Genomic DNA, 72089 nt, shown 5'->3' on the forward strand with positions numbered 1-72089 from the left:
TAAGCTAAATAGCTAAGTAGGTAAAGGACAAAATCCCCTAGAATAGATGTATCATATAAAAATTTTTATGCCTAGTTCTTTACATATCATTATCTACAGTTAGGCAATATGTTTGACCCCTGAATATAGCATTATTTCCCTTGCTGTCTTTGAAGAGACAACAGCGTGTGTTATGTGAATTGACATGTCAGAAGTTTTAGGGTTCTTTAACCTTAAAATCTCTCTTCCACCTATCAACTTCAGTGAAAATAAAACAAAATACAGAAGAATGTAACAAATAAAAACGACAAAAAATAGAATAAAAGGACTAACTGCTGGCAAAAGACCCACTCTTGATTATAAAATTAAGCATCAACATACTAATTTATAATATTTAAGGCCAAACCGTTAATTTGAATAAAAAGCACAAGCCACTTTTATACGTTTTTGTATTAAAAAACAAACAAAACAGATCATTCAAAGGCTCAGACACTTCAAACAATAAGTTGGGTAAATAAATCAGGAGAGAATTGTCATAAAAGAGTAGTCTCAAATTTTGTCAGACTGGTATAATCCCAGACAAATTGTTAAATAGAACTAAACAAAATGGGTTTATTTTAATAAAATATAAATTCCCAAGAATGATGTGTTAACCAACAAATCAAGAAATATTATTTGCCAAATAACTAGTTACAAAATAAAATTAAAAATAAAACATGCTATAAAATCAAAGAACAGGTGAACAATATAAATTGCTAGTGAAGTAATGTAACATATTGCTTTCAATACTTGACAGATCAGGTAAAAAATATCTGTAAAATGATACAGAGAATCTGAATAATATGACCTAAATGGATAACTTCATAGGTGCGTCTTGAATGCTGTGAACTAAAAAGAATTTGCCATTTTTTTTTCTGTGCTTTCCCTCCAAGAATCCATGGAATATTAAAATTGTTTATTTATTGTAATGTTACAAAACAACATTTTCAGTAATTCCAAGAATAGATATTATGCAAATTACCATTTTATGCCATGTAGTCCAACTAGATTAATAATTAGATAATCCTAGAGACAGAAACAGATAAAATATGTATGCTTATAAAAAAAGCCTGGGTGAAAGAGTATAGCTAAACTGCCATAGAAATTTTAAATCAAAGAAAGTGAAAATATTTCATATTAAAACTTATAAAAGTTGACCAAAACTTTACTGAGAAGAATCTTGATGTTAACATCTTTCATTACTAAGCAAATAGTAATGATATCGTATGGACTAAATATTCATCTCTGTATGAGAGAAAAAGTATCAATGCATACTAAATGCATAAATTTAATGATTAGTAAAATGGAAACATAGAATGAATATATTAAATAATTAATAATTTAAATATATCAATGAAATAAATATGTGATATCTAAAAAATGACAACCATGTATTTTTTTAATGATATATCATTCAAAATGTATAATCTACACTATTAATGCATTACATACAACGATTTTAAGAATACATAATAAAAAGATAACACATTGTCACCAAACTGGATATAAGCAAGATAATATAATACAATTAACTTCATATTAAAATAAACAAACTAGATAACATTCTAGGAATAACTAATCACTAATACTTACCTTTTCACGCGGTAGAAATTCTGAAACAACCCCAGATGCCTTAACAACTTAAAGCTATAAACAGCTTTGATAATGTCCTTCTACATAAACTGCTTCATAAAAAATGATGGGATGCTAATGATTTTATTTTGTGAAACTTTCATTATCTGGATCCTAAGACTGGGAGCATATGCATGTGCATGCACACAAACACACACACACATATCCCCACATACCCATGCCCATACACTTACAACTAGACATTTAGAGAAAAAAAAAATAGTTTGCTTTCTAAGAATTCAAGTTTAGTTTATTATGATTAGTACATTTTCCCTCTATTTATTTATGATAGTATTCTCTTTTATTTTTCTTTTATTGGTCACTTTACAGATTGAAACATGCATCTTTAGATTTATTACTTTTTAATAAAACATTTTTTACTACCTGTTTAACAATGCTAGAATCTTAGAACACTTTATGTCTATATATAGTATTCCTGTCTTTTGTATTTTGTGCGTGTGTTTGTGTGTGTGTGTGAGGAAAATTAGCCTTGAGCTAACATCTGTTGCCAATCCTCCTCTTTTTTTGCTGAGGAAGAATGGCCCTGGGCTAATATCTGTGCCCATCTTCTTCTACTTTAAATAGGATGCCGCCACAGCATGGCTTGACAAGCAGTACAACTGTCTGCGCCCAGGATCTGAACCTGCGAACCCCAGCTGCTGAAGCGGAGCACGGGAACTTAACTGCTATGCCACCAGGCCGGCCCCACTTTTTGTCTTATTTTGGTCATGCACATTAGCTTCGCAAATAATTTAAAGAGTACACGATATTCTAGAGTTAAAGGAAACTACGCTACCCTCAAATGTATTACAATTAAATCATTTTTAAAAATAAAGACAATGAATTTGACCTTGATAAAAAATAAATGTTTTGCTTTCTAAATTTTTCCTAAAGTGTATTTGCATTGATTTTGTTTTCTCCCCAATGCAAAGGTCTAATAACTGCAAAGGAATTCTATAACTAATTAGAACAATAAACTGGAGCAATTAGTGAAGAAGATGAATAAAAATGAGAAGTAAAGACAGCTATACCTACCACCAGGCCTCAGTTTGCATGATAATGCTACCAGAGCATCTCAAACTTGGGCTTATTGATCGTTTGGGCTGGGGGTTGTCCTAGGATGGTTAGAAGCATCCCTGACTTCTACCCCAATGACGCCAGTAGCACACACTCCCCATAGCTGTGACAATCAAAAATGTCTCAAACATTGCCAAATGTCCCCTATGTGGGGCAATGTCACTCCCAATTGAGAACTACTATTCTATACTAAGGAAAAGATGAGAACAAAGATAAACAGGAAAGATACTATATCTATCACTTGTTAAAACTTTTTATATTGGAACTATTCAAACTTACACAAAAGCGGGAAGAATAGGATCTGTCCCCTTTCATCCATTATGCAACTTCAACAATTATTAATGTATGACCAATCTCGTTTCATCTACTCCTCCATTGGCCTGTTTTATTTCCCTTTGTGAATTACTGTAAACAACAAATCCTCAACATAATATCATTTCATCCACAAAGGCCTCAGAGAATCCTACATTATAAGAACTCACTCATTCCCTTTTCTAACATAATCGTAATATCTTACTTTAATTGAGTTTCCTCAAAATCGAAACATGATATAAAGTCTGTGAGTAGGCCCTTTATTTGGGAAAGCTCCTCTGGAGTACAGGAGTATGTGACAGGAAACATTAATTTATGAAAAAGCCAATATTAAGCTGCATGGGGCTCAATCCTATGGTGCTGTCTGAAAAGCCATGTAAAACGATTTCAAGGATTGATTGTCCGGAGCCAAAAAGAAATATTTATCCATTGGTTTCCACTGGCTGTTGTAAGGAGTGGCCTCATGGGCCACTCCGCCCCTATCACCATCACTGCTGGGTTTTTCAATGACGGAGCTAGGATATGCTTTTAAAAAAATTAAAATCCATCATTAATTAACACTGACATTTTAAATTTTAATTTAATATTATAAATTTTTAATTACCTTCCTTGATTTATATCTGTGTGCTTCAGTTTTTAACAAATTAACATAATTTCTTAGTTGGTTTAACTTACAGGATGCAAACTTTTATGAAAATGAGAGTACTAACAGCATCACTATCAATGTTACTGGAATCAGTCACGGTTCCTCGCAGTTCTTCTTGTTCTCAGTGCAGCACTCTGGCAATATGCAAGTTATTCTGTTTTAAAATCACTTGAAGCAATTCTTTTTTGTTTTATTTTACTTTCTATATTTATGAGTTGCCTTTTGTCCCACTCTAAGTTTGTTTAAAACTTCTGTCACACTGTTTAGTGGTTTCAAAGTCAAAACTAAAAAAACAAGATACTTTCCGAGAAATTTGGCTTCGGTTTCTGTCCTTATCACCCTATTCCCCACCCCATACACACTACAGCTAAGCACTTATATTGGATTTTGACTTCGGCTTCCACATTTTAATATAAGTTATATATCTCCTTCTTTCTTAAATGAGAGGTAGCATGCTATATGCATACTTCACCCTCTTTTTTAATGTAAAAATTGTCCTGGGGGGTGAGGATATAGCAACTTTTTTCATTAATTTTGCAATTCAATAGTGTCTAATTATGTGGATGTATTACAAAGTATCCTACCAGTTCTCTACTGATGGATATTTGAGTTATTTCCAGTCTTTTGTTATAAGAAATGGTGTAGTAAATAGATGTGTGCATATATTTCCTTGTCGTTTTATTTTGGGGTATGTTACTAGGAATGGGATTTTTGTATAAAAGATAAATTCATCTTTAATTCTGTTTGATATTTAAAAATTACCTTTCATAGATGATGGTTTGTTTCTTTATACTGCATATAATATAGGAAAGTGGCTATTCCCCTAAGGTTGAAGTAATTGAATACATTGTCAACATTTTAGATTTTTGTTAGATGATGAGAATTTGTATAACAGTATAGTTTTAATTCATTTTTCTTGTAAAGGCAGAGTTTACAGAACTTTTCATATGTTTAGGGTCCATTTGCATTTTCTCTTGTGAACTCTCTTTTCATATGGATTTCCCATTTTTCTATAGTTTGGTTTGATCTAGATTTTTATAAATTAGGTATATATATACACGTATGCCTACATGTCATATGTCAAAAGTTAAAGACAAGAAGAGAATCTTAAGAGCAGCAAGGTAAAAACAACTTATTACATACAAGAAAACCTCCATAATACTGTCAGCAGATATTTTAGCAGAAAATTTACAGGCTAGAAGAAAGTAGCATGATGTATTTAAAGTGTTGGGGGAAAAAAAAACTGCCAACCAAAAAGAGTCTACACTGCACTGAAGGAGAGAAAAAGAGTTTTCCAGACAAGCAAAAGCTGAAGGAGTTCACCACCATTAGACTGGCCTTACAATAAATGCTGAAGGGATTTCTTAAAGCTGAAACAAAAGGATGCTAATTAGTAACAGGAAAACATATGAAAGTATAAATCTCACTGGTAAGGTAAATGTATATTTACTTTTGTTAAATTAAATGTTAAATTAAGAATACTCTAATGTTGTAAGGACGGTGGATAAATCACTTATAACTGTAGTATGAGGGTTAAAAGGCAAAAGTTATTAAAAATATCATTTACCCACATTAATTTTTTCATGGAGACACAGGTAAAGAGATGTAAATATTAACATCAAAAACATAAAATGTGAGAGGGAGAGTAAAAATGTAGAGTTTTAGTGGCGTACGAAGATCAATGTTTCATCTTAAAACAGATTATTACAAATATGAAATGTTTTATGTAAGCCTCATGGTAACCACAAAGTAAAAACCTATACTAGATATACTGAAGATGAAGAGAAAGTCTAAGCATGCCACTACGGAAAATCATCAAATCACAGGGGAAGAAAGCAAGAGAAAAAGAAAGGAACAAGGAATTATAAAAACCAGAAAACAATTTAAAAATGGCTATAGTACGTCCATACCTATCAACAATTACTTCAAATGTAAGTGGATTAAAATATCCAATCAAAAAACATAAAGTGGCTGAATGGATTAAAAAACCAAGACCCATCTATATGCTGCTGACGAAAGACTCACTTCAGCATTAGAGACACACACAGGATGAAAGTGAAGGGTGAAACAAAAGAAAGTAGGGGTAGCTCTACTTATATGAGGAGCAAATAGACTTTAAACCAAAGACTGTAATAAGAGACAAAGTAAGTAATCATATAATGGTAAAGGTGACAATCTAACAAGAGGATATCACATATATAAATATTTATTCACTCAACATACGAGCATCAAAATATATAAAGCAAATATTAATAGACTTGAAGGAAGAAATACAATAATAGCCCATGTTCAATGTGGAAAAAATCATCCAGACAGAAAATCAATAAGGTAACATTGGACTTAAACTACACATTAGACCAGATGGATATAATAGACATTTATGGAACATTCCATTCAATGGCAGCCAAATACACATTCTTCTCAAGTGCACATGGAACATTCTCCAGGATAGATCATATTTTAGGCCACGAAACAAGTCTTGAATTTAAGAAGATTGAAATCATATCAATCATCTTTTTGAATCACAATGGTATGAAAATAGAAATCAATTACAAGAAGAAAACTGGAAACTTCACAAACATGTGAGGATTAAAAACATGCTACTGAACAACCAATGGGTCAAAACAGAAATCAAAAAACATCTTGAGACAAATGAAAATGGAAATATAATGTACCTAAACCTGTGGGATGCAGATAAGCAGTTCTAAGAGGGAAGTATATAGTGATAAATGCCTCCATTAAGGAAAAAGAAAAATCTCAACCTAAATTTATACCTCAGGCAACTAGTAAAAGACGAACAAGTTAAGCTCAAATTAGGAGAAGGAAGGAAATAACAAAGATCAGAGTAGAAATAAATGAAATAGAGACAAAAAAGACAAAATAAATGATCAATGAAATTAAGATCTGTTTTTTGAAAAAATAAATGAAATAGACAAATGTTTAGACTTAGAAAAAAAGAGAAAAGATTCAGATGAATAAAATTAGAAATGAAAGAGGGGACATTACAACTGATAACACACAAATACAAAGGATCATATTAGACTACTATGAATAATGGTATGTCAACAAATTGAGAGACCTGGAAGAAATATATAAATTCCTAGAAACATACAACCTTCTAAGACTGAATCATGAAGAAATAGAAAATCTGAACAGACTGATTACTAGTAAAGAGAGTGAATCACTAATCAAAAACCTCTCAAAGTCCAGGACCATTCACTGGTAAATTCTACCAAACATTTAAAGAATTAATACCAATCCCTTTCAAACTCTTCCAAAAAATAGAAGAGGAGAGAATACTTCCAATCTCATCTTACGAGGTCAGCATTACTCTGATACAAAACAAAAAATGGACACTTGATTAAAAGAAAATTATAGACCAATATCTTTGATAAACATAGATGCAAAAATCTTCAAAAAAATATTAGCAAATCAAATTCAACAGTACATTAAAAGGATTATACACCATGATCAAGTGGGACTTTTTTTCCAGGGATGCAAGGATGGTTCTACATCCATAATCAATGTGACACACATTAACAAAATAAAGGATAAAATTTATATGATCATCTCAATATATGCAGAAACAGCATTTGACCAAAGTTAACAACCATTCTGGATAAAATCTCAACAAACTAGGTATAGAAGGAATGTCACTCAATATAATAAAGGCCAAATACGACAAGCCTACAGCTAACAACATATTCAGTGGTGAAAAGCAGAAAGCTTTAAGGTTAGGAACAAGACAAGCATGCCTACTCTCACCAGTTTTCTTCAATATAGTACTGGAAGTTCTAGCCAGACCAAATAGGCAAGAAAAAGAAAAAAAAACATCCAAATTGCAAAGAAAGAAGTTAAAATATCTCTATTTGTAGATGACATGATATTATATATAGAAAACCCTAAAGACACCACCATTAGTTTTTAGAAGTAATCAACAAATTCAATAAAGTTGCAGGCTACAAAATCAACAGACAAAAATTAGTTATGTTTCTATACACTAATAGCAAACTACCAGAAACAGAAATTAAGAAAATAATCCCATTTACAATAGCATCAAGAGAATAGAATACTTAGGAATAAACTTAACAAAGGAGGTGAACAGTCTCCACAATGAAAATTATAAGACTTTGATGAAAGAAAATGAGGTAGACACAAAAAAATGGAAAGATATTCCACATTTATCAATTGGAAGAATTAATACTGTTAAAATATCCATAGTACCCATAGCAATCTACAGATTTGATGTAATCCTTATCAAAATTCAAATGGCAGAAATAGAAAAGGCAACCGTAAAATTTGTGTGGAACCACCAAAGACCCTGAATAGCCAAAGAAATCTTGCAGAAGAATAACAATGCTGAGGCATCACACTTCCTGTGTTCAAACTATAATACAAAGCTATAGTAATCAAAACAGTATGGTGTTTGCATAAAACCAGATATATGGATCAAAGGAACAAAATTGGAAGCCTAGAAATAAAACCATGTATATATGACCAATTAATTTATGACAAAGGTGCCAAGAATATACAGTGGGGAAAGGATAGTCTCCTCAATAAATGCTGGTGGGAAAATTGGATATCCATATTCAAAAGAATGAAACTGGACCACTACAAACACCAGTTACAAAAATCAGTTCAAAATGGATTAAAGACTTCAATGTTAGACCTCAAACTATAAAACTCCTAAAAGACAACATAAGGGATAAAATCTTTGACATTGGTCTTGGCAATGATTTTTGGATTTGACACCAACGGCAAAGGCAACTAAAGCAAAAATAAACAAGCGGGACTACATCAAACTAAAAAGCTTCTGCACAGCAAAGGAAATCATGATCATAGCGAAAATGCAACCTATGAAATGGGAGAAAACACTTGCAGATCATATGTCTGATAAGGGGTTATTATCCAATATGTATAAAGAACACATACAACTCAATGGCTAAAAAACAAACAATCCAGTTAAAAAATAGGCAGAGTATATGAATAGACATTTTTTACAAAGAAAACATACAAATGGCCAATAGGTACATGAAAAGGTGCTCAATGTCACTAATCATCAGGGAAATGCAAATCAAAACCACAGTGAGACATCACCTCACACTGGTTAGAATGGCTGTTGTCAAAAAGACAAGGAATAAGTATTGGCAAGGATGTGGAGAAAAGGGAACCTCTGTGTGCTGTTGGTAGCAGTCTAAATTGGTGCAGCCACTATGGAAAACAGTATGGAATTATCTCCAAAAATTTAAAAGTAGAACTACCATATGATCCAGCAATCCCAATTCTGGGTACATATCCAAAGGAAATGAAAACAGGACATCAAAGAGATCTGCACCCCCATGTTCATTGCAGCTTTATTTACAATAGCCAGCATGTGGAAATAACCTAAATGTCCATCAACATATGAACAGATAATCACGAGAAAGAAGGAAATCTTGCTATTTGCTACAACATGGATGGACTGTAGGGCATTATGCTAAAGGAAATAAGCATACAGAGAAAGACAAACACTGCATGATATCCTTATATGTGGAATCTAAAGTCAAGTCAAAACAGTAGAACAGTGGTTTCCAGGGGCTAGGGGATGGGGAAAATAGGGAGATGTTGGTCAAAGTGTAGAAACTTTCAGCTATAAGATGAAAAAGACCTAAAGATCTAAGGTGTAATATGGTGACTATAGTTGATAACACTGTATTGTATAATTGAATATACCAAGAAAGTAGAACTTAAATGTTCTCACACAAAAAAAGATAAATACGTGAGATGATGGATGTGTTAATTAACTAGATGGGAGGAATCCTTTCACAATATGTATATACATCAAATCATCCTGATGTACACTTTAAATATCTTATGATTTTATTTGTCAATAAACCTCAATAAACCTAAAAAATAAAAAAAAGAAAATAGATCTAGAGGCAAAATTTACATTGTTGTTAGTGCCACCAAGTCTATTCCAACTCGTAGCAACTCTGTGTACAGCAGTGCGGAACCCTGCCCAGTATTTTTGACCCATCTTGTCACCTTCCAGGGCTATATCAAACAATGCTCTGCTGATATTCATAGGGTTTTCACGGCCAATTTTGTCAGAAGTTGGTGGCCAGCTCCTTCTTCCTAGTCTGTCAGCCCTGCTGAAACCTGTCCAGCATGGGTGACCCTGCTGGTGTTTGAAATACTAGTGGCATAGCTTTCAGCATCACAGCCACACACAGCCACCACAGTGTGACAACCCACAGATGGGTGGTGCAGTTATCTGACCAGGAAAGGAACCTGGGTCATGGTTGTGAGACCACCAAATTTTAACCACTGGACAACCAGGGCTGACTAAACTTACTTGCAACGACTTTATCGGGAAGTGCTATCCCAGGGAAGCAAGGATGATTGAGTTACTCAACAATATTGAGGCCAACGTGTCTGTGATTCTTTTCCTCATGCTTGCTGCCTCCTGGAAGCTACTTCAACTTTAGGCATTAGGTCTACCTCTAAGTTGGGAAGAAGAGAGGATGAGGAAGATCCATGTCATTTTTCTTCTATCAGGAAAACCAGCTTAAGCAGAATTCTAGCCGATTTCTAATTAAGTAAAGGCAAATAGCTACCCTGGATGCAAGGAGATTAGGAAAGTGGTGTGTAGCCCCTCCCTCAAAATAAGGGTTATCAAGGAAAAAAATGAGAATATACATAGGATACCCAGATGACAGTATGTGCCACAAATTAAATTGATTGACATCATTTTCTGTAATAACTCCGTGAGATAAACAAATATTCATACTTAACCATGCATTTCAGCATAAAGCTATAGATTTTAAATTATTCATTATCTTTTGAAATTAGAATACATGAAAGATTGAAACAAAGCAAATTATTAAGAATATTATTAATATATTGTAGAAACAGTCTCCAAGGACTCTCACACTATTTAAAGATTATAGGCATAAATCACTGGACCATACAATCCTAAATTACTAGACTTATTTAATAAGCCTCAGATCAATAAAAGCACATAAATGTTAAAACTCCAATGGAAACAACCAGATCCAGTTTAAACTCTCTGTATCCTTCAGCTATATTCCCTAAAAGCCTTGAGGGGCAGACCATTTTGACTCTAGTAGCAAACATCAATTCTCCATTTTAACAGCAAATTACCCTTCCAAGGAAACAATAGCTTCAAGAATGATGAATCAAATATTTTAATTGGCTGACATGGATCACTTGTTCAGAAATACCTCTCAAAATCACGTTCTGTCTCCCTCTTCCTTAGACTGTTTCTAAGAGGGTATATACATGCCTATAAATGATTTAAGTGCACTATAAATTTAAGCAAAAAATACAGCTAAATAAAATAAAGCTATTACCTCCCTTAGAGTTTCCTTTAGACAGGAATAAACTGGCATTCAATCTCTTTGTTTTCTTTAAGTATAAAATATTTTTATGTAACAGTCAGCATTTAAAGGAACTGGGCCTCTTATATGACCTGAAATGCATAATGAACAGAGTAGCTATGACAGTTCTTGACTACCAAGAGCCTAGGGTGTTTGTTTTAGATAGCATGAAAGAAGTGGTAGAAGATAATTAGTTTAAGAAAAACGACTTTAGTACCTTTTCTTAAAATTATATCATCATATGTTTAGAGCAGTTATGATTTCTAAAACAAGAACATTTATGGAGAGAAAAACAAAACTTCACGCATCCAAAAAACTTGATGCTGAATATTGATGGTTCATTTTTACAACATATGCTTTAACTAAAATAATATTATTATCTGATTGTACTATAATTTATAAAAATCTTTTTTAAAATATGCTTTATTCTGGTGTGTGCCAATGTGGCATTTGCAATTTTCTACAAAATAACTGTGACATAAGTGTATTGTTCAATTTTTCATTAACTTATAGAGGATTTCATTATGCTTTCGTTTTAGATACAGTATATTGAATTATATTCAGTTAGTATCTATCTGTCAATAGAATGTTCTATTTATTTATTTATTTATTGACATATATTGGATATACAATATCCTATTAATGTCAGGTGTGCATCATAGTGATATGATATTTATGTACATTATGAAATGGCCACCATGATAAGTCTAGTTACCATCTCTCACATACAGAGTTATTACCATGTTATTGACTAAATTTCCAATGCTGTACATGCAACCTCATGAATTATTAATTTTATAACTAGAAGTTTGTACCTCTTAATCTCCTTCACCTATTTTGCCTGCCTTGTCAACCCCTCCCCACTCTGGTAACTACCAGTTTGTTTTCTGTATCTATGAGTCGGTTTCTGTTTTATTTTATTTGTTCATTTGTTTGTTCATTATTTCCAGCTTTTTCAATAAAAGAGTAAATTGTCACTGGGTTGTTCAATATCATTTGGTGAATGGTCATATATTGGCAAAAGGTATGAATATAAACAATATTTCTGCCCTCATTTGTGAACTTCCCATTTTACTCTGAGATAAAATCTACAGTTTTTGTTTTTGAAAATAAGTGGAAAAAATTCTTAATTTCAACTGCTCCTACAGCAAAGATAAACTTCCTGTAAATTATCCTTGAGTATCAACGGTCATGGTAATGTTTGCTGTAAATATTGGATAAAATCCAATATATATGTACACACATAGCATAGTGGTTAAGATTATATGTGCTAGCAAAACATTTCTCAACTTCAAATTCTGGCACCACTGCTTAGCAGTGTGACCCTAGACAAGTTCCCTGGCCTTTTTGCGTCTTTGATTCCTTATCAGTAAAATTGGAATGATAAATGAGCTTGCCTCACAGGATTATTCTAAAAATCAAATGAGCTAACCTATCTTAAGTATTTAGAACAATTCCTGGCACCTGTCGTGTTGAAATCACTTGACAGATCTTGGCTTATTATGCCCCTATGGCATAGACCATTCATATATGCTTAGACTAAATTACTGCTTATCATTTCATGATTGGTGTTAGTGACCTTTTGCATGTTCTTTTACATTCCATATTTCAGTGCCATTTGTATTTGAACAAATGGGAAGACATTTTTTGAGCTGTGTCCTTTGAATTCACTTTGCTTTAGTTGGCACAGCTGTTATCATTTACATATTAAATCTAGCTCAACTCGTGTCTTACCAGCTTGTTTATGCCAGCTTTCTTGTAATGACAAAAGCAAATACTGGCACTGAATCTGTGACAGTAACGTGCTAAAAAAGTTTACTATCCATGTAATTTATGTTTATATCCTTTAAGATTGTCCCCAAATAAAACACAATATTAAAGTAAAACCTCAGAGAATATTCTCTCAGCCTTCTGAAAATGCTTCAGAAAGTTCACTTTTAAAAAATGTCCCTGGAGGAACTTCTGTTTTGAAATTTTTGTACAAATTCCCTGTCTGCTTTATTTTGTTTGTACACCAAACTGTTCAGATAGTGGTCTGACCCATTAGCTTGTGTATGGTATACTTTCAAAAATGCAAAATGTCAACACACTATTGACGCTACAGATCCACAACTAATAACTCAAATAAAATAATCTTTTTGATATTAGTTTTATAATTTTGAGTAATTGGATAATACACTGACCTTATATAAGAATTTCCATAATTTTCATAATTACTGTAGTGATTTACACATTTCACTTATGTCTCATATATGTCCCAGGATTTAAATATTTTAAAAATTATAAAAATAATAAAAGAGAACTATTCACAAGAAAATAAATAAGATCAAAAATAAAAATAATCATTTAAAAATTTCTTACAGAAATATAATATTTACTTAATGAGATATAATAACCTAAGTATTTTTTAATGAAATGCTTTCTGCAAATAATTATATAAATGGTTGTCACTTCTCTAACGAAAGCAGGGAGGGACATCTTTTGATATGATAAAGTTTAAGAGCTGGGGAGAGACAAATTCACTACTTTTTACTCTGCATATAGAGCAATCATATATAAATATATAACTGTCTTCTCTTAATTGCCGTGGCATAAAATACTAGAAAGTTATGTAGGTAGTAAGCTCATGCTTATTACGGTGGAATGCACAGCTTCTGTTGTGCTTGTTATCTCATCACGACTCTGACAGCCGGTTTCTGCCCTTCAGTCAACATTACATACATGGAATAAACCCTTCATTCTCAAATAGAGTACTCTCAAACTGTTGTCTGTGTTTTGTACAAATAATCTGCATTGTTCTCTTTTAGAACTAAAAAAGAAAATCAATTTAAATACCTGTATCCATTATCTATTCCTAGTCTTTCCCCCCAAAAATCTATCATATAAAGTAAACTTCAAAAATCCTCAGTTCAAAAATCTTGAAGTTAAAGTTCTCTAAGTCTTAAGAATCAAATCCGGGGCCGGCTCCGTGGCTTAGCGGTTAAGTGCGCGCGCTCTGATGCTGGCGGCCCGGGTTCGGATCCCGGGCGCGCCCCGAGGCACCACTTCTCCGTCCAACGCGAGGCCGAGTCCCACGTACAGCAACTAGAAGGATGTGAACCTATGACATGCAACTATCTACTGGGGCTTTGGGGGGAAAAAAATGAATAAATAAAATCTTTAAAAAAAAAAAAAAAAAAAAAAAAAGAATCAAATCCGAATTCTTTCCAATGACATTCACAGTTTTCCAAAATTTTTACTTTCTCCCTTTCCATCACACCAGTGGTTCTGTCAAAGTTCAGCTGTCTCAGAATCACCTAGAGGGCTTGTAAATGCACAAATGACTGGGACCCCTTCCAGAATTCTGATTCGGTAGGTCGGGGATAGAGCCTGATAATTTACATTTCCAACAGGTTCCCAGCTAACACTGATGGTCTGGGGACCACACTTTGAGAACCACTGCTCTAAACAACTTTTGAGTTCCAACCACTCTCTTCTCTGAATTGCCATACTTAACATACTTCCTTTGGTCCTAAGCTACTTTAACAAATTTTTGAAAAGTCATATTATGTATGTGTTTCATATCTCTACCTATAGTCTCAGTGTTGTAATTACAGGGCTACCATGGTAAATATCTCTTATCATTAGGGCTAAACCATACATGAATTAGACAAGTAGTAAATAATTGCTGTTCCTAATAGTAGTAGTGATTACTAGGTTATTTAAAAATATTATGTAGGTGAAATATAAATCCTCTAGCATTTTTAGCTTAGTAATAACTTGAATTATTTTTCAAATGACTATTAAAAATATTTCCTACAACTTTTTATTCATTTCTAAAACCAATGAGACTTTCATGAGAAATTAATCATGGCTTTATTCTTTTCTGCTTTATATAGTAAAATTGATGTATTTAATAGCTCTCTGATGTGTAAAATGCCCTAATCTCTGTGAAGCTCTGTGAGGCCTTTAAAGCCCTTTGGACATCACAACTTCCTCTTCTAAGCAAGGGATAATGAAAACACGTTGAAAACTTTTTTTTTTTTTAAGTTTACATTAACTTTTTGAAGTAGTTGGTTTAGGGAAACACAAATTTTGAAAATTGTCTCCTCTATTATAAAGATCTTTATGGTACTGGAGAGCTCAGTTAATGAAAAGATGTAAGAATTGTCTTAAGCAAAGTGATGTAGTCTATCAGATGAAATAAAAAGAAGAGGACAGAAACGTCATCTCCCTTCCTTCATTGACTCAATGTACGAGCTTGGAGAAGTGAATTAATTCTTCAGGTGCCCAGATTTATTTTGAAAAATGAGATGGATGGTAGACTTCACACCAAGTTGAGAGTACAAATGAAATCTTCAGGTCTTTAGAAAAAGGTTAAAAAATAGCTACATAATTTATAAGGTTGATCCCCAAATAACGACTTTTCTTTTAAAGAAATAGAGTCAAAATACGGGAAATTATACTTATGAAATGGAAAATGCAAATTTGAATTCTAGTGCAAATTTCTCAGTTACTTAAAGGAAGTAAATGAAGCTGAACTCTGTAAACATACTAGTTAATTAATGCTACGTGCTGTAATTACAAAGTCAAAATACGTCTAACTGCAGCCACCACTATTTATTGAGTTCACTTGCATAAACCCTATGACAGCTTGCCATAATCAGCCTATCAATTTTCTTTGTATTCACTTCATTCATTGATATTTTAATGTAAAGAATAAAATTAAAAGATTTGCCATTTGTGGTAGGCAGAATTCTTAAGACGTCTTCTCCTCTCCCAAGATTCCTAGCCCCGGGTTATTCAATCGAGCACTAATTCCGCTATGAAGCGCCTTTGCAGATGTAATTCTATTTACTAGTCAACTGACGTTAAAAAAAAAAGAGAGCGATTATACCGGATTATTCACATGTGCTCGATGTAGTCACAGGAGTATTTAAAAGCAGAAGAGGGATGCAGGACTATCAGAGCTGCAAAGAAAGAGGAAAGCTGAAGAGCATAGGGCAGAAGAGGAGATCAGAGATATTCAAAGCACAAGGTGGAGTTGACTAGTCGCCGTCATTGAAGCTGGAGCCAAGGGGCCGTGAGTCATGAAAGGCAGGAGGCCCCTTGAAGCTGAGAAGGACCCCGACCAGTGGCCAGTAAGCCAAGGGAATTCCAGTCTTACAGCTGCAATAGAAGTAAGTAGAGCCAACAGCCTGAGTCCACCTGGGAGTAGATTCACCCCGGAACCCCCAGAAAGAAGCACGGCCCTGCTGACGTTTGATTTTCGCCTTGCGAAAAACAGAGCAGAGTGCCACTGGAGCCATATGTGCCCGGCGGTTTGACTAAGAGGACTGCGGGATAATAAAAGGAGGTTTTAAGCTGCTAAATTTGTCGTAATTTGTCATGGAAGCAATAAAAAACTAATACACCATCCTATTTGCTAAGTTTTGTAGTCAAGTTCTTCGTTGGTTTATATACATATATATAATTCTCTATAGTTTTCTGATGAATTATTTTTATTCAGATAGTTAAAATAAATAAGTAGAGATAATGAATATTAAAATTATTGTAATAACACTTTTCTGTGTTTGAACTATGTTGTAAGCATGTTTTGAAAGTTAAATTTTAATAAAAAAGATTCAAAGGGGCTTGGAAGTTGCCACTCCATCCTAACAATAAGTAAAAAGCTGAACAAACTGAAAAATCAATAACTATTCTTAGATCATAAAAGAAGTGAGGTCACAGGGCAAACCACTGTCCCCCAAGTTGGACAGACAGACAGGCAGATATAGGGAAACAAAATACTGGAGGGAAAATCTCCGTGGACACCAGTACCAGAGTAGGAAAACTTGAATTGTAATTGTAATTGTAATTGATAAATTGCTGGAAGCTAGGTGTGGACAAATCTGAGAGTTAAAATCTCCAGGGTGACCCATTCATGGGGGCGCCCTACAATATAGTGAGATTTACCTCCAGGGGCTTGACCAGATTCCCACAGTAAATATCAAAGAAAAATGCATTTGTGCAGGGAGAAGGGAAAAGGAACCATTTTGAAATACTGCACAGCACTCTGTTCTTAACAAGACCTGCCCTCAGGGGAAACTGGTTAACCAGAGCCTAACCTACTACAGTATTATCAGAATCTAACTAGATTAAGGGTAGGGAAACACTTATGAAGTTCACTGTCCAGAGGCATAGGACACTAAAGGACTGAGATGTAATCATAGGACTCTAGAATACTTCCCCTTCCCACACATTTCACATGATATTATGTTCGGCTATCAAGAAAAAATTATAAGGCATACTAAAAGGGAAAAAACACACTTAGAAGAGACATAGCAAGCATCAGAACCAAGCACGGCAGGATATTGGAATTATCATACCGGAAATTTAAACAAATATGATTAATATGCTAAGGGTTTTAATGGATAAAGTAGACAACATGCAAGGAACAGATGGGCAGTATAAGCAGAGAGATGGAAACCTTAAGAAAAAACCAAAAAGAAATGCTAGAGATCAAAAACACTGTTAACAGAAATGAAGAATTCCTTTATTGGGCTCATTAGTAGACTGGACATGACTGAGGAAAGAATCTCTAGCTAGACGATATCTCAATAAAATTCTCAAAAACCAAAAAGCACAGATAGCAAAGACTGAAAAAAACAGAACAGAATATCCAAGGATTGTAGGACAACTGCAAAAGGTATAACACACATCTAATGCGAATACTAGAAGGGGAAGAAAGAGAGAAAGGAACCAAAGAAATATTTGAAACAATAATGACTGAGAATTTTGCCAAATTAATGTCAAATTTGAAACCACAAATCCAGGAATCTTAGAGAACACTAAGCAGGATAAATACAGAAAAAAATAAAAAAAAAAACAAAACAAAACTTCACCTAGGCATTTCATTTTCAAGCTTAGGAAAATCAATGATAAAAAATCCTGAAAGAAGGTACAAGTAAAAAACAATTCATCTATAGAGGAAAAATGATATGAATTAAATCTTCTCAGAAACCACGCAAGCAAGAAGAGAGTGGAGTAAAATATAGTTGTGCACCGAATAATCATGTTTCAGTCAATGATGGACTGCATATACGATGGTGGTCCCATAAGATTAGTACCATATAGTCTAGGTGTGTGGTAGGCTATACTATCCAGGTTCGTGTGAGTACACTCTATGATGTTCGCACAATGACAAAATCATGTAATGACATATTTCTCAGAAGGTATCCCCATCATTAAGTAACACATGACTGTATTTAAAGTGTTGAGAGAAATAAACCACCAATATGGAATTCTGTACCCTGTGATATTATCCTTCAGTTGAAGGAGAAATAGACTTTCTAGAATAGACAAACAAAAATTAAGATAATTTGTTATCTATGGACCAAGCTTGCAAAAAATGTCAAGGTAAGTTTTTTAGAGAGAAAGAAAATGATATAGGTAAGAAACTTGGATCTACATAAAGAAAGGAAGAGCATTAAAGAAGAAATGAGTAATCAAAATAATACTAGTAATAATGTATTTGATTATGCGTGCCTATATATATCATGTATATGCTTATGAATGTTTATACATAAGTGAAATGAAAGACAGCAATGATATAAGGGACAGGAGGGAGGAATCAGGATTATTTTGTTATTATAAGTTACTCACACTAATCATGAAGTGATATATTGTTTGAAAGTGGACTTGGATTAGTTTAAACGTTTTTGCACGCTCTAGGGCAGCCACTAAAAAAAGTAAAAAAAGAAACATAACTGATATTTTAAGAAAGGAAAGAAAATGGAAACATATAAAATGCTCAATTTAAACCACAAAAGGCAGAAAAGAGAGGAAGACAAAAATAGGAACAAAGAACAAGGATAACAAATAGAAAAAAGGCACAATCCATGACAGAAATAATTGATAAGCTGGACTGCCTTAAAATTAAAAACTTCTTCTCTGTGAAAGATAATGTCAAGAGAATGAGAAGACAAGCCAGAGACTAGGATAAAATATTTACAGAAGATACATCTGATACAGGACTGTTATTCAAAAGATATAAAGAACTCTTAAAACTTAACAATAAGAAAATAAACACGATTAAACAATGAGCCAAAGATCTTAAGAGACCCTTCATCAAAGAAAGTACACAAATAGCAAATAAGCATATGATAAGATGCTCCACATCCTATGTCATCAGGAAATGCAAATTAAAACAATAATGAGTTACCATTACGTGCATTTTTCCAACACCCAAAATTCAAAATACTGACAACACTGAAAGCTGACAAGGATGGAGAGCAACGGAAACTCTCATCCATCGCTTGTGGGAACACAAAATGGTACTGCCACCTTGCAAGACAGTTTAGCAGTTTTTTACAAAACTAAACATACTATCACCATACAATCCAGCAATCACCCCCCTTGGTATTTACCCAAAGAAGCTGAAAACTTAAGTCCACCCAAACACCTGCACATGGATATGTATAACGGCTTTATTCACAATTGCCAAAATTTGGAAGCAACCAAAATGTCCTTCAGCAGGTGAATAGATACATAAACTGTGGTGCATCCAGATGATGAGATATTATTCAGTGCTAAAAAGAAATGAGCTATCAAGCTATGAAAAGACACTGAGAAAACTCACATACCTATTACTAAATGACATAAGCCAATCTGAAAGGCTACGTATTGTATGATTCCAACTATATGAAATTCTAGAAAAGGCAAAACTATGGAGACAATAAGATCAGTGATTGTCAGTTTAGGTGGAGGGAGGGATGAATACTGGGAGCATTTAGGATTTTTATGGCAGTGAAAATACACTGTATGATACTATTTTGGTGGATATATGTCAGTACACATTTGTGCAAACCCATAGAATGTACAACACTAAGAGTGAACCCTTAATGCAAACTATGGGCTTACGGTGAAAATGATGTATCAGTGTAAATTCATCAATTGTAATAAATGCACCACTCTGGTGGGGCATGTTGATAAGAGGGACGCTATTCATGTGTGGGGCAGGGAGTATATGGGATATCTCTCCACCTTCCTCTAAATTTTGCTGTGAATCTAAAACTACTCTAAAAACAATAAAAACTAATTTAATAATTTTTAAAAAGATTCAGAGGAATAAATGTTTCTATAAGAGATGTAATTAAATGACAAAATATGTAATTCACTACTAAAGTTGAAACCAAAGAAGAACTTTCAAGATAATTGGATAATTATGAAATTATGAAAGACCAATATAGCAGACAAGTATCCAAGAAGAGATTATAGTAAGAGTATATCCAGTTTGAATTTCAACTGTTTCAAGAGTTTCTTGAAAACTCTTTATGTTTTGTGATAACCCTTACGATTTGGGGACATCACGGTGTATCCCACAAAATTTAGTTACTTTATTTTTTTTTTTCCTGTCAGGCAGCAGAAAAAAAGCAAAGATCAGCATTCTTCCATTGAGACTCAACCAGGGCTCCTACAATTGAGCAGGATTTGTATTTCATGTCATTATTAAGATCTGCCCCTCACAGTTTAAATCAAAGAAAGAAACAAAACTACCTATGCAAATTAGAAAGTATAGGTAAATATTTATAGCTATATGGGTATATGTATAGATACCCAGAGAGATATGTCTACATTTTCACCCCTCGTCTTATGGTTGTACTGCTCACTTGTAGGTAATTGATTTGGAAATGATAAATAGTCACTAGGATAGCAGCTTTCCTTGCCAATCAACAACAAAGAAAACATACCAAGTAGTAACCAAATTTTCATCCGATTTTAAGCAAATATTTCGTAATGTGCATCTCTCAAGCTATCATATTATCTTGGTTCAAGTTTATCTTTCTATCCATGATCATGTTGATGAGGAAATGACCGTCAACTATCTTTGGGTCAGGCCTGGACTGTTGTCAGTTGTACATACATACACACTTGTGCAAACACATACTACACATCTCACAGCTCTCAAGATGTCAGGGGAGGAAATTGCATGTGAAACAAATAACAAAATTCTCCCTGGAATCCTCAGACGGTATTACACTGGCAAACACTAGAAAAACAGTAATGAGATATTTTCTGCTTTTTTTCATTTCTCACCATATAATGGTTATTCATTTATGATGATTCCAGGATGATAACCAATATAACAGTATAGACAGCAAAAATTTAGTAGAAAACTTCTAATGTAAAATATAGACATGTAACCTAATCTAGTTGAGAAAAATCTATCCCATCTCTCAACACCTACTTGAAAGTATTTTCATATAATGACTGAGATTCCTCGTTCTAGAATTATTTGGTCTTCTATGAATCATGGAGAAATTTTATGTGGGAAGAAATATAACCAGCAGAAAGGCATTTATTCTTGAACCAAATACCATCCTGAGTCCTTCTCTTTCTCTTTCCTGCTAAGAGCTTGACAAAATTAAGCACAGAGGTCATAAGGAAAACATTAGAATGTGTTTTTCTTTGGTAAACAGAGACTGAAATTGAAGACACAGCCTCCACAAAATCCCAATCTTCCATATACTTTGTTGAACTTTCTACATTAAATGTATAAACTAATTGAAGATGAAGTTTGAAATAGAGTACATTAATTAAATTTAAGTATCATACCCATTTACCAGTGGAAAAGAGAAGAGAACACTTCTGTTTGCTAGGATGGGCTTAAAGATGTACTCAGTGGACCAGCTATTGTCTTGTCCATCCTGACGTTTCAGCACCTCTTTTAGGACTTCTAAATGTGTTATCTCTTCTTTTCACTCTTTACAACAATAAAACCTTTATTCTAGCTTCAAAGTCATTCTCAGAAGGATTAATGTGATAGATAGAATGTTTATTTGTAAGGATAGTCTTGCAAAAAAGCAAAGTTTTTAGTTTAGGGGGGAAAAAACTATTGGTTATGTGCTTATGTTTTCAACATTCATTCTTCAGTATTACAAACTGGACAATATTTGGAAAGATAATTTAAAAAGTAAGTCTAGAGAGTCAATTTGTCCATCAGATAGTCATTCAAGCAGAGCGTTCATATGCATACATATACACGCAGCTTGAGCCAGCATTTTTTTTTAACCATTGTTGATCAGACTGACAAACTCTGAATTATTCAGTGTGTAGATTGGCACCAAAAGAAGGAAAATAAGAAACATTGATCCTAACCATAAGCTCACATTTCCTTTATACCCCGACACATGGTAAGATGGTGGTTTATTATTGTATAAAAAGTGACTCAAGTCAGGGCCTATTTGCTATAACCAAAATCTTTGACAATTTGGAACAAAGTATGTCTCCATATTTTTTGCTACTAGTGTACCCTTAATCTCGTTTTGAAATGCCTAATAAAAATCTTAGCAAAAATGAAACCATCTCACTTTCTAACGTCTTTTTCGTCACAAACAAAATAAAAGTCGTGACAGGGACTTCTGGGTTATTAATAATACTTGATGCATGAGGGGTGAGGCTGGGTTGATAGGTTCATAGCATAGATAATCCCAATAACTATTCAATTACAATTATCTATATTTAGTTGTAGCAAATTCACAACTTAAAGATACCTGTCTTATCTGAAATATAAATCTTATAATCTTTGCACTATGTACCATTGTACATATTCATATATGATAGATCTTATTTTATTTGCCTTTCTTTCTATCGCACAGGATTTGCCCTCAGTGAGATCTTTAAAAATTCATGTAAAAGAAAATTTTTGTAAGAAAAAGATTACCCATAAGTTAGCATCGTAAATGAATGGCTTAATGATGTCCTTCTCAAATGTGCCTATATTCTTCTCTATTTGCCAGTTTATGTAGAAATAATTTTGAATTAACATATGATAAAACATGTTTTTAAATTACATATAAAGTAATGCAACCTATAAGTAACTATATTAGGCAAAAGTACACTTGATGGCTCTTTTATTTTCTTTCTAGTTATTGCTCGATAACACCAAGTCTTTGAACACCAACAACAAAGAATTTTTGTTTCTGGGCATCAATGCTTTTCTTCCAAAAAGGATAAGAAGGAAAAAACAAAAATGAAAGGATGAAAGAATGGTACATTTTACAGTACTGAAAAAAATAAGTAAACAGCTCATAAGAAACAATAAAAGGAACAAGGATCTTTAAGGGTCTACTAGATTTACCAAGGAAGTATCAACACGTTTAAGCTGCCATATCTCTCCACCACAGGAGAGCTCGCATACTGTAGAACTTGATTCTTCCTGGAAAGGCTCCAGTTAATTAAAGGCAACAGTCACTACAATATTGTGTATATAAAAACTGCTAGGCAAGAAGCAGTTAATATTTATCTTATCATTGATCTATAACATGCATACAATTAAGTATATACCTGAGTGAATTTCTTTTTCTAGCTTTATTGAGATATTATCGACATGTAACATATAAATTTGAAGTGTACAGTGTGATGATTTGAAACATATATATTAAGAAATAATTACCACAATAAGGTTGGTTAACACCTCCATCCCCCACATAGCTACCATTTTGTGTGTGTGTGTGTGTGTGTGTGTGGTGATAATATTAAAGATCTACCTCTTAACAACTTTCAAGAATATAGTACAGTATTGATAGCTACAGTGACCACATTGTACAATAGATTCCCCAAAACTTGTTTATCTTATAGCTGGAAATTTGTACCCTTTGACCAACATCTCCCCATTTTCCCATCCCCTAGCCCCTGGCAACCACCTTTCTACTCCATGTCTATGAGTTCAGCTTTTTTTGACTCCTACATGTAAGGGATATCGTGCAGTACTTATCTTTCTCATCTGACTTATGTCACTTATAATGCTCTCAAGGTCCATCCACGTTGTCACAAAAGGCAAGATTTTCTTCTTTTTTGTGGCTCAATAATATTTCATTGTGTGTGTGTGTCTGCGTGTGTACGTACATACATAAATATATATTTGTATATATATATCACATTTCTTTATCCTTCCATCCATCTATGGATACTTTGGCTGTTTTAATGTCTTGGCTCTTGTTAAAAATGGGGGTGCACATATCTCTTCCTGAGAGTGATTTCATTGCCTTCGAATACATACCCAGAAGTGAGATTGCTGGGTCATATGGTAGTTCTATTTTTAACTTTTTGAGGAAACTCCATACTGTTGTCTATAGTGGCCATACCTATTTACATCGCCACCGACAGTGCACCAGAGTTCCAATTTCTCCACATCCTTACAAACACTTATTGCCTCTGGTCTTTTTGGTGATAGCCATTCTAACAGGTATGAGGTGATCTCTCCTTGTGGTTTTGATTTGCATTTCCCTGATGATTAGTGATGTTGAGCACCTTTTCATATGCTTGTTGGCCATATATATGTCTTCTTCGGAAAAATGTTCAAGTTCTTTGTCCATTTTTTAATCAGATTACTTGTTTTTTTGCTATCGAGTTATATGTGTTCTTTATATATCTTGGATATTAACCCTTTATCAGGTGAAAGGTTTGCAAATATTTTGCCCTATATACTAGGTTGCCTTTTCATTTTTTCTATTGTTTCTTTTGCTCTGCATAAGTTTTCAGTTTGACATAGTCCCACTTGTTTATTTTTGCATTGGTTGCTTGAGCTTTTGTTATCATATCCAAAAAAGTATTGCCAAGACCAGTAACAAGGAACTTTTTCCCTTTTTATAGTCTTGGGTTTTACATTTAAGTCTTTAATCCATTTTGAGTTATTTTTTGTGGGTAGTGTAAGATAGAGGTCCAATTTCATTCTTCTACGTGTGATTATCCAGTTTTCCCAACACCATTTATTGAAGGTACTATCCTTATCCCATTGAGTATTCTTGCCTCCTTTCTCAAATGTTAGTTGACTGTGTATGCATGGGTTTATTTCTGGGGCCTTGATTCTGTTCCACTGGTCTGTGTGTCTGAGTTTATGCCAGAACCATATTGTTTGATTACTATAGATTGGTAATAAAGTTTGAAATCAGAAATTGTGATGCCTCCTGCTTTGTTTTCCTTTGTCAGGATCACTCTGACTATTTGGGGTCTTCTGTGGTTCCATACCAATTATAAGATTGGTTTTTCTATTTCTATGAAAAATGTCATTTGAATTTTGATAGAGATTGCACTGAATCTGTAGATTGCTTTGGGTTGTATGGATCTTTTAACAATATGAATTCTTCTGATCCATGAACACAGGATATCTTTCCGTTTATTTGTGTATTCTTCAATTTCTTTCATCAATATCTTGTAATTTTCAATGTACATATCTTTCATCTCCTTGGTTAAATTTATTCCTAAGTACTTTATTCTTTTTGATGTTATTTTAAGTGGGATTGTTTCTTTATTTCTCTTTCTGATCGTTTCTCATAAGTGTATAGAAATGTTGATTGGGAGCCTGGTACCAGGGTAGCATCGATGGCCAGGGTCGCCAACTGGTGATAGGGTGAGGCAAGAGCCTGGGTTGGAGGAGCCAGCTGGGAACCCGGAGCCAAGGAAGCCACCTGGGGCCTCAGGTGCTGCCTGCAGCCACTGGAGCCAGCAGCCACCAGGGTGAGCTGGGACCCTGAGTGTGTGGGAGCCTGCAGGCCACCTAAGGCCATGAGAGGTAGCTAGGTGCTGGGTCTGGCCAGCCCTGGGGTCCATGGTGAAGTAAGTCACTCACTTCATTCTCCTCCACGGGACAGTGTCTCTCTGTGCTGGGCTGCCCAGGATCGGGGAGAGGTGTGATGGGTGTATTTATCTTTCTTTCCTCCCATCTTCAATGTGTCTTTTCTTATTTCTGTGTGTCACTCAGGTGCTATAATCTCTCACTTGAAATCCTTGGCTCTTGTTATAAAATACTGTGTTTGTTCCAAGCTCCATTCCTTAGCGGGATTTCATCTCCTAGGAAACAGGAGACTACAGAAGATTTTACTCTGACTTTTAGAAATTATATCCCAGGTCTCCAGCCTCCCAAGCCATAAGCGTAGTAATGGGAGTAATTGGCTGTGCACTTGTGCTCTTCTAGATGTTAATACCTCATGCCTTCCTGGGCAAACATCAAAAACTCTGCTGGTTTCTCTTTTCCTCCAGTAGAGTCATTCAGGATATTCCATGCCCAGTCCTCTGCCTGCATCCAGAATGGACAAGTAATCCCAGAGATGAAAGTGGCTAAAGATCACCAGGTTGCCTAGGAAAGGTTTCTCTGTCTATTCAATTTTAGTTCATATAGTTCTCATTCCTTCCACAGTAGTTCAATGTTTTATAAAATATGATTATTGTAATTTACTATTGTTCTAGTTGTTGCAGTGAGAGTGTTGGCTTGTCCTGATATACTACACCCTCTTCAGAAATGTAAGAGCTCCAGTAGCTAATTTTACTTCTTTTTTTATGTTCTCAAGCTCAAATATGTGTCTTTGTGCATTATAGGGGCCAATAAATATTGCCTTAGAATTTTTAATGATATTAAAGTTGTAATCACCGATGATTCCATGGCAGTAAAGAAGCACATAAATATTATCTAAGATAGGCACATGTAAGAAATAATAAAATGTCAAATGAGTTGAGAATGATCATAAATACTTATTTCTAAACACTATCTAAAAGTGTTCACTGGGTGACAAAGAGCAGCTAAAATGTAGTGAGTGAATACTCTGTGTTAGATATTAAACATGCATTTATCAGAAAACATATCATTTTTTCTTTCAACAACGATGCATCTAGGTTGGAACTATGATACAGTTAACCTAATTAAGATCACATCACCAGTAAGTGAAACACATAGGACTTAAAACTACCTCCTGGAGCTTCCAATTTGAACTTCTAACCTCTAAGCTAAAATGTGTCCTTTAAAATTGCCTGAGTATTTTATTTCTATTTATGATATAATAGATTCTTAATTATACAAAAGAGAACTTTTATTGAATCAGTAAAAGTAAGAGTTGCTCTATGTTTTAATAAAAGAAGAATGCATGTTGGTAGACATCAGCTATTCTACACATACGTGAAGCCATTAACAAATTTCAGTGAAGTTACATATTTGACAGTATCTACATAAAAAAGAAAATATTTATATGGAGAAATACCTAATTATAGATATACTGGATTGGATGCTGTGCCCCCAAAACCCATGCCCTTCCCAAAACTTTAGAATGTGATCTTATTTAGAAATAGAGTCTTTGTAGATAAAATCAAATTAAGATGAGGTCATTACAATGGACCCTAATTAAATGACTGCTGTTGATATAAGAAGACAATAGACAGAGACAGAAACATGTGAAGAATGCCATTTGCAGATGCAGGCAGAGAATGGAATAATACAGCTGCAAGCCAAGGATTGGCGGCAAACACCAGGAGCTAAGTGAATGGCATGGAATGGATTCTTCTTTTGTTCCTTCAGAGAGAACATGGCCTTGCAGACAACTTGCTTTGGACTTCTAGCCCCCAGAATTATGAGAGAATAATTTTCTGTTGTTTAAGCTACTCAGTTTGTGGCGCTTTGTTACAACAGCCCTCAGAAACTAATAAAAATTTTGATACTGGCTACTGTTTTAATAAGTACCTAAAAATGTGAAAGTGGCTTTGAAATTGGGTAATGGATAGATGCTGGGAGAATTTTGAAGCCCTTGATAGAAAATGTCCAGATTGCCTTTCAGATACTGGGTATTCAAAATACCTAGTCGATAAGAAGCCTGAAAAACCTAGGTAACTGCTCCCCACTTGCCATACATGAGCATGCTATGTTCCAGCTGGCTGTCACTATTTCTCTGGTGCGATCTCCCGGGTTGTCCCATGTGGCAGCATTCTCTCATCTGGAGCTGTAACTAATAAAGAGTTCTGCCTTTCCTTTATCCATGGGTCATTGTGTTATGTCAACAATTATCAGAACCTAGTGTTAAAATAATAAAACATTCCTTTAAGAGACTGTTGGTAGATATGTATTTGTTAAAAGCAATTCTGGTCAGGGCTTAGACGGAATAGGAGAAGAGCAATAGAATATATTCTTATCGTCTTAGAGAATACATATATCATTTCGAACAGAATGTTTGGCTGAGGAAATTTCCAAGCAAAATATGGAAGATGCAACCTGATTTCTCTTTGCTGCTTAGAGTAGAATGATAAATTAAGAAATGAATTGTTAAGCGAAAAGGAACCAGCATATGGTGATTTGGAAATCATCAGCCCATCCAGAGAGCATGGTCTGGGAACAAGCCCAAGAGTATGGCTGGAAAATCTCCTGCTAAAGATATTAGCTGAGTGACTCATGGATAGGATCAATCATCTTAGCAGAAGCAAGGGGTAGAGAAGCAGTTATCCAGGAAAAATCTGTGGTGGACTCTTTTGTCTGATGACATGGGCCTCCATGAACGGCATTAGAGACCAACAAGGTTTTTGAGAATTTTATACCAGCAGAAACACTGTCACCTTGGATTGAAAGGAACACAGATGAGATGAAATAAAGGAAGAACGCCTCTGGAGCTGACAGTGCCTCCTTGGGCTGAGAGGGTGGGGCCATTGCCCCTGTCGGCTATCAAGCCACAGAGGATTGTCCTCAGTCCTTAAAATCTAGTAAAATTTGCCCTGCTGGGTTTTGGACTTGCCTAGGACCCATTATCCCTATTTTCCTTCCAACACTTCCTTTTTGAATTGGGAACGCCTATTCTATACCTGCCCCACAATTGTAATTTGGAAGTGGATAACTCGTTTCATGGTGTCACAGGTCCACAGATGGAGAGAAATTTTGCCCTAGGATGGACCATACCTTGAATCTCACCCATAATAAATATTTTATATAAAATATACATAATTATATGATATATACTATGTAACACATATATTAATATAATAAATTTATTAATATATCATATAATTAATAAAAATTTCAATAACGTTATCAATGTTTAAGGAAGAGCTTGCATTTGTTTTGGTATATGCTTTTAGGTTGTTGACATCTTCAAACAATACAGAGTAATAGAAATAATGCTACATTTGGAATTAGAAGCCCTCAGCTCCCCTCCTAGTAACATCACATATTCATCTCAGTTTCCTTGTAATAAAATGCAGCTAAAACTTGTGTTACAATGATGTTATGGGTGCCCACTGTTATGTCTTATAAAAAAGTATAACATTTGTAAATAAATGCTACACAACCCTGAATGTGTGTAAAAGTTGCAATAATACACTTATGGAGGACCATTTTAGTCGAAGAAAAGTGTACTCAGTGGGATAACAGCTATGGTAAAATAATACGAAAATTACAAGCACAATCTAAGAAAATCTTCATTTTTAGAGAAGGTACTTTGTCATAAAGAAGGTGAAATTACATTGAACTAGTTGAAATCTTCTGTTAAAATTACGTTAACATATTAAAAAGTTTATGCTGTGATAGAATAGAAAATGAGGTGCACGGAGAGTTGGCATTGGAATTAGGATTAGGAGTTCAAATCTCAAGTTAAGATGCAATGAGTGTCATAGTTGAGAGCATGAAAGTCTGGGTTTAAGTTCTGGCTCTTCCATTTATTAGTTATGTAACCTTGGACAAGTTATTTAACCACTTTGTCCCTCAATTTCATTATGTATTTATTTCCCATAGAGTTGATGTAAGGATTAACTGAGTTAATACATACAAAATAATGTCATGGTATCTGTTCAATGGTAAATCCTCAATAAATGTAGTTTATTTGTATTTCTTCCTCATCTGAACACTGGGAAATGTTCATAGGACCACTTATAATCTCTGATCTTCAGTTTACAAAACCATAAGAAAAGTAGGCTAGACCAGATGAGCTACAGCATCAATTCTAGTGTTTTTGAGATAGATTAAAGACTGAGGTAAATAAAAGATGGACACTCCTCCCTTCTGGAGGTGGGGCTAGGTCATTTTGCCTTGTATTCCAGCAGGTTATGGAACTGTTTGGATCAATTAAATACGGCAGAACTGAGGCTCTGCTAGTTTTAGACATAGACCTTAATGAATAGGAGCTTCCGCTTTCTGGCTCTTGGAACGCTAGCACTTAGCCCCCAGCCATCACGCTATGAGGAGAGAACTGAAGCCTCCAGACCAACAACATGAACTGAACTCCTAGTTGAAAGCCAGCACTACCTTTCCAGGTGTATATACAAGCCCTCTTGGAAGTAGATCCTCCAGCCCCAAACAAGGTGCTACTGTTGACACCGAAGTAGCAACTTGGAACAAAGAAAAGCCATCCCTGATGAACCCTGCCCGAAATGCAAGATTTGTGAACCAAATAAATGATTGTTGTTGTTTTTAAGCCACTATGTTTTAGAGTGGTATGTTACACACCAATAGATAACTGACACTGTCATTCTATCATATGAACACCCTCTGTATTTTCTAAATAATAAAACCTGCCACTTAATTTTACTGGAAACAAATTGTAGATGGTAGTACTACAGTTAAGCAGCAGCCTATAAGTCACATCAAATAACAGATTTGTCAACAAGGATTGTATTTCTGTATCAAAGTTCTCAATCCTTATTTGTATCACAGTTTAATGAATGACTGTGCTCTTTATAAGCCCTCCTGGAATTTGAAGTAAAATATATTGGTATGTGGATATATTATTTCTTAGTTCACGATTACTTTTTGTCTTGAAAAAATAGAAAGCATTGCGTGTTTACATTTGTATACATCCCCTTGCTAGCCTTATGTCACAGTTGATTCAATATTGCTTTTTATGTATGATTTGACTTTGTTACAGTAACAACCTAATGTCAGTCAACGAATGTAGTTCAATATCATTTGAGCCACCGAGACCAGGAAATACCACATAGCTGCTTCATTACAGCCGATTTGATTATTCACCTAGGTACATGTAAGGACCTCCTCTAACTAATACCCCAGAGGCCTCACTTTTACCCCTTTGCTCACATCAAAAGCATAAAACTAAGAGTTGTGTAAAGAACAGATTTCATAGAGTTTGAGAACTAACTGAAATGATGTATCCCTTTTGGGAAATGCCTTGCTTCACGCATCTTTTAGAGAGCTAAAGCCAATTAGCTAGAATTATGGTTAAAATGAATATATAAATATATATAAGGGTTGCCTAATTAGATCCACAGGGTGGCGCAGCATCTGGTTTTAAAGCCTGGCCTTGTAAAGAGGTTTGCTAGCCAGCGCGGGGGCGGCTGTGGATGACTGGCAGCTGTGCTCCAGTGGAATTTGCAACTCCTCAGGGAGTGTCTGGGGGCAGCCGTGAGGCTAATGCTCAAGCCCAGACGGTAACAGCTGCCTCAGCGGGAACAAGAGCCACTAGGAAACTGGACCTCTACCGTTCCTGAACCTAGGGTCGCGTTCATACTCTTTCCACGCAAGAAAGCATCCTGTGTTACTAATGTGAGCTGTCTGTTTTCCCGTTTATGCCTCTGAACCAGGATGGAAAAATAGGCAGAAGAAATGATCTCGATGTGCAAATTACGCCATATATTTTAATTTTTCACTACCTAAAAACTAAAAACTAAGTTCCTTCTAAGTGTGTTGTATAATACAGATTTTCTAGGGTGCGCTTGAGAAATTTTGTCTACTCAAGATGATCAGCCTGTACCAAAGGAAATTTTGATACTTTGCAAACAATTCTGTTAAATTGAGCATTTGACATCCGTTGAAACTTACCTTGACCTTGTAATACCACAAATACCTACTCTTGATAAAGACGCCAGCAGGGAGACCCTCAGTCTAGATACATAAAAATAATAAATTTTATTGGAAAAGGTATGTTTTAACTCAGCTCTTGCTGTGACAGCTGCTGTGATTGCAAATTATCTCCACTTCAGCTTACTGAAATCCAACGAACTCCAAATAAAATTTAGCAACACTAAAGTTTTAAGTAGAGCTGAGGGTGAAGATGAGAGTTAAATTATGGAGCACTGATATAAGAGATGCAGTGAAGGTAGAAAATGTGTGAACACTAAGTGCCTTTATTACTCATTTTACATTTCATCAGGCACCGCACTGCATGCAAATCTGCTGTCTTAGTTCATTTCCTTGCCATCACGACTGAGCTGCCCCACTCTTGGCTGCTGGCTTTTTTAAAAGTCACAATCCTTAGGGGGTTACCTAACATTTTAAGGATAAGATTGATGAGGCTTTCCTGAATAAGCTTAGGATTTTCACACTAAAGATAATTTCACTTTGTTTAACATCAGCTGTGTGAAAGTGTAACATAAAATGATTCTATCTCCACGTATTCTCAAAAGATGCATCATGGTGGGCTATACATCTGAAGTAGTTACAATTAACGTGAACAAGCAAGAAAAAAATCTCCTTTACAAATTTTGAAGTATATATTTTAAAATAATAATTGTTGTTTTTAAACAGACAAATATAAATTTTTTAGATTGATGTATTTGGCAGGGGTTCTGTATATTTTCATGTGAAAGTCAGCAATCTAAGAGGCCTGTCATATTGAGTGGAACAGTGTGCTTCAATTTGGGTAACATCTTCCAAATAGTTTGATGGCAGAACTATCCTCAATTATGCTTCAGGTTTTGCAATAGGTTATTATGACATATTCAATCAATTTGATATTGTATTACACACATTAGAGACAATTACTGAATGTGGCTTTGTTTTTTTTCCATAGATTGATATCCAAAATGAGTTCATTATATGGGAATTTTTCTGAAAGGTTTTATTCAATAGGACTCAATACTGGGAAGAGTACCATGCTAGGATGATGGGGGTCATAGCAAAAAAGAAAATCCATAGTGATGATGGGTGATTTTATTTGAATCACAAGCAATTTTCTCTTCATAATAAGAAGATACTCTATTGAGTTGAAGATTTCAACTGAATATATTGTTTTTATAAGACACTTTTATAGCATGTTAAAATTTCTTATCAAAGTATTAAGAGTTTTATTTCATCAATGATAGAGACAAAGTTATAACAAATTCAAGAAATGAGTTTATAAAACTAATAAACATATTGATTTGATAGAATGCATTAGAGTTTTTTTAAGAAAAACAGATGATCATTTTTCAGAGATCTCATAGACAATCTATACCAAGCACAGGTAAACATGCTCATGTGAAAACAGTTTGGTGGATTTAAAAGCTCCAAGGAGGAAGCGGAGTCAAGATGGCAGCATAGGCAGACTCTGAACTCACCTCCTCCCGTGGACACAGCCAATTTACAACTACTCGTGGAAAAATTACCCCTGAGACAGAACTGAAAACTGCATAAGAGGAACTCCTACAACAACGGACAATCCTAACTGAGGTAGAAGAGGCAGAGACTCCCTTCTGGAGAGGAAAAACGCTGCCTTCACAAGCCACCAGCTTCACGGCCACCGGGAGCAACCCAGAAGGTACGCAGCCTCCCTGGAGGTGCGGGGCCCTGAGCCGGGGAGCGCCCCCACTGTGGGCATTTTGTGGACCCAGCACAATCGAGACAAGCAGCATAATATCTGACTTTGCCAGCTACTAAAACATTGGGGAGGACCTCCAGAAAACCCGGTTCACAAAGAAACTAAAACTGGCTCTCAAAGGGCCCGCGCACAAACTCACCCGTTTCAGAAAGCATCCTAAAAGCACCAGAAAGAAAGGTGCACAGTGCTGTGGTGAAAAGAGACTCACCTAATAGGCCCTGAGTGCATCTCGGTGAGGGGTGAGACCTCTCCAGGGACTGGGACATTGGCGGTGGCCATTGTTGTGGCCCGGTGTGGGCGTGCTGACACAGACGCCATTGGAGTTCTCCCTGAGGCCTGCTAGCCCAGGGTCTGCCCCACTCGCTAGAGCACCGATTTAATCCAGCTCAGCCAGGGCAGGCAGCCCACCCTAGAGACTGGCCCCACCCAACAACAAGCCCTCAGGCAACGTGTGGGCCAGCATAGATTGGTGACTGGATTCTCTGCAGCCTGGCAACTGAGCCGACTTGAGCAGGGCAGGGTGTGCACAAAGAGCAGGTGGAGAGTGTGGAGCAGTGGCGGAGTGTGTGGGGCTCCCGCCGTGGAGAGACTGGGTCCGCTTGGGGAGGTCGGGGCACTCACACAGGGCAGGACTGTGTTGACTGTGTGTGTGGACCTGTGGGCGGCAGGGTTTGTCAGCTGCAGAAGACTTGTGCTTCTCAAAGACCCACATAGGAGGTTTGCCCCACCTTCCAAAGCCTGAAACAATTGGGTGCTCCTGTGCCTGAGGCCAGCCCCACCCAGCTGCAATCCTCAGAGAGCTGACAAGAGACCTAATAGGCTAGAGGCTTACAGCAATTGTAAGGCCCTGAGCCTAACAACCTGCCACACTGGGGGCCTACTCACTTAAAAGAAATACTGCAACACAAATGTGGTATTAGAACTTACAGCCAACTGTGCTGGGGCTCCCCACACCTGATAAAGAGACTGAAGGGCCCACAACAACTACAAGCAGCTGAGCATTACAACAGCTGGCCAGGCGCATAACTCAGCCTCCCTGAGCGCCTACAGGGAGATCAAACAGGTCACAACAGAAGGACACACGTAGCCCACATAGGGGTCACCCCTGGAACATTGAGAACTGAGGGAAGCACACTGGAAGCCTCCTAAGGCATCACTGACATAAGGTCACCTATCCAAGAGCAGGAGACATAGCTGACCTACCTAATACGTAGACACAAGCACAGGGAAAGAGGCAAAATGAGGAGGCAAAAGAATACATTCCAAGTAAGGGAACAGGACAAAACCCCAGAAAAAGAACTAAGTGAAACAGAAATGAGCAACCTACCCGACAGAGAGTTCAAACTAAGAGTGTTAAGGATGTTCACTGATCTGGGGAGAATAATAGATGAATTCAGTGACAATGTCAACAAAGAAATGGAAGAGATAAAAAAGAACCAATCAGAAATGAAGAATACAATACTGGAAATGAAAAATTCATTAGAGGGACTCAAAAGCAGAGTAGAGGATACAGAAGAACGGATCTGTGTGCTGGACGAAAGACTAGAAGAAATTACCCAAGGTGAACAGGTAAAAGAGAAAATAATTAAAAAGAGTGAGGACAGTCTAAGGGACCTCTGAGACAACATCAAGCGCACTAACATCCGTGTTATAGGTGTCCCGGAAGGAGAAGAGCGAGACAAGGGGGCAGAGAATCTATTTCAAGAAATAATAGATGAAAACTTCCCTAACCTAAGGAAGGAAACAGACATCCAGGTACAGGAAGCACAGAGAGCCCCAAACAAGATAAACCCAAAGAGGCCCACACCAAGACACATCATAATCAAAATGTCCAGAATTAAAGAGAGAATCCTAAAAGCCGCAAGAGAAAGTCAAGTTACATAAAAAGGAAACCCCATAAGGCTATCAGCTGACTTCTCAGCAGAAACCTTACAGGCTAGAAGAGAATGGCATGATATATTTAAAGTGCTAAAGGGAAAAAACTTACAGGCAAGAATACTCTACCCAGCAAGGTTATCATTCAAAATGGAAGGAGAGATCAAAATTTTCCCAGATAAGCAAAAATTAAAGGAGTTTGTCACCAAGAAACCAGTGCTACAAGAAATGTTAAAGGGACGGATTTAAGGGGAAAAGAGAAGACCACAAATAGGAAAAAGTATCTATTTCCATGATTAGAACGTAATGGATACAAATACATAAAAAAGAGGTTAGATATGATATCAAAAACATAAAAGGAGGGAGGAGGGGAGATAAGAGTACAGCTTTCAGACAGAGGTCAAACTAAAGTGACCATCAATTCTGTATGGAAGAAGAAAGGAAGAGAGAAGGACTACTAAAACACTGAGAAAAAAAAAAAAAGTTAAAAAATGGCAGTAAGTACATACTTATCAATAGCTACTTTAAACGTCAATGGACTAAATGCTCCAATTAAAAGGCATAGGGTGGCTGACTGGATAAAAAAACAAGACCCATATATATGCTGCATACAAGAGACACACTTCAGACCTAAAGACACTCACAAACTGAAAGTGAAGGGATGGAAAAAGATACTCCATGCAAATGGCAATGAAAAGAAACCTGGGGTAGCAGTACTCATATCAGACAAAATAGACTTTAAAACAAAAACTGTAAAGAGACCCTTACCTTACACCATACACAAAAATTAACTCCAAATGGATTAAAGACTTAAATGTAAGACCTGAAACTGTGAAACTTCTAGAAGCAAACATAGGCAGTACGCTCTTCGACATCTGTCGTAGCAACATCTTTTCAAACACCATGTCTGACCGGGCAAGAGAAACAATAGAAAAAATAAACAAATGGGACTACATCAAACTAAAAAGCTTCTGCACTGCAAAGGAAACCATCAACAAAACGAAAAGACAACCTAACAATTGGGAGAAGATATTTGCAAACCACACATCTGATAAGGGCTTAATCTCCAAAATATATAAAGAACTCATGCATCTCAACAACAAAAAAAATACCAACCCAATTAAAAAATGGGCAAAAGACTTGAACAGACATTTCTCCAAAGAAGATATACAGATGGCCAACAGACACATGAAAAGATGTTCAAAATCACTTACTATCAGGGAAATGCAAATCAAAACTACAATGAGATATCACCTCACGCCTGTCAGAATGGCTATAATTAACAAGACAGAAAGCAACATGTGTTGGAGAGGATGTGGAGAGAAGGGAACTCTCCTACACTGCTGGTGGGTGTGCAAACTGGTGCAGCCACTATGGAAAACAGTATGGAGATTCCTCAAAAAATCAAGCATAGAACTACCATATGATCCAGCTATTCCACTGTTGGGTATTTATCCAAAGAACTTGAAAACACCAATTTGTAAAGGTACATGCACCCCTGTGTTCATTGCAGCGTTATTCACAATAGCCAAGACTTGGAAGCAACCTAAGTGCCCATGAAGGGATGAATGGATAAAGAAGCTGTGGTATGTATACACAATGGAATACTATTCAGCCATAAGAAACAATGAAATCCAGCCATTTGTGACAACATGGATGGACATTGAGGGTGTTGTGCAAAGTGAAATAAGTCAGAGGGAGAAGGTCAAATACTGTATGATTTCCTTCATTAAGTAGTAGATAATAACAACTATAAACAAACACATAGGGACAGAGATTGGATTGGTGGTTAACAGAGTGGAAGGGGGGAGGGAGGAGGGTGAAATGGATAATTCAGTACATGTGCGTGGTGACGGGTTGTAATTAGTATTTTGGTGGTGAACATGATGTAATCTATGCAGAAATAGAAGTACAATGATGTACACCTGAAATTTTTACATCATAAACCACTGTTACTACAATAAACAAAAAATTAAAAAAAAAAAAAAAAAGCTCCAAGGATTTACTAGTTGGTTAATGCAGACTTATAGCCATACAAAAACATGATTTTTAATGAATGAAATTCTATTTTCATTCTACCACACTGTTACATATTTTTTCTTCCTGTATTTTGAAGATGTTTTATTTTTATATTCATTCTAAGTTAAACATGTATGTATATGTATATATACACACACATAAATAATCAATGCATGTGTATGTATGCATATATATGCATAATATAAATTATGTCTGTTTGCAGATGATACAATCCCATATGTAGACAACCCTATAGACCCCACTAAAAAACTGTTAGAACTAATCAGTGAATTCAGTAAAGTTGCAGGATACAAATCAACATACAAAAACTGGTTGCTTTTCTATACACCAACAATGAACAATCAGAAAATGAAATTAAGAAAACAATCCCATTTACCAGAGTGTAAAAATAAATAAAATGCTTAGGAAAAAACTTAACCAAAGAGATGAAAGACATACACTGAAAAATACAAAACATTGATGAAAAAACTTAGAGCAGACACAAATAAATGGAAAGACATCTCATATTCATGGACTGGATAATTAATATTGTTAAAATGTCCATACTACCAAAGCAATCTACAGATTCAATTCCATCCCTATCTAAATCCTAATGGCAATTTTTATAGAAATGGAAAAACCATTCCTAAATTTTATATGCAACCACAAAAGACCCAGAATAGCCAAAGCAGTTTTGAGTAAGAAGAACAAAGCTGGAGGTGTTACACTTCCTGATTTCAAACTATATAACAAAGTTATTGAAAGAATATAGTACTAGCATAAAAACAGACATGTAGACTAATGGAATAAAATAGAGAGCCTTGAAATAAACTCATGTATATACAGTTAACTGATCTTCAACAAGAGTGCCAAGAATACACAATGGGAAAAGGATAGTTGCTTCAATAAATGGTACTGGGAAAACTGGATATCCACATTCAAAAGAATGAAATTGGGGGCTTATCTTACACTGTTAAAAAAGTAAATAACTCGGGGCTGGCCTGGTGGTGTAGTGGTTAAGTTTGCGCACTCTGCTTTGGTGGCCCAGGGTTCGCAGCTTCGGACCCTGGGAGAGGACCTATACACCACTTGTCAAGACATGTTGACAAGCGGTGTCCCACATAAAGATGGGAAATAACGTTAGCCCAGGGCCAATCTTCCTCAGCAAAAAGAGGAGGATTGGCAAGAGTTGTTAGTTCAGGGCTAATATTCCTCACCAAAAAAAAAAAAATTAACAAAAATTGGATGAAAAACTGAAACATAAGACCTGAAACCATAAACTTCTAGAAGAAGACATAAGGAAAAAGGTTATTGACATTGGTCTTGACAATGATTTCTTAAATATGATACCAAAAGTACAGGCAAAAACAAAAATAGACAAATAGGACTACACCAAACTAAAAAGCTTCTTCACAGCAAGGAAAACAATCAACAAAATAAAATAGCAACCTATGGAATGGGTGAAAATATTTGCATACCATATATATATAATAAAGGGTTAATATTCAAAATATATAAGGAATTCCTACAACTCAATAGCCAACAGCCAAATAACCCAATTAAAAAATGGGCAATGTAACTGAATAGAGATTTCTCCAAAGAAGATATACAAATGGCCAACAAGTACGTGAGATGTTCATCATCACTTATCATCAGGAAAATGCAAATCAAAACCACAATGAGACATCATCTCACATCTTTTATTATGGCTATTATCAAAAACAAAACAAAACGAAAAATAAAAGATAACTGTTGACAAAGATATGGAGAAACTGGAATGAACACTGTTAGTGGGAACGTATTTTGGTAGAGCCACTATGGAAAACAGTACACTGTCGTTGGCTCATCTTTTCAAAAAACCAACTCTTGGTTTTGTTGATCTTCTCTATTGTCTTTCTAGTCTCTATTTCATTTATTTCTGCTTTAATCTTTATTATTTCCTCCCTTCTGATAACATCGGGCTAAGTTTATTCTTTTTATAGTTTCATGAGGTGTAAGGTGAGGTTGTTTATTTAAGATCTTTTTTAACATAGGCTTTTATTGCTATAAACTTCCCTTAGTACTGCTTTTGCTGTATCCTATCAGTTTTGATATGCTGTGTTTTTATTTTTGTTTTTCTTAGATATTTTTTATTTACCTTTGATTTCTTCTTTGATCCAATGGTTATTCAAGACTGTGTTGTTTAATTTCCACGTATTTGTGAGTTTTCCCTTGTTCATTTGTTATTGATTTCTATTTTTGTTCCAATGTGTTCAGAAAAGATACCTGGAATGATTTTAATCTTCTTGAATTTGTTAACAAGCTATTAGCAAATCATATGTAACAATATATAAAAGGAATTATATATCACAACCAAGTGCATTTTACTCCAGGTATGCAAGGTTGGTTCAATATGTAAAAAACATTTGACAAAATACAACACCCATTTGTCCTAAAAACTCACAACAAACTATAAATACAACAAACTTTCTCAACCTGCCAAAAAAAAAAGTCTATAAAAACCTAGAGTGTGATATCATATTTAGTCATATATTTGTATAGCTTTAATTATATAAGTGGATTAGTTTACATACAGATCTCAATGTGGCAATATAGATATACAAAATAAAGCATAGGATTAAACACCAGTAAAAATATTGGGGAGATAAAAGGGAAAATTTTGCTTTTAAGTTTAAAAACTAAAAAAATCTATTTAAGATTGGGAAGGTTTGACTTCACTACAGTTATATAAATAAGATGGGGGATGGGAGGAGTTGGCCACAATTGTTAGGGAAACATGGTACACCTGCAGCAACATCAGAGCAGGAGAAAGAAAAAGGAGAAATAACTGATTTTTGCATGTTCATGAGGTGCCAAGCACCAAGGCAGGTATTATGAAATCATTATACTTTACACATGATGCTGGTATACCTCCTGTTTTCCAGAGGAAGCCAAAGAACTTGCTGATCTTTTATGGCTTTCACTGCTGAGAAAGAATTAAAGTCAAGTCTGGCGAAAACCACGTCTGTATGCTCACCTCATACCTGTGGTACAAGAGTCACAGTCTTCCTTCCCTTCATCAATCATCAGCGTTGCTTAGATTTCTGTGTATAGTTATTCCCAAATGAGAGACACTAGCAAATGGAAGTGTGTCTAGAAGGAGTAGCTTCATTGGGGAACAAAAGGCCTTAAAACCCTAATGTAAATGGTTGAAAGAACTGAGGAGATTTAATCTGCACAAGAGAAAATTAAGCATGGGTGTTTTGGGCTGAACTGTGTCCCTTCAAAATTCACTTGTTGAAATCCTAATCCCCAAATCCTCAAATGTAACCATATTTGGAGATAAGATTTTTAAAGGGGTAATTAAGTTAAAATGAGGCCTTCAGGCTGGGGCCCTAATCCGATGACTGGGATCCTTATAAGAAGAGGAAATCTGGATACACAGAGATGCCAGGGAAGTGTGTGCACAGAGGGAAGATCATGTGAGGACAAAGCAGCGAGAGGGCAGCTGTCCACAAGCCAAGGGGAGAGGCCTCGGAAGAAACCAACTCTGCTGGCACCTTGATTCTGGACGTCCAGTTGTTTAAGCTATCCAATCTGTGGTATTTTGTTATGACAGCCCTAGCAAACTAGCAAATTAATACAGAGGAGATATGATAAAGCCCACTGAATATTTGAAATAGTATCATCTTAAATTGCACACATACTTGTTCTGAATTATCTCACAAGAAGAAAGAAGTAAAAGTTTCCAGAGATCAGTTTTACTAAAACTGTAAGCTGAATTTTTTAAATTAATTAGATGTTTTAAAAAAACTGAATAGCTGTTCCCTTACTGTTGCTTTAAATGGGGGGGGGGAGGTCACCAAGAAGAAGAGAAAGATGGAAGGAAGGAATAAAAAATTGCAGGAAGGAAGGAACAGATTGTCTCTTCTGGTTATATAATTCCTATCTTTGGGTGTGAAATTAGATAATGCTCTAGGAAATATTCTGCTAATCAGACACCCTGCAGCACTCATTCCATTGTCTTGAATGTGCTTGATATGTGTTTGATTTTTTTTCTATCTTCCATCCTAAAATGCAAGGGGTATAAACTGGGTCTGTTTTTATTTTCATGTGCAATATTTAGGCAGTCTGGAAGAGAGACCAGTCAGTAGTCATTTAAAGGAAGGAAGGGAGGGAGGAAAGGAGGGAAGGAGGGAGGACAAATGAATGAATGAGGTAGTGGGATCCCATTCAATTGGAATTATTCACAGAAAACTAAATGACTGTCAGGAGTGCTAAAGAAGGAATTTTCAAGATGTGGTTTTTAGACTGTCTTCTATCTTCCTTCAGAATTCAAAATTCTATGACTCTATTATTATTTATATTGAGAAATACTTGAAAATATGAATGTTTCCTGCAAAATTTCTTCAATTTGATAAATAGCAAATTGACATATGTAGCATTTAAAATGAAATAACAGTTTGTTCTAGTCTGATTAATCACTTGTTAAAATAATCATGCTCTCTCTCTTCTCCGGGGAGTACTCAACTTAAGTGACATCCTTTATAATACATTATATGCTTCCTCTTTTGAATTAAGAAGCTTTAAAAATAGCCATATAATAAGAAATGAACAAGTAAACATCCATTTGCCCTTATTTGATGGAAAATTGGAAGATAATTTTAAAGTTATTTTTAAGTGTTGAAATTTCTCTTCAGAATTAGTTCCCATAGTTTTTTTGTTTTGTTTTTTTGATCATTTTTTTGTTTTATTTGGATAAAATGGATTTTTTTTAGCTCTGAAAAACTAGAGCTATATCTATATTATTTAGGGCCCAATTTACACTCATCTAAAAAATCTCTCTCTCTCCAGCAATAACACACTTTTGAGATATTTTTGATGAATCATTCAATTATTTTTTCCATTGTAAAATTTATTTTGCTAATTTAGAGCTGAGTGTGCTGTATAGGATTTATATACTTAACAGAAACTTTTCCAAGAGATCTGTACGTTCACATTTAGCCACAGAACCAAATAATTATACTAATGCATAGATAATAATAATAAAACAAGCCTATGCAATTAAACGTTTCCTCTACATAGCTCATAGCTCCCTTCCTATTATGAGAAGTTTTTTTTATAGTTTTCCATTTAATAACTAAGAAAATTCTTACACTGAAGTTAGATAATTACATATACCCTACCAGTTTAGTGAAGTAAATGTAGCTTCTTATTTTCAATAACTGATAATATCTTTTTATAGAGCTCCTGCCCCATATAGATTCTGGAGAAAAACAGAAAACAATTTTAGTCTATTTCTTCAAACTCCCCTGTGAGTAATATAAGCAGTCTCTTGGATAACTCAATATTTTTATTTAAAATACTCAGAGGGTAGTGGCCCAGTAGAGGGGATTCTTCAGTAGATCCATTATCCTTAGTGTTCTGGTTATTGGGGTGGTGATTCTTGTGTGATTTGCTTGGATTCCATCCATGGGCTGTCTTCTGGTGTCTGATACTGAATTTCGTAAATGCAATAAAGTCCTGCATCGCTTAACCACGAGATTATATTCTGAGAAATGCATCATTAGGAGATTTTTTTGTCATCAGGAGAGCATCACAGAGTGTACTTACACAAACCTAGGTGATATAGCCTACTACACACCTAGGATCTATGGTACTAATCTTAAGGGACCACTGACCTATATGCAGTTTGTTGTTGACCAAAATGCAGTATTGCAGTGCATGACTGTATTCTGATAACAGTTGTCTTCTCTTTCTCTCAGGTCTTCTATGATCCATTGATGATCCTCTTGAAGATGTGGACCTTCTTCAACTCTTACTGACCCTGACACATCATGGACTATAACATTTACTTGGTTTTGGAGCTTGAATGGTCAACTCAAGAGTTATAGGTTGCAGAATCACTTAGTTACCACCACGGCAACCTATTTTACTAAAACCTTCTCAACGTGATCCCTCTGAGCACGTAGGAAATTTGAGTATCTTTTATTCCATTGTAAATGAAGGAAAATGATACTCAAGCTCTCCCAGGCTTCATCTCCTTCTGAATAATCTCTCTCTCTCTCTCCCTCTCTCTCCCTCTCTCTCTCTCATATGCATATTGTACTTGGATGCAGCTGGTCCAAATCGAAGAGAGGAAAGGGCAGCCTTCAATAAAGTTGCCCTTTATTGACAATCAATTGAGAATCCAGGCAAAAGCTTGTCTGTTTTTCTCCCCATTTATCTCCCTTGTTTCTTGGGGATATCTTCTTGGGGTATGCAGGCATTTGTGTCCCCCTGATTCCTTGTCTAACTTCTGATTTCCATCTTCTTTCCACTGTCTCCCAGAACTGGGTGTGGGGAGGTTATTTCTCCTATGTAATATCCTAATCTTTTCCCTGTGTTGATGAAGTGCTATATCTAATTAGACCTAGCTTAAGATGGGTTAAATTAAAACTACAGTGATTTAGAAAATCCTTTTCCATCAACAAGCCTTCACTTTCAAAGAGATTGTTCTTTCTATATTAATATCTTCTTTTAGTAAACAAAAGCTGAACACTGACTCTACATTTCTCTTAGCATTCCAGTTATATCAGAACTAATCAATCGCACTCCCAATTTCCCTTCTATCACCAACACTCCCTCCTCACCAAGGCTTAAGAGAGAAAGATGTCTTGGCTGACAAGGAAGAATATGTCAAATGGGGAAATGCAAAATAGAAAAGCCATCTAACCAATTTCAGAAAGTACTACTCCTGTCTTGCTCTAATCAGTCAGAGTTTGCGAGTTCAGAAAAAGAGGTAGCCTTAATTTGAAATTAATTAGTGTATTAGAGACTGGGTGGCCAAAACAACAGAAATGTATTTTCTCACAGTTCTAGAATCTGGAAGTCCAAGATCAAGGTGCCAGGAGGGTTGGTTTTCACTGAGGCCTCTCTCTTTGGTTTGCAGATGGCTGCCTCTTCTTGCTGTGTCCTCACGAGGTTGTCCCTCTGTGCTTGTGTGCCCCTGGTGTCTCTTCCTCTTTTGTTAGAGACATAAGTCGTTTTAGATTAGAGTTCCACGCTTATGACTTCTTTTAATCTTAATGATCTCTTTTAAGGCCCTATTTCTAAATATAGGCACATTGGGGATTAAAGTTTCAACATAAGAAATTTGGTGGACACAACTCAGTCCATAGCAATTGAGTTGAGGAAAATATATTTCCAAATATTTTCTGCTTATTCCTTATTCTCATCACATATTTTCTTATTGTCCCTTTATTTCCTCCTGTTTAACTCTACTAAATCACTCCAAGTTACTTTTGTCCAGTTGAACCTCAGGTGAAGAAAGTTAATTAGACCTCTCAGTTAAGGGCATATTTTCATCACTGTTTGTGCAAGTTCCTTCTGTTATTTTATTGATTGATTGACTGATGGATTGATTGGCTCTGTTTTAACTCCCTCTCATAAGCAATGATTCTAATGTTTTAATGGATGTCTTTGTATATGCTTTCTTGCAAAATAGGTATTGTTTTATGTGCACCAATTTATGTAAATATTATTGTGCTATATATCTTGGTTTTTTCCTTTTCTTTTTTCACTGAAAGCCAGGTTTTTAAGATCTTCTCTTGTTTTTATGTGTGCCTCTAGTCTTTGTTTCTAACTGTAGTAAACATTCCATGGTATGCATCCAGCACATTGCATTTAAATTTTGACATAATTATCAATGTTATCTTTTAGACAGCTTAAATACAGATCTATTCACATACCCATAGATTTGTTAACTCTTACTGAGAATTAACCCTTAAAAAGACCCCTCAAATTTAAAAAACAAACAACACAAAATAGCACAAGTGAAATAAAACATTACAACAACAAAAGCAATAATAATAGAATATATTGACAAAAATCAACCACTAGGTAAACAGATTAAAGAAAATCCAAAAATTAAATAAGAAAATATAAGCCTCCAAGGTCTTCTGTGATTTTCTAGTAAAGAGGCTTTATGAGGCTAAGCTATGTGTTACAAATAAATGAAAGATATGAATGAATGATCGTAGAGTGTGGTGACTTAGTTTGAATTCCCCAGAAGCAAACCCTGACATAACTATCCTGCACAAATGGCCTATTGAAGAAATTCCTCCAGGAGAAACGCTTAGGGAGTGGAAAAAACAGAACAGGGAGAGGAAGAAGCAAGCAAGAGTTCCATTTCAAGTGGGATACCACCTACAGGCTGTCCCTGCAGGAGAATTCCAGACATGGCAGAAGGACTTTCACGCAGCACTATCCAGTTGTTGACTGGCCACCAAGTGCCTGGAGCTCTGCAGGAGGTGGAAACTTCCCAGCTCGGCTAAGAGGCTGCAGCAGCCCAGGAGCAGTTCTCTGAAGAGAGTTACAAGTACAGGCACATTAGCAACACAAGCCACAGAAGCTGGGGGATGGGTCTGAGGAAATGATTAATGGGATCAGATGTGATCTGGGCAGAGCACTGATAATGTCTGCTTCATGTAAAACGTTGGAGAGATTTTGATCTGGTTGCTAGATTCTAATGAAAGATGGTACCATGCAGGACTGTGGGCAGCCAGATTATCTGATTAATCAAAGGTTGCTAAATAGCACTTACTTTATTCACTGCTGTTTTAGTACAATGTAAAATTCTCCTGGATGTGATTTCTAAAAAACTGACAGTTGTCTCATCAGCTCTAGACCAACACCTTCCTTTAACATTTAAGAAAATCTGAAACCTGGAGGTTCAGATCTGGATCTCTGATGTCATGCCAAGTTCCAGTATAATATCTGGGACCCAAGATTTCTGAACTCCATATTTAATTATGAATTTTATAAAAATAATCATTTACGCATAACATTTATAATCACGAAATGTAGAGACTGTTGTAAAATGAAAACCTTGAAAATTTAGAGATTTTAGCCAATAAAATCTAGAGGTATATAAATGCTCAGCATAAAGAGCATACCTGACACAGAAGTGGGAAACGGATTATATAATTGAATAAATGAGGAGATGAAAAGGAGAACACATAGGTGCAGTAATCTTGAGCATAAAATTGATGGATGTCTGGATTATTTTCTTTAAGTATGGGCATATTTTAAAAAAATGCTGGTTCAATGTATTTGATTTTTGGAAGAGTCTTTAGATTGGTCAGTGTGCCGTGGTTTAAAACCTGTCAGTGAAGCACATTAAAAAAAAAGAAAAAGAAATTAAGGTATCCTTTTAATATCCTATTCTTGACCTATTTTCATATTTCAAGTTATTCTTTAAAATTCTTCCAATATAACCTTCTTGAACTTAGTACTTTTAAATGTAATGGTTCTCCTTAGCTAGGTAGGTGTATTTCTACAGCTCTTCCTTCAAGTTGGTGTCATAAGTAGGTCAGCATAATAAAACATATATGGAGCAATGAAAATGAGTGATATTTGAAAAGTTGCAAATTTAGTTTTGAATTGTGAAACTTCTAAGTCTTTTTAGTTCTGAAAAAATAGCATTATTTATATTTAAACCATTTTTATTATCAAATAGAAATTCTTTCCCAGATTTTACAGAAAATAAAAAGAAATTAAACAATTAGAAAATACTTTATACATTAAATGATCTAGAAAAATACCTTATTTAAATTATGACAATAATAATTTATACTTGATTATAAAATAAAAATACACTTTATTGATATAAATTAATCAATTATTCAACATTTCATAATTCAACCACTTTAACTTATTTATATCTTACCTGCTTAAAATAAACAATATATTTTTAACTTTGAAATTGAGAGTTTTCTTTAAGAGCTTTAATAAATAACTAATATTATAATTTAACAACATTTTCCCAAAGTAAGTTCAAGTTAAAGATCTGTAAATAATTCAGATTAATTAAAGAAAAGATAATTTTATGTGTCTCTTTTATTTTTATTCTGTGATTGATTTTCTCTTGTATTGTATGAGTGTTTTAGGAAAATTACAATCAGATATGTCAAACAAATTTAATGAACACTAATTTAATGTGCAAAAACCTCCATTTCTCTTAATTCATTGGGGTTACTATGATTTTTCTATCCACTATCCTAATGGAATTAATGTGTCAGTTAAATTTTAAAAATTAATATTATTATTAATGCCAAACATGAAACATATATAATTGGCAGAGTTGGATCCAGGTTTTGTGGAACTAACACTTATATAATCTGTGGGAATTTATTTACAGTAAAATGATTCAAAATTACAAATATGAATGTAGTATACATGTGAATGCTTATTTATAGTGTGAAAATAATTCATAAAATATTGTAAGAATATTTAAAAGGTGACAAATATTACAAATATTTTTTTCACATTTAGATTTTTTATTTCCACTAGGAGTCTTCTTTTCCATCATATTTGAATTCTGAAAATAATTCTGAATTCCAATAATTCTGGAAAAAAATACAAAATTAATCCTAAATTAATTACACAAAAAGTTGTACTGAATTTTAAAATTAAAACTGTGTTGTAGTAAGCTATTAACTAAAGTGTTCTTGCAATGTATTGAATTCTTGACACATATATGTGGAAGTTTTGTTAGTGGAACATTTGTTTCTTTGGGTTGTTTTGATACTTCAGAGGCAGTTTTCATGGCTATTTTTCCATTAACCACTGTACTTAACCAGGATAAGATACATGAGGTACTCTGTCAAATAACCCTGATACCCCGGGTTGCACAAAATATATAAGTTGATATCCAACATATTTGCTGTATGTAATATTGCTCTATATGTACCCTGCTGACATAGGAAATATATCTGTTTCATTTCAGGAAATTCTCATAAAAAAGACATGAAAAATATGTGATGTGTTTATGATTGTTTATGCTACATTGCTGAGTATTTTTCTGATAGGAGAGAACTTTCAATTGGACTAGATTTTGCTGAAAACCTAATCTTATGCTCATAATTTTATGTGTCTGAAGATTGGAAAAGTTTCCACAGGCTAGTTAGTGGCTTCAGACTTTTCAGATCTTATGTCTCCTCCAGCTCACAAATACTTATAGTGAGATTTAAGACTCCTTGATATCGCTGTACCATCTCTTCTTCTCCAACTTTCTGTTATGATGCTGGGTGAGTTGGATGTTTATGTAGCATTAGTATTTTGTTCATATAGTAAAACCATACCTTATACTTTAAGGAACTTAAATGGTTAAGTTATGTTAAAACTTTGTAGAATTATTAGGAAAAATAAATGGGATATTATCCCCATGTGGACAGATTTTTATATGCCTTTGTTAGCTTCAACTTCATCATTTACAGAACAAATGCAGAAAGGAAGGTTTTCACTGATTACTTGTGTATGTATATAGATATTGAGATAAATTAAATCAATATGTTTAGATTTACAACGTGTTACATGGAAGCATGAGTAAAAAGTTTGTAAGGGGTGATGGCATTTTCCTTCTAAGCAATTAAAGAAGTGGGCAGATACAAATTACAGTCACTGAGTAGAGGAGGAGAAGTAACAATTCCTTAGGACCTGTCATATTTGTTTAAAATAATTGCATCCTATTAAGTAATGGGAAAAAATAGAACTTGAGGAGTGTAAGGTGGCCAAGGCAATCTTTTCTCTTAATTAACATTCTAAATTTAGGATTCTCTATGCTATGAAATAGGAAACTTATTAACACGTATCATTCTATTTTACAGAATACACCTGCCACATAGATACTGGAACACTGCATCTCAGTTGTTGTGAGAACAGTCTAGCTGTGTTCTGCAAATAAGAAATAGTTGCAAGCCAGACAGAAGAGGCTGCTGTAGTATTATAAATTTCTATTTCTAGTCTTTCTATTTCCTCACATTGTCTTTCTGAGACAAAGGTCCTCCCATGTTGTAAGTATACTTCATAGCTCTAGTAGACAGTGATTTATGCAGATTCAACTTGGTTTTGTGAATTTTAGAGAAGCACACTTTTTTAAAAAGATTTTATTTCATTGAGTTTTTTAGAAAAGAAATGTTTAGAAACAAGTTAATTAAAGGGAGGCAGAATATGAGAATGATTATGGGGAGATTTTAGACATGTAAATGAGTTTGAATGCTAGCTTCACCAATTATTATTTGCGTTACTTTGGCCAAATTATGTTCTCTTGTAAAGCTTTAATTTTCTCATCTATAAAATGATGTTATGTGTACTTTACCTTCCCTACTGTCAAGCTCTGCCCACTTTGCATTTGTAGGCTGTTCTTGCCACATCCTCTTCTTTCTACACAACTCACCCTCAGTCCTCTGCTCAGCAGGACCATGCTGATACCTCAGCGGAGCTTTGTGTTCTCTGAGAACATCCTTCTAAAATACCATTTGTCTTCCAAGTCCTTGTGTGTATTATGTAAATTCGGACTCCTAAACCTATCTTCAGGGTGGATATGAAACTGACAACCATGTCAGGAGGTGTTTGTGTGTGGTTTACTTCAGGGATGATGCCTTTCACAAGCTGCACTCACTCACTACTATGACAGATGCTAACAGGGGTTTAAGATTCCACATTTCACTTAGCCATTAAGAAACTACCGCTGGCCATGTTTTGCTGTGGTAAGAAAGGAGAATATTCACAATTATCTGACCAAGATGTTAAAATAGTCTTCCTTTTTTAAACTGCAGATCTTTGTGAGCCCAGATTTTCTCCATTAAAGTCCAAAAAAACAATACATAGCAACTGATTTAACACAGAAGCAGAAATGAGGATATAGCCAGCTTCTATTCAGCTAGACATTAAATGAATTTGTAAAAATTTTACAAAATTTTACAAATGTTACAAAACATTTGTTTTGTTTTGGAAAACAATTATTTTTCATAAGAATGCTTTCTGGGCCGGCCCCGTGGCTTAGCGGTTAAGTGCTTGCGCTCCGCTACTGGCGGCCCGGGTTCGGGGCCCGGGTTCGGATCCCGGGCGCGCACCGACGCACCGCTTCTCCCGCCATGCTGAGGCCGCGTCCCACATACAGCAACTAGAAGGATGTGCAGCTGTGACATACAACTATCTACTGGGGCTTTGGGGGGAAAAAATAAATAAATAAAATCTTTAAAAAAAAAGAATGCTTTCTGTAATAATGTATTGTGGATTTAATATTGTTATCTTTAAGTGAATAAATATTTTTAAATTTTTTTCTGTTTTAATTTTTAATATAGTAAATATGGAAATAAACAAAAGCCCTTTGACCTTCTCAATAATTTTCTAAGATTATAAACAGATCCTGGGATCAAAATATGTGAGATCCTCTCTTCTGTTTTGTTCTGTTGGCTGATTGGTCTGTCTTTACCTAAATGTCCTAGCATCTAACTGCTGTAACTTTAGAATGGACGTGGACATGGAGGAAGGCCAGTCCTTTCACTCTCTTTTTCTTCTTCATCAGTTCCTTGTGGTGTTAGAAATAAGATAAGGAAGGTGAATTTTACCTTATATTTAAAATACTTAAGTATTATTTGAGTTTGTATTTCCATATGCACACACATTATTTATTTAATAAAATAAATGAAAAATATATAAGTATTTAAGAAACATAACTTAATAATATAAGATTGAATTAATATTAAGATATGATAGCCTGAATCATTTACAAATCCAAGTTTCAGACCTTTTAACTAATCAAAAATAGGATTTGGTCATGACTCACGAAAAGAAAAAGAAGAAACAAAAACAAGGTTTTCAGTAAAAAGAATACTGAAGAGTCTAGATCAATGTTGATTAAAAAAATACAACATTAAGTAAAAATCAAAGGTTTTTTATTATTTAAACATGTTGACATGAAGAATGCTGATAAGAATGTAGACTTGAAACAATATGGAAATATCTCCCAAACAAAGTATGCCAGAGAAAATCTATATACCAGGGGGTATGTATAAGAATGTTTATGACAAGAATGCTATGTCCAAGTAAAAAAATATTAAATACTCATTGATGGAGTATGCATATACCTTGTATTATATTAAGTAAATGTGAATAAGAAATATATCTCAAAATAAACTGTGTTGCATGAAAAAGTCACAGAGGAATAAAATGCACAAATAAATATTTCATGTATATTTAACATAATTTTAGCTTAAAAAAACACTAGATGAGCCAGCCCTGATTTAACCTCAGTGGTTAAAGTTTGGTGCACTCTGCTTTGGTGGCGTGGGTTCGGTTCCGGGACACAGAACCATACCACTGTCTCTCAGTAGCCGTGCTGTGGCAGCGGCTCACATAGAAGAACTAGAAGGACTTACAACTAGAATATACAACCATGCACTGGGGCTTTGGGAAGGAAAAAAAAAGAGGAAGATTGGCAACAGATGTTAGCTTAGGGCGAATCTTCCCCAGCAAAAAAAAGGAAAAAACACTAGGGACGAACCTGTGTTTTATCTATAGTTGTTCTCCTTATATTCTATTTCAAAGACTCTCTATATATGTATATACTTGTTTATTCCTAAATATTTTCTGTTTTGAAAAAAATAAAACTGACATGCCTTTTTATTGATCTCTGAACAATAATTAAGAGACAATCATCTTGTTTCATCTAAAAGATAAATGAAAAAATCAATACATCATGGAATCTCAGAACTGAAATGGAGCATATTGTTTTTTAATCCATTTATTTATTTATTCATTTCCCATTCTTTCATGCATGCCTACATTTATTCAAAACATAAAATGTGTGTCAGGTGCTGTTCTAATCTCTAGGGGTACTATAGACACAAAACAGACAAAACTCACTGCCTCCGTGGAGGCTGCACTTTACCGGGAGAGACAGACACTATAAAGATAAACAAGTGAAATATATAGTATTTCATATGGTTATACATTCCATGGAGAAAAATAAAGCAGGAGAGGGGTTTAGGGAAAAAAGGATTGAGGTTTTTTTTAAAAAATAGGGAAATCAGGAAGTCTCGGTGACTAGAAAATCTTTGAAAAGATACCTGGAAGAGGTGATTCCAAATTCAGATAAAACTTTATTATATATTCCTTGAGTGAGCTTTCAGCTGACTCTAATAACAAGGAACAAAATATCTTTCTGGATATTGCACATCAAGTAACTTTGGAAATATCCATTTGTTCGAGTAGTCCTTCTTTATACCAGGCTGAAACACCTGTCTGCTGTGCTTCATGTCCATTGACTCCAGTTCTACTCTCCTGGGATATAAACAAGTCTAACCTGCATTTATGTGATGGTCCTTCGGGTATTTTAAGACTACCACCATGTTCCCTCTCAATCTTCTTGTGTCACTCTTCTATTCATCATTCCTCTTGCAATAGGATTTCAATGTGTGTTTCTTTGGTTGGTTGGTTGATTGATTGGCTGGTTGGTTTCCCTTGACTTTCATAAAGTGTAAGTCCCAGAAATGATTCTATTGCTCTAGGTAATATCATGCCCTTGAAGACTAGAATGGGATCAGTACATCCCTTCTTCTAGATCATCTACAACTAGTAAATGTGCAAAAAATTGCTTTAAATTTTTTTTAGGATGACATATATATTCATTTATTTCTATTTTTTAAATGACTAAAATATCTTAATTTTCTTCATATATATTGCTAAGTACTCATTTTTTCCTATGTTTAACATATTATGGTGCTCTATATATTTCATTTTTATTCCTATTAATTATGTCTTTCTTGTTAAGCAATTATTTCAATCTTTTAAGATCTTTTAGGACCATGACATTATATTCAATGCACTTGTTATTTATCTCATTCTTTTAATTAAATCCTAAATATTTTTTAAAGTAATTGAAAACATTTTACCAGAAAGAATGAAGGAAAGTATTTGAAAAGTGTATGTAGGTTGAAATGATCTCTCTAGAAATAGCTCTGCATCAGAGTAGATCAGAACATTATAAATATTCCTAGTTATACGATAATCTTGATGACATTTCTCTATTTTGTCATCTAGAATTTAGAGACAGAATGCTAAATATCTTTATATAGTATTCAAATATTGTCTTATGATGCATATATATCTAAATTTTATTGAAAAGTAAATTAATTTAAATAAATATGACGTGCTCCTGATACTGACCCTGATATCAGTTCCCCTACCTTAAACCTAGAATATATGGAGTTAAAACCAAAAGCACTCATCCTCTTTCCCTGCTTATCTAAGTCACATTCATATGTGACTATTGGGTTTTTTTGTATCCCTGAACTTCACAAGGCAGATAGAATTTACTAATTGTTAAAAGCCCAGGTGGCCTCAAGCTGGGCTCACACTGATGTTTTGGCTAATTACCTGTTCTTGAGGTTTGTTACAAGGAAACTGATACAAGAAGCTAAAGCTTCCCAGACCTCAACTCCTCGGCTCCTGGCTCCAGAATCCACCACCTGCCACAGAGATGGAGACAGTTGAAGGACGCCCACCTGCAATTCCCTTACCTGCCACCTCCTCCCTGCAAGCAGCCTCACAAGACCAAACGCAGGCTGGTGGGAAAGCGCTGACCAGCAAGGCCACAGGCTCCCCCTCCCTACCTGCAGCCACATTCCTCACAACCTTTAAAACCCCTTGCCTCCCAACTTTCGGGGAGATGGGACAAATTTGAGAGCTTTCGTCTCCCGGCTGACATCACCCTCAATAAAAACTCTTTCCTTGCCATAAGCCTGGTGTTCTAGTTTTATTCGGCCCCTCTTGTGTGGCGGGTAAAGAACATGGGTATGTATCCAGTAACAGTCCCATTGACATTCTATTGGCTAATTTCATCATATGTTTTCTCTTAAATTATCATAGCAAGACTTTTTAATAAGTAAATCTATAATCTTGCCTAGGATAAAAATCAAGTTTAGAAGTAAGTTGCTTAACATCCCCCTTTCTCTAAATTACACTTTTTACTTTGTGGTAATTATAGTTTCACATACACTATTATGAAATAATACAGAGATGCCTTACACTCTTTACTCAGTTTCTTCGAATGGTAACATCTTGCAAAACTTGAGTGCAATAGCACAACCAAGATACTAATCTTGATACAGTGATGACATAGAACATTTCCATCATCACAAGAACTCCTCATGTTGCCCTTTTATAGCCACATCCTCTTTGTTCCTGCTCCTACCCCTCCTTTAACCCTGCAAGTGTTAACCTGACCTTCATTTCTGTAACTTTTCATTTCAGTAATGCTATATAAAAGAAGTTGTAAAATATGTAACATTTTGGGATTGGTGTTTCCACTCAGTGTAATTCCCTTGAGATCAATTCAAGCTGTGACTATCAATCATTCCTTCCATTTTATTGCAAAGTATTGTTCCATAGTATGCATGCACCATGGTTTGTTTAACCATTTACCCATTGAAGGACATCTGGGTCGTTTCCAGTTCATGGCTATTATGAGTAAAGCTACCATAAACATTCATGTATGGGTTTTTATGTGAACATAAGTCACCATTTCTCTGAGATAAGCACCTAGGAGTGCATTTGTAGGTTTGTATGGTAGATGCGTGGGTAATCGTATTTAAAAAAAAAAACTGCCAAATAATTTTCCAGAGTGACTCTACCATTTTAAATGCCAGTGAGTAATATATGAGTAATTCTGCTCATCCACATTCTGGTCAGTATTTGGTTTTGTCACTATTTTTTTATTTTAGCCATCCATTCTTATAGGTGCTTGCTGATATATTTATTGTGGTTCAAATTTGCATTTCCCTGATGGCTAGTGATACTAAACATATTTTCATGTGCCTATTTGCCATCTGTATCTTCTTTTCACTGAAATATCTGTTTATGTCATTGTCTATTTTCTAATTGTCTTTTTTTCCTCTTTAGTTTGACAGTCCTTTATATATTCTATAAACTAGTCATTTGTTGGATATACGCTCTGGAAATATTTTCTGCTAGTCTGTACATTGTCTTATCTTTTTATTTTCTTAACAGAGCAAAAGTTTTTAACTTTGATGAATTTCAATTTACGATTTTTTCCTTTGTTGGATCACGCTTTTGGTGTCTAATTTTCTAATTGTCTAGCTGTAAATCCCAGAGATAAGGTGTGAGACCTTTAAGTTAAAGATTTGAGACTATGTCAAAGATCTTTTGTTTGTTCTTGCTTTTTTGTTTGTTTGCTTATGGATATCCAATTGTTTCACCACCATTTGTTGAAAAGGCCACCTTGGCTCCATTGAATTGCTTTTGCATCTTTGCAAAAAATCAGTGGGTCTTGCTTGCATGGGTCTATTTCTGAGTTCTTTATTCTGTTTCACTGACCTGTGCATCTGTGCCTTCATCAATACCATGCAGTCTTAATTACTGTAGCTTATAATAAGCTTTGTAATTGGGCAGACTGTTTCCTTCTACTTGTTTGTTTCTTTTCAAAATCGTTATACCCATCCAAGTTCCACTGACTTTCCATATAAATTTTAGAATGATCTTATCTGAATCTCAAAATAATCTCACTGATATTTGGATAGATGGTGCATTAATCCTGTATATCAATTTGTGGAGAATTGTATCTTTACTATTTCAAAATAGTCTTTCAATCTATAAACACAATGTATCTCTGTATTAATTTGATATTATTTGAATTCTTTCATCAGTGTTGTATAGTTTTGTTTTGAGTTTTTTGCAGGGAAAGATTCACCCCGAGCTAACATCTCTTGCCAATCTTCCTGTTTTTTTTTCCCTGCTCCACAAAGCCCTAGTACACGGCTATATGTCCTATTTGTAAGTCCTTCTAATTCTTCTGTGTGAGCCACCCCAGCACGGCAACCAACAGACAGGTGGTGTGGTTCTGCACCTGGGAATTTAACCCGGGCCGCTGAAGTGGTGAGAGCACCGAACTTTAAGCACTAGGCCATCAGCGCTGGCTCAAGACCCATATCTTTTTTATTTCTCTTTCCTGTCATATTGCTTTGCTGCAACCTCCAGTACTAGGTTGAGTAAGAGTAGTGACAGTGGACATTCTGCTTTGTTCTTGATCTTGTGGGGAAAGCATTCAGTTTTTAGTGATTGGGTTTAATGTTAGCTGTATATATATATATATATATATATATATATATATATATATATATATATATTTTTTTTTTTTTTTGTGAGGAGATCAGCCCTGTGCTAACATCCGCCAATCCTCCTCTTTTTTTGCTGAGGAAGACGGCCCTGGGCTAACATCTGTGCCCATCTTCCTCCACTTTATATGGGACGCCACCACAGCATGGCTTGCCAAGCAGTGCGTCGGTGCGCGCCCGGGATCCGAACCAGCGAACCCCGGGCCGCCGCAGCGGAGCGCGCGCACTTAACCGCTTGCGCCACCGGGCCGGCCCCTAGCTGTATATTTTTAAAGGATGCTTTTTATAAAATTAAGGAAGTTCTCTCTATTCCTATTTTCTGAGAGATTTTATCATAGATGGGTGATGAATTTTGTCAAATGCTTTTTTTACATCAAGTGATACAATCGTGATTTTTTCTGTTTAGCGCAGTCATATGGTAGATTGTACTAACTGATTTTTCAATATTGAGCCAACCTTGCATTTCTGGAATAAACCCCAGTTTCTCATAATGTATAATTGTTTTTATATATTGCTGAATTCTACCTGCTAATATTTTGTTAAAGATTTTTGTCTATATTCATTAGGGATATTGATCTGTAGCTTTTTTTGTTTTGAATTTTTTGTCCTGCCTTTCTCTGATTTTGATATAATTACATCTTCAGAAAATAAATTGAGAAGCTGTCTCTACTCTCCTACTTCCTGGAAGAAATTGTACAGAATTGGTGTTAATTCTTTAAACATTTGGTAGAATTCTCCAGGAAAATCATCTGGGTCTGTGGATTTCTTTCGTGGGTATTTTAAAATTATGATTCAATTTCCTTAACAATTATAGACCTATTCAAATGATCTATTCCTATTAAGTGAGATGTGGTAGGTTTTATTTTTTTCTATGAATTTGTCTATTTTATCATAGTTGTCAAATTATATGTGCAGAGTTTTTTCATATTCCCTAATTATTCTTTTAATGTCTGTAAGGTTTGTAGTGGTATGCCCTGTGTCATTCCTCATAGTTGGTAATTTGTGCATTCTCTTTTTTACTTTGGCAGTCTAGCTAGAAGTTTGTCAATTTTATTTATCTTTACAAAGAACCAGCTCTTTATTTACTTGATTTTCTCTTTCCTTTCCCTATTTACAGCTTCATTGATTTCTGCTTTTATGTATTCTTTCCTTTGTCTGCTTGCTTTGGGTTTATTGGTTCTTTTTCTTCTAGATTCTTGAGATGAAAGCTTAGATTATTGATTTGACATTTTTCATCTTTTCTAATATATGCATTTAATACTATAAACTACCCCCCAGCTCTGCTTTAGCTGTGTCCCACAATTTGATATATTTTCGTTTCCATTCAATTATACATATTTCACAATTCCTGTTTAACTCATAATTTATTTAGAATTTTGTTATTTAGTTGGAGAGTTTGGAGAGTTTCCTATGAATGTTGATTAGATCCTATTGGTTGATGGTGTTATTGAGCTCTTTTATATTCCTGCAAATTTTCTGTCAAGTCATTCTATCAATTGTTCAGAGAGGGAGGTCAAATTCTCTCAGCTATAATTGTGAATTTGTCTAGTTTTTCTCTTAGTTCTATCAGTTTTTGTTTCCCATATTTTGCAGTTCTGTATTTTACTGCACAAACATTCTTTTCTTCCTCCAGCCTTACTGAGGTGTAATTGACAAATAAAAGTTGCATATATTTAAAGTGTACAATATGGTGGTTTGATATACGTATAAATTGTGAAATGATTACCACAATCAAGCTAATTAACACATCCATTACCTCTCATTGTTACTATATTTTTCTAGGGTCGTGAGAAAACTTAAGATCTACACTCTTAGCAAATTTCAAATATACAATATAATATTATTAACTATAGTCAACATGTTGTACATTAGATTCCCTAGAACTTATTTATCTTATAAATGAAAGTTTGTATTCTTGGATGAATATCTCCCCGTTTCCCTACCCTCCAGCCCCTGGTAACCATCACTCTACTCTCTGGTTCTATGAATTCAACTCTTTTAGATTCCACATAACAAACAAGATCATACAGTATTTTTTTTCCTCCATCTGGCTTATTTCATTTAACATGATGTCCTCCAGGTTTATGCATGTTATCAAAAATGGGAGGATTTCTTTCTCTTTTTAATGGCTGTATAATATTCCATTGTATATAAATGCCATATTTTCTTTATTCTTTAATCTATTGATGGAAATTGAGGTTGTTTCCATATCTTAGCTATTGTGAATAATGCTGCAATAAACATGGTAATACTGATATCTCTTCAAGATATTGATTCCATTTCCTTTGGATACATATCCAGTTTGGGGATTGCTGGATCTTATGGTAGCTCTATTTTAAATTTCTTGAGGAAACTCCATGCTGTTTTTCATAACGGCTGTACCAATTTACATTCCCATCAACAGTGTACAAATGTTCCCTTATCTTCACACCCTCACCAACACTTGTTACTTCTTGTCTTTTTGAAAATAGCCATCCTAACATGTGTGAGGTAATATCTCATTTTGGTTTTCATTTGCATTTCCCTGATGATTAGTGATGTTGAGCATCTTTTCATGTACCTGTGGGCCATTTGTATATCTTCTTTGGAAAAATGTTTATTCAGTTTTTTTGGTAAACCATTTCCTCTTATATAATATCCATCTCTGTCTCTGGTAATATTCTTTATTCTGAATTTTGGTTCATATGATATTAATGTAGGCACTTGTGCTTTCATTTGGTTAATGTTTACTTGATATACATTTTTTAGCCTTTTACTTTGAAATATTATATTTTGAAATATTACATTTCAAATTCCCTTTCAATTCTACTTCATATCTTCTATTTCCTTGCTTAGCCTTTCTGATTCGTTGTCAAACCTTTTTTTGGTTTGTTTCTAGTGTGTTCATAATTATTTGTTGAAGCATTTTTATCATAATTGTTTTAAAATATTTGTCAGATAATTCTAAAATCTCTGTCATCTTAGTGTTGCATCTGTTGATTTGGTGTTTTGAATTGATTTTGAGACTTCCTGGTTCTTGGTACAAGTGATTTTTCATTGAAACATACTCCTCTGTATATTATGTTCTGAGACTCTAGATCTTAATTAAACCTTCCTTTTAACTGATTGTCACTATCACTCTAACAAGGGAAGGGGAAATGCCACATCATCACTGCAAGACAGACACAGGAGTTTAGGTTCCCCACTTAGCCTCCATTAATTCCGAGGTGTGGGGTTCCTAACTACTACTAGGTGGAGAATGGAGTTCTCATTCCCCATGTGGTCCCTATTAGCACTATGGTGGAGATGTCCTCATTACTGCTAGGAGATGGTGAAAGTCCCGACTCTCTGGGATTTCAGAATCCTTGCATGGTCTCCAGTGATAACACAGATGGGGACCTTGTTACCAGATGATGGAGATAAAAGTCCTGGCTCCCTACTTGGTCTTTATCTGACACTGCCCTGTGAGGTGTTCAGGCTTCTCATCACAGCATTGTAAGATGGAAATCTAGGCTTCCCACTTGGCCTTCGATGATGTGCTTGGGGATGGGGTCACGGTACTTCTGTAGTGTTTACGTGGTAAAAAGCAATTATTTTCCAAAAATTTTCTGTCTTACCAGGCTGTCCTTTTCCTGCTTCTTTTGTTAGAGAGAGCATCCTTTTGTTGGCCTTTGTTTTGTCTACAGCTGCTGGTGTTTTCAGGTTGCCTGCTTCTTCAGCTACAAGTCTGGGATAGAAGAAGAAGAAGAAGAAAAAGTGCACAGGGAACACATCACCTTGTTATTCTTCAGCTCCTGATGTTCCCAGGAGGTCTGCTTTTTTCTCTCAAATTTCCAGCCTTCCTGTGTTTGTTTCATATACCATATCCAGGGATTTTAGTTGTACTTAGCAAAGGAATAGGAAAAAGAACATCTAAGCTATGTTTCTGAAATAAAAGTCTCAATCCTATTTTTAAACATTAGAAAATCCTTTTTGAAAATCCAAACTGCAGGGGTATATCTTCAGTCTTTATTCACCATTTCCCTTCTCCAAAATTAATTCAAGTTACCTGGAACATTTTACAAATCTCATATGCAAAATATTTAAGAATATAACGTGTTCCAATCAGAGGCATAATTTGGCACACTCAATTATAATATTATTTTTAAATTAATTCACTAAAAGTAATATTTCTTTTGCAGTTTTCAATTGAATGATCATCTCTTCAAGGGAAACACAGGTGATTTTCACAATTCCATACCTATCATTTGTTAATATTATACAATCACTGTTAACTTAATTGACATCTTTAAAGTCAATACAGAACACTTTTAAAGTAATTATACTAGCCATAAAACTGTTTCAAGGTCAAAAGATCATGCATTTTAAACATTGCAAATGTTAAATTTAAAAAAGAAAAGCATATTTTATATTAATTCCTGTTCTTGACTACCTTTCAGTTTAAAGCATTGAGATGTCCCATTATATTTTCCTTTTTTGTTGTGTATGCATGGGCTGAAAGTTTGATCTTCAATGTCATAATTTAAATATAATCGTTTTCTAGCAACTACGTTTGATAATTTGCCTTCAGGAGTAGAGCTGTTCAAAAGGTGTTTTCAATGGCTAGAAGGAGTATTAACAAAAAATAGGTAAGCTATTTTAAATGATTGTAAGATTATGACTACTTTCTCTAATATTCCAGTCTCTCTGTAAAATGATCACCTCCTTACAGATCTTGCAACTAAGTCTGTTGCTCAGACCAGGCAACAATTCTGGGCGATTATGAGCTGAAAGAAAAAAAGACACTTTTTTATGGCTGACTTCCATATGTGTTTTAAAAAACTGCCTTACTTCTAAAGTAAAACCTTGTGCTACGTTCAGGTAATTGTGTAACTGCAGGTTGTATCTAGTATTTATTAAAAACAAACAAAGAGACAAAAGAAATACTCCAGTTCCATTCATTGTAGTCATCTTGCATATATTAAACTATTTTTAAAAAATTAAATGAAATAAAATAAGGATATTTTCTTAGTCCATTTGGGCTGCTACAATGAAATACCACAGACTGTGTAACTCAGAAATTTCTCACAATTCTGGAGGCTGGTGGTCTGAGATCAAGGTGCCAGCATGATGGGGAGAGGGCCCTCTTCTGGGCTGCAGGCTTCTTGTTGTATCCTCACATAGCGAAGGGCAAGGGAGCTCTGGTAGTCTGTTTGATAAGAGCACTAATCCTATGTGTGAGGGTTCCACCCTCATGACCTGATCACCTCCCCAACGCCCCACCTACTAATACCATCACATGGGGAATTAGGATTTCAATATGAATCTGGGGGGGACACAAATATTCCGAACATAGATATATTCTTAGAAAGTGGATAATATTTAAAAAATTAGACTTAACAACAGTACGTAAATCATGATGTTAATTAAAAAGGATTTGTTAGATATCTATTAATACTGTATAAAATCATTTTACAATTTTTTTCAGTGAAAAATACATCTATAATCTTGATTGGTACTTTAGGTGATGTCTAAGGACGGCAGTAGCATGGGAGGTGTTGAGAAGTTCCTGTCACTGAGATCAGGAATGCAGAGTGTTCAATGTAGTTTCTGATACAGAGTGAGGTCTCGACAACTGTCAGTTTTATGTCTTCTTTTAAAGAATCTGTAGAGGTGATGATGAGGAGAGGTTTGGAGAAAGATTTAGTCGTACTGGCTGCAATAAACCTTAACAGAAAAGAAGACACCATTCTTTATCCATATGAATTTTCTTCTAATGCCCATGCAGATGGAACTACACGTTTGTTTCTTGTCTTAATTTAGACCACTGTTTTGTGTTTCTGAAAAACTAAAAAGTAATTTTAGTCAATTATCATGTACTCTTTTTATAATCGTAATCATGCTAACTTATGTAATTACAAAATTTTACAAGTATCAGCAATCATATACTGACAGCTTGTAATTATGTAATTACCATGTGGACTTATAGAATTATGATACCTAAAGATGTCAAAAGTATTTTAATATGATTATTAACTCTTTCCTAGCATTATGAATCTAACTGAATTATGTAACATACGTAGGAAAAACCAGGGCTCATTCTAGAATCTGCAATTATGAATCTAAGAGAAAATAAAGAAAACTTTGGGACAGTAATTTATATTTAAAATGATCTGAAATATTCATTTTATATACACACATTTTATATTTCTCTGATGAAAAAAGTGAAGTGTGTTGAACACTATAGATTTTCATGTCAAAAAAATAATTCAAAATGGTTGTATATTCAAATATCCATATAAATGCATTTCTAGACAACCCATATTTATGTATATATATATATATATATATATATATATATATATATATATAATGCATAACCAAGTTTTGACTTAGAGGGCATTTCATGTATATATATCTAAACTAGCTATTAATTTAAAATATTTTTTTAAAAATAATGAGCTAGATTTTGGGTGTTTTGAGGACTTTTTAAGAACCCCAGGAAGCCCAAATGACATAAATAAAACAACAGATATATTTGACGACATAAAACTTAATAACTATAGTCTGATTCCGTCATGGTGAAGTAAGCTCACTACAGCCTGTCTCTCTCACTGATTACAATTAATCACAGAAGCATCACTTAACGACTTTGAAAAATAAACAAAAGGAAGTAAATTAGAAAAGGGAGTCAAAACTTAAGGAAGATGCCCATAAAGGGATGCATTTCCTGTTTTTTGTGTTTTTCTCTTTTATCTTGTGTCTTTGCATAGAGAGTAGTCCTCAGTCTGAGAGTTGCACAGCAAAGAAGTGAGATTGATGGCAAAGTTTCTGATAGAAATCTCATCTTTATGGTCAGCCAGAGGAATCTCAAAAAGGAAACTGCAGGCAGGAGAGTGTAGGGGTTATGGGAGAGAAGAGAGAGCTGAGGAAAGGGCTCTTCTAATTCTGTATAGGAATCTCCATAAGACTAGGGCTCAGACTGAGTTGTGTGTATTTGGGGAAGACACAGATTGACATACCAAAGCTTTGAGATATAGCTTTGAGATATAAAGTCAATTTAAGCCATAAGCCACATCTCAGATTAAACCAGGAAAAGAGCCTGCACAGAACAAACTCAAAGCATCATAGTAAAGGCTTTGAAAACTGAACTGAGATGCAAACCAGCACCCACAAAAGATGAGGCAGCTTTAGGGTCTAATACTAACCAGGCTGATTGCTTGCTAGACACCACCAATAACAACAAAATGTGACTTTTTCCAGAGGATTATAGCAAAACTTAGAGACTATGCACGATATTATTCAAAATTGCAATTCAAAATTACTCAAACAAAAAACAAGGAAAAGTTAACCAAACTACAATGAAAAGATAATCAACAGATATCAACATTGATATGATAATCCATTTATTAGACAAAAATGATAAAACAAATATTAGAACTAGGCTTCTTATAGTGAAGGAAAATACACTAGAAAAAAATGGAAAGATAGAAGTTCTCAACAGAAAACAGAAAGTATACAAAAAAGAATCATTTTGAAATTTTAGGGAAAAAAAGTACAATACTTGAAAAAAGAAAAAACTAGATGATCCCAATAGCAAAATTGAGGTAACAGAGAGACGGTCAGGTAACTTGAAGATAGATGAATTAAAATTATCTAGTAAGAAAAAGAAAGAGAAAAAAATATCAAGAAAGATGAGCAAAGTCTCAGGTATTTTTTGGACAATTTTAAAAGGTCTAACATTCGTGTAATTGAAATTTTGAAAGGAATGAAAAAAGGAATTAGTGCAGAAAAAAATACTTGAAAACTTAACCACCAAACACTTCCCAAATGTAGTGAATGGTAAAAATTTAGACATTTAAGAAGTTCGGTGAACTCCAAGCATAAGTAAATTAAAAGAAAACCATGCCCAGACACATGATAATCAAACTGATGAAAAGCAAATATAAATCTAAAAAATTTAAAAGCATCTAGATAAAAAGCAGCACATTAAATACATAGGGACAATAATCTGAACAATTGTGGCTATTTCTTAAAATCCATGGAAAGCAGAAGACACTGAACAATACGTTTAAAACGTTGCAAGAAAAGTACTGTAAATGTGAATTGTATATCCAGTAAAAGCATTCTTCAAGTAAAGTGCAATTAAAGACTTTGCTAGGAAGAGGGAAACTGAGAGACTTTGTTTCCAGCAGACTTGCTCTAAAAGAAATACTAAAGAAACTTCTAGACCAGAGAGACACCTGGCTCTTGAATAGCAGAAATGGTAAATCTCTAGGAAAATACAAAATATTTTCCATCTTAAATTTTATAAAATACGAATGACTGTTGAAAGCAAAACAAATACTTACATACATTGTTATTTGTGCTGATTCCTACTCCTATCAACCCTGTGGACAGCAGAGTGGAACCCTGTCTGGTCTTTTTGCGCCATCCTCTCACCTCCTGGCACTGTATCAGACAATGCTCCACTGCTATTTGTAGGGTTTTCATGACCAATTTTTTCAGAAGTGGGAGGCCAGGTCCTTCTTTGTCGTCTGTCTTAGTCTGGAAGCTCTGCTGAAAGCTGTCCACCGTGGATGGCCCTGCTGGTATTTGAAATCCCGGTGGCAGAGCTTTCAACATCACAGCAACACACAGACACCACAGTATGACAACCGACAGACGGATGGTGTGGTTCCCCGACTGGGAAAGGAACCCCAGCCACAGCAGTGATAGCACCAAGTCTTAACCACCAGGGCTGGCTCATACTTAGATAGTTGCATAAATAAGTAAAACAATCTGGCATGGTTTTTGATGGATGTAGTTGTAATGTATGTAGCAACTATAAAATGAAAGTTGGTTGATGTGGGGTGGCAGGTAAATGGATCCATATGGTTGCAAGCCTTCAAAATTTTACTACAGATAGTAAAATATTAACTCTAAGTAGATGGAGAATGTGATCTATGCAAATTAGAATCCTCAGAACAACAACTAAAAAAAATCAGTCTAAGGAGATATAGCTAAGTACCAATGTGTAGAACAAAATGGAATACTAAAATATTCAAATAATCCAAAGGAAGGCAGGAAAGAGGAACAAGGAGAACAAAAAGCAGAGAAGATAAATAGATACAAAGAACAAAATAGTATAAAACATCAAAATGTAGCCCACCAAATCAGAAGTTATATTAAATGTAATTAGTCTAAAAACAACAGTTTAAGACAGGCAACACCCGATTACATATTGTCTACATGAAACCCATTTTAAATATCAAGACAGATTTAAGTAAAAAAGTAAGATGAATTTTTAAAAATATTATTCAAATACAAATAAAAGGAAAGATGAGTACCTATATTAATATTAGAAAATTAGACTTCACAACAAGGAATATCACCAGGAATGAAGGGTATTACAGAATTATGAAAGTGTTAGTTCACAAAGAAATGGTTATTAATAAATGTTTATGAACCTAATAATAATAAAGCCTCAAAATACATAAAGCAAACATAGCTGAGAGAAGAAATAGACAAATATACAGTTTTAGTTGGAGACTTCAATTCTTGTTTTAGTACTCTATAGTAGGCATAAAATGAACAAGGGTAGAGAAGATCTGAAGAACAATACTAACCAACATGTCATATGTAATTGACCCTTACAGAAGACTCCACCCAACAACAGAGGCATACATATTGTTTTCAAGTGCACTTGGAACAGTCGTCAACAAAGGCGATATCCCAGGCATAAAATGTTTATTACAAGTTTAAAACTAACAAATAAATTCACCATAAAATAATTGAACTAGAAATTAGTAACAGAAAGGTATCTACAAAAGTCCCAAATAATTTGATATTGAACCACATACTACTAAATAATGGATTCAAGGAAGTCACAAGGGAAATTAGGCAATATTTCAAATTAAATGAAAAAGAGAAATAGCATCTCAAAGTGTGTGGAATGCAGCCAATCCAGTGCTTAAAGTAAAATTTATGGTATTAAATACTTACATTAGAAAAGAACAATTTCAAATCAATTATCTAAATTTCCATTTTGAGAAACCAGAAAAAGGAAAGGAAATTAAACCCAAATAAATAGAAGAAAGAAATAATAAAGATAAGAGCAGAAAAACAATAGAAAATATCAATACAACAAAAAGATTAATGTAGTTGATAATTCTCTAGCCAGACTGACCCAAAAATACAAGTTTAAGAAATGAAAGAGGGGATATCATGATAAATACTATTGATAATGAAAGGATAATAAGAAAACATTATGAACTATTTCACGCCAAAAAGTTATATAATTTAGTATGTTTCAATTCCTTGAAAGACACAGTATTCACTCAGAAAGAAAGAGAGAAAAAGAGAGAGTGAGAGAGAGAGAGAGCTTCAATAGTTTTGTATCTATTTAAGGAATCGAATTCATAGGTGAAGTCTTTGGCAAAAGAAAATTCCTGGCCCAGGTCACTTTATCTGTGAATTCTACAAAAATATTTAAGGAAGATTATACCAATCCTACACAAATTCTTTTTGTGAGACCACTATTATATTGATATCAATATAAAGCAAAGACATTATCAGAAAATGAACTACAAATTAATACCCCTCATGAACTTAGTGTAAAAATCATCAACGAAATAATAGCAAATAGAATCCTACAATATATGAAAAGATAATATAGCAAGAGCAAATGGGGATTATTCTGAGAATGTAAAGCTAATTCAACATTTCATAATCTATCAAACATCACATCAACAGACTAAAGAAGAAAACTGTATGAACATCTCAATAGATGCATATAAAATATCTGACAAAATTCAACATCCATTTATGATAAAAACTCTCAGCAACATAGGAAGAGAAAGGAATTTCCTTAACATTATAAAGAACATCTACAACAAGATATACTGCTAAGATAAGAATGATGAACAATGGAATGCTTTCTCCCCAAAATTAGAAATAAGGCAAATGTATTCAATTCACACAAATATTCATAGTGGCTTATTCATAATCATCAAAAACTGGAAACAACCCACATGTCCTTAGTTTTAATCTAGTGAATGGTTAAACTAATCGTGAGACAGCCACATAATGGCATACTACTAGACAATTAAAAGTAACAAGTTATTACTACACGCAACAACTGGAATTCATTGCAACGGCATTTTTCTAAGTGAAAAAAGCAAGCTCAAAAGGACATATATAAATGTACATGTATTTATACATATGTATATATGTTATTTTCATAAGTATACTATGTATGTTCTTTTCATAAGCATTCTTAATTATCAAAAGTATAAAGACAGAAAGGAGATCAAGGGTTGCCATGGGCTTGGTGTGGTGGGAGGATGCCTGCAAATTTACCACACGAGGGGATTTGAGGGGCTAATGGAACTGTTCTATATGGTGATTATAGTGGTGATTACATGACAGTATGTATTTGTCAAACTCTATGCTAGAGATTTCTGTCAGGAGATGCAGTGTAAAAAATTCAGCTATGTGTGAAATGCAACGGGGAACTTCACAAATGTAAGTGTGAGGATCAGAAAGAATGGATGGTGGTTTAAGATACTTTCTCTCCAAGGAGAGCTACATAAAGTTTTCAGGAACTAAAGACTATATTCCGATTTGGTTGATATGTGATAGGTGTATGTAGACATGTGCTTTCTTTTAAGTGAAAACTGAAGGAATAAACCTCTTCACCATTTTTCTTTGGATTACTGCCAATTTTCAAATATCTGCATCTATTATGCCACAAGTTAGATAAAGCTTACTTAGAAATAAACGTGACAATTCTTCTGTCAACAAACATTGTGGAGTTTACATCAGGGCTATTTTGAAGAGTCTTTAAAAATGTTATTGGGAAACAAAAAGAAAGGGTAAGCACGAGAGAGTTTATGGTAAACAGATAAATAGATTGGTTTTGTAAACAAACGTTTCCTCAGATTCTTTAAAATGTAAATATCCACTTTGAGTCTCCAAGAAAGATATATATTATGATGTTTTCCTAAATTACATAACCACAGCCAAGAATCTTTTATAAGCCATCTCTTAGGACTACGGTTAGAAAGAGAAGGTATTGAGAAAATTTTATGTAATATAAGATGTCTAGCTTGTCATAACTATGGAAAAAGTGATACAGTATTTTGTAAGCTCTGAAAGAAATTAACATAGAAATGATTGGAATGATGTAGGCTTAGCTATACAAAAGAATTAACTGTATTTGTAAATTGAGCTATATGAACTTCCCCTAAATTATCAATATCTTAATGATAGAACCAATGTGATAACGTATGTTGTCCAGCTCCATATCTAGCACTTTATAGAAATACAGTAAATAATGGTTTTCCCTGAATTGTGCTTATTTTTTGCTCCTCTTTATTTGAAGATGAAGCTACATGTTCAAAATTAAGAGTACAGACAGCTCCTTCTGTCTGATATATCCAGTGGAATTCCTTTTGAAGCATTTGAGAGAATACCTCTACTTGTGTATATGAGTGTGTAATATGTGTGTGTGTGTGTGAGTGTGCGGTATAGGGATGTCTATACATATATGTGGAATAAAAAATAAATGTTTAAACTGTAGATTCTTCAATAAGAGTATCTATTGACCAAAAAATTCTGTAATGTAACGACTTTTTAGAATTACTGATTCAAACATTTTTAGCATATGGAAAGAAATACACCAGCAAAACAAATTTTTGCTGCCCTTAAGTGTGTGTGTCTGTATATTTTGCTCTGATTGTTGACAAATGCTAAGAAATATTTTCATCGACATACTTGATAGGCCAAGACATGTGGGCAGTTTCTTTCACAGTAATAGGAGTGGAGCACATCTTCTAACACATGTAAAAGATTCTCACACTAGAATCACTTTGCTTTTGTTTGCCATTCTAACTAGTCATCTACTATTGTAAACTAAGTACTTTTCCCCACACTCGGAACTCAGGTGAAGAGTCAAGTTCTGGAACTGTTCCAGGTGTTCAGTCCCATGTCTGAGAAATCTGATCATTTGTAGCTGCCTGACGTGTCCCGATGCAGAGCCCTTCACAGGGAATTTATCCGGATCTTTTGGAGCTGCTGGTGACACCAAGAAACTAATTTTTTCCTGCCTAAAACTGTGAAGATCTCTCAGAATGGATTTTAATAAAAGAAGTAATACCAGAAAAGAGGCACATATCTGAAAAAAATGAATTTTAATGATTCATTAAAATTTGAAATAACTGTGAGCTTAGCTGATTCCATAGGCAGTTTTCCTCATCCTGCATATGATCTCTCCCCCTTAAGACAATAAAACGTAATAATAGATTGAATGTGGCACTCAGAGTCATTACTCACAATTATCTTAGGCGTTCTGATATTGGTTAAGCCCTTTTTATTTGCACTCTGCTTAAATTTTCACTCTCTCAGTTTGCTTACCTTTTCAATACTTTTGTAATGACAATAGACGATTTTTTTAAATTTAAACTTTTCCTGTATTTAAGAATTACTATCTATGAATGGATGCACATTTTAATCCACCAGAAACCTTATGTCTGCCCCGTGCTCCCTTATTTGTATCTTTCTTACCCTGGAATCTGTCCTTTTCGAGGTTATCTCCTTTTTCCTCAAAACACGCCTCCTACATCTTCTATTCTTCTTTCTTTTTTCCCTTCCTTCCCCACTCATTTCAATTCATGAGGATAATTCAATAATATTAATGCCATTCAGAAAACTCTTTTTGTTAAGATGCTAGTTCTATGAAACTAATCACCCTGTTTTGTTAAATCTTACAGATAAAATTTTGTTTAAAACAATGCACAATTAAAAACAGGGCTATCATGCTTTCATAGAAGTCCTTAACAATTTATTTTTCGCTTTATGAAGCTAAAATTCCACAAAGGGGTGTACAAATCCAAGAGGTGTTCCTACTTGCCATTTTTGCCTTTGGATCAATGGTTTAGATGACGGATTTAAAAATACACAGTTAGCTATTTGCCTAATGCCCATAGACTACTTCTGAAGATGAAGAATTAGGAGAGTTTTTCCAGGTAAATCTGGACATCTAGTACCACTCTCAATTTCTTTATGGAAGTTCTTCCTTTATGCTATGGTATGATTTTTGTTGTGTTTTTAGGATTATACCTGGTTTTAAATATGCAAAATTTCATTTTGGAATGTATACTTTAGGGTATCTTTGAACAAATTTAAACGTTCAATATGATTTAAATTCCTCAATGTTCTTTCCTACATAAAAATGTGCTTTTGTTTGGAGTCAAGAATTTTTATTCCTGTATAATTGTGCTCCATTTTCTCTAGAAAAAATTCATTATTTTATTTAGTTTTCTTCCTTCATCTGGTAATGAAACAAATTAAGAATCCCAATATGTTAACATTTGGTGTTATTATGTTCCTAAATAACACTCTTCTCCACAATATTTAACATATGACAAGATACAAACTCAGCTATACTTTTGCCATATCAATATTAATAATTATTTGAGTCCAAAAAATGCAACACAAAAGATAACCAGGAGAAATAAATTCTAGTGTATGCCAGATAAGCAATTTTAAGAAGTCAACACATACATACACACAAACACAAATACTTGCCACTATATTACACATACTGATATAAGAAAATATAACCTCCTTTCTATAGAGCCACAAGATAAAAAACTCATTAAAAAAAAGAAATTTCAGCTATGAATTTGCCGTTAGGAAGAACAAAAACAAAGCTTCATAAAATGCAAAAAATTTTGTAGGAAATGAGAGTATATTTGTTAGGTTCATGGTGGTCTGTGAATGCTGGCACATTTATTGAGAATATCTGGAGAAAAGGGGATGCATTTGTCCTCATAGCTTGCATGATTAAAGGAATGTGGAAAAACGAAGCGGTATATTTCATTCTCTGACAAATTGTAAGGGATATATTACAGGACAGGGTTAGTAAAATTTTTGATGTATTTGAAGAGTTACTTTGCTAACGATCCTATCAAGGTCTCATTTGCCTTTTCCATGCTGTCAACTTCAGGCTTTCCCTGCCTCCGTTCAGACCGATCACTTAGGATCCTCTCTGTGTAGCAGGCTTGGTGTAGAGCCATTGGGAGTCTTATTTCTTTTTCTGCACATGTTATGGTGTATAATGTGGGGGGCAGTTTACTAGAATCTGAAGTGGTTGGACTAGGCTGTACTATCAATTCTGTCACTAATAACTACGTGATTTGGGACAAGTCAGAACATCATTCTAGACTAGGGTTTCTTATTCCGTAAAATTTAAAAAATGCTGTAAAATGACATTTTCAGTCTTTGAACTCTGTGTTTTAGCTCCAAATAGTAGAGTATCTATGCACAAACCTGCTGTCTTTCAGCAATTCTCTCAGTTTTTGAATTGTTAAGACCCGAGTGTCAAGCTTCAAACCTTTGCTTCCTTTGGATTTAATTTTTGTCCCATGTCACCAATGCCTGGAGCCTGCTTCACTCCACTGATATTGAATAAATTAGTTTTGTTCTCAAGATGAATTTTAAAAGTGCTAAACTATACATGTATTTATGATTAGCTAACCTCTACTGCAAGGTCAATTTTCATTGATTGGAATAAAATCATTCACCTCCAATTTCACAACGATCAAATGAGTGTTAGCCTAGTATATTCCGTAGGTATGTAAATCATTTTAATCCATAGTGGATGCTCATTTGCCCTAGGTTGACATTTCTCTAGAATGATGCTCATTTGCCCCAGGTTGAAGTTTCTCTATGTATTAATTCTTATAATCTAATGAAAGTATAATGTACAGTGTTACAGCACAGGGAGCTATTGTAATATTTTTATGTAACTACTAATGAATATTTGGACACATTATTTATGTAAACATAAATATATTTATCTTGATAGAAGATTGTTGATGATTAAAAATCATACTTAATAGAGCTTAGTATTTGATACCAAGAGACCATATTTATCCAAATTTTCATGGCGATTGTA

Source organism: Ceratotherium simum, chromosome 13, assembly GCF_057802395.1.
Source record: "Ceratotherium simum simum isolate JZ-2026a chromosome 13, ASM5780239v1, whole genome shotgun sequence".
Classification (NCBI taxonomy): Eukaryota; Metazoa; Chordata; class Mammalia; order Perissodactyla; family Rhinocerotidae; genus Ceratotherium; species Ceratotherium simum.